General features: G+C 35.2%; 1 protein-coding gene, 1 long non-coding RNA gene and 1 other non-coding gene across 6 annotated transcripts; 1 reads left to right on the top strand and 2 right to left on the bottom strand.

Moving 5' to 3' along the window:
- Window positions 1-29,334: 29,334 nt before the first annotated feature.
- On the bottom strand, window positions 29,335-29,441 carry LOC119370075 (small nucleolar RNA R71). The gene has a single exon (XR_005177655.2). It is a non-coding gene; the product is annotated as a small nucleolar RNA R71 (small nucleolar RNA).
- A 12,900-nt stretch (window positions 29,442-42,341) lies between these two features.
- LOC110010406 (uncharacterized) lies at window positions 42,342-43,257 on the top strand. The gene is made up of 2 exons (XR_002285379.3): window positions 42,342-42,509; window positions 42,757-43,257. It is a non-coding gene; the product is annotated as an uncharacterized LOC110010406 (long non-coding RNA).
- A 424-nt stretch (window positions 43,258-43,681) lies between these two features.
- Window positions 43,682-49,799, bottom strand: SR34A (SER/ARG-rich protein 34A). Of its 4 annotated transcripts, XM_012227228.4 has the most exons (15): window positions 49,626-49,799; window positions 49,093-49,179; window positions 48,005-48,269; window positions 47,743-47,862; window positions 45,927-45,992; window positions 45,752-45,826; window positions 45,559-45,667; window positions 45,377-45,423; window positions 45,234-45,291; window positions 44,997-45,046; window positions 44,818-44,874; window positions 44,474-44,553; window positions 44,318-44,389; window positions 44,180-44,234; window positions 43,682-44,054 (listed from the first exon to the last, which is right to left on the bottom strand). In XM_012227228.4, exons 4-15 carry the CDS (start codon window positions 47,827-47,829, stop codon window positions 44,034-44,036), a joined length of 777 nt encoding a protein of 258 aa, XP_012082618.1. In that variant the 5' UTR covers window positions 47,830-47,862; window positions 48,005-48,269; window positions 49,093-49,179; window positions 49,626-49,799; the 3' UTR covers window positions 43,682-44,033. The 4 variants fall into 4 exon arrangements, with proteins under 4 accessions (XP_012082618.1, XP_012082620.1, XP_089577858.1 ...); XM_012227230.4 differs by lacking the exon at window positions 48,005-48,269; XM_089721732.1 differs by lacking the exon at window positions 49,093-49,179.
- Window positions 49,800-72,089: the final 22,290 nt, after the last annotated feature.

The raw sequence follows: 72,089 nt of genomic DNA, 5'->3' as shown, positions 1-72,089 counted from the left end.
GTCAGGCTGATCTAAAACCCGGTTCGAGCCATTAGAGTCTAGACTGGGCTAGAATGAAATAAGGAGAAGAAGTGGACTTACTTGAAGGAAAACAAAAAGATCAAAGTATAAGGATTAGGACTTGCTTGCACTAAAGTATAAAGTTGAGGTATTGAGTTGTACCATTTTGACACTTGAGGTACCATTTGGTAATTTGCACATAAAAATCATGATATTCTAGAGCCTACCCGTGAGTTCCATTTCATTTTCATTTCTTCATCCTTATCTTCATCTTCTTCCTCTACTTTCCTCTTCCACTTTCCTTTCTCCATCACTTTTAATGGTAGTGAAGATTTTAATGGGATTCAAGCATTAATTCAACTTCTATTCTATCCAAGTAAGTAAACCTTCTTGAATTTCATAATTGAATCATTTGGTGATATTTTTAGATGATTCATAAGAATTCTTATGCATAGGAGAAGTGAGCTCAAAGGTAGAAGGAAGCTAAAAAGAAGAGTTCAAGCTTTTTGGAGTGAAGGTGTGCTATCTCTTTTAGTTTAATTCATTTTCTTGCAAGATAATTTGTGTGATGTGTTGAAATGAGGAGATATGTTGTTTAATATTGAGTAAGAAGACTGAAAATGGTGAAAAAGCATGAGATGAAATGAATAAATGAAGTAGATATTGAGTTTTTACTGAAACAGGTTTTGCAGGAAAAGTAACCAGTAACTTCACCATACTTTTTGCCCTATTTAATGATGGAATTAGGAAATGGCATAGAAGAGTTATTTGTTCCTCTATGTGTTAGCTTTACATGGGTTTTTGAATCACCCAAATCGGAGTTGTAAATTGAGAGATATGACCAAAATAGTACAGACTGCGCAGGCTGGAAAACACGACGCGCGCTCGCGAATTTCATTTGCGCGCTCGCAAATTGTGCCTGGAAACTCTCTGACTCTCATTTTGCACTTCTCGCGCTCGCGACTTTGCATGGCACACTCGCGAATTGTGTTCTGATACTCTTTTGGACATCGTTTTCTATGCAATTGTATTCCTTTGCTCAACTTGTATGCCTCCAATCATTTTAAAACAAAAAGACAACATTAGAACATGCATCAAAACAACATGCAAGCATGCAAATGATGTGAAATGAGGTAAACACTATGGTGTATGAAGTTATGAATTCTATGCAATTGTATTCCTTTTCTCAACTTGTATGTCTTCAATCATTTTAAAGCAAAAAGACAACATGAACACATGTATAAACACAAAATGCAAGCATGCAAAGGGTGTGAAACTAACATGACACAAGTTGCCCGCTTGGCGAGGCTATCAGCATACAGGTAAGCAGTAAATTTTATGAAATGATGAAGCAGTTAATTTTATGACACAAGCATGTGAAAATAACATGACACAAGCATGCAAATTATGACACAGTTACTATACTTTGTTTTATCTATTGTCATTCCATTAATATGCTCCATTGAGGTTAGGTAGAAACCATGTAGATAAGGCTATGTCGCGACATAGAATAGCAGATCTGCGCCCCATACAGTTTGGTACTCCGGCTACAGGCCGTTGAGTGGATATGATTATATAGGCCATAGCAGCCAAGCATACAGTTTCATCCAGTTTCATACAGTTTTTCTTATCACTTCGGTTTCACTATAACCTTATGGAGCCATACAGATATCTTGACATAACATTGCATGAATCATACAGTATACTAAACAGCAAGAAAGATCATCAAGGTAAAATGAAAGTATCATGATATGTGTGCTTACATTCCATATGTGAGTACATGTTTATTTTTACATATGTATGTGCTTATATGTTTCTTTATTCGTTGCGATATTCACTAAGTTTTAATCAAAGTTGCAGAATTCATACAGCATAAAGAACATCAGGTAAGATCATCAAAGTATAATGCTATGTATGCTTACAAGTTTATTTATTGAATCTTTAAGGAGCCATACAGTCATGAGATGTTATTAATCATAACTTATATGATGTGACTAAAAGTGCATAAGTCATACAGCATAATGAATAGCAAGTAAGACAATGAACATATACTGTTATGTATTCTTACATGTTTATTGATTTCATTCATACTGTAACATCCCATTTTTCTATTGAATCGAGTCATTGCTTAGAGTCGAGTCGGGCTGATCCAAAACCCGGTTCGATCCATTCGAGTCTAGAGTGGGCTAGAATGGGATGTAATTGAAATAAGGAAAAGAAGTGGACTTACTTGAAGGAAACAAAAAGATCAAAGTATAAGGATTAGGACTTGCTTGCACGAAAGTATAAAGTTGAGGTATTAAGTTGTACCATTTTGACACTTGAGGTACCATTTGGTAATTTTCACAGAAAAATCCATGATATTTTGGAGATGTACCCGTGAGTTCCATTTCATTTCATTTCTTCATCCTTATCTTCATCTTCTTCCTCTACTTTTCCTCTCATGCTTTCCTTTCTCCATCACTTTTAATGGTAGTGAAGATTTTAATGGGATTCAAGCATTAATTCAACTTCTATTCTATCCAAGTAAGTAAACCTTCTTGAATTTCATACTTGAATCATTTGGTGATATTTTTAGAGTATTCATAAGAATCCTCATGTATAGGAGAGGTGAGCTCAAAGGTAGAAGAAAAAGGAAGCTAAAAAGAAGAGCTTAAGCTTTTTGGAGTGAAGGTGTGCTATCTCTTTTAGTTTAATTCATTTCCTTGCATGAGAAATTGTGTGGTGTGTTGATAATGAGAAGATATGTTGCTTAATATTGAGTAAGAAGACTGAAAATGGTGAAAAAGCATGAGATGAAATGAATAAATGAAGTAGATATTGAGTTTTTGCTGAAACAAGTTTTGCTGGAAAAGTTACCAGTAACTTCACCTTGATTTTTACCCCATTTAATGATGGAATTAGGAGGTGTCATAGAAGAGTTATTTGTTCCTCTATGTGTTATCTTTACATGGGTTTTTGAATCACCCAAATCGGAGTTGTAAATTGAGAGATATGACCAAAATAGTACAGACTGTGCAGGCTAGAAAACACGACGCGCGCTCGCGAATTTCATTCGCGCGCTCGCGAATTGTGTCTGGAACTCTCTGACTCTCATTTTGCACTTCTCGCGCTCGTGACTTTGCAAGGCGCGCTCGCGAATTGTGTTCTGATGCTCTTTTGGACATCATTTTCAATGCAATTGTATTCCTTTGCTCAACTTGTATGCCTCCAATCATTTTAAAACAAAAAGACAACATTAGAACATGCATCAAAACAACATGCAAGCATGCAAATGATGTGAAATGAGGTAAACACAACTTGAAATTGTATTCTATGCAATTGTGAAATGATGTGAAATGGTGTATGAAGGTATGAATTCTATGCACTTGTATTCCTTTTCTCAACTTGTATGTCTTCAACCATTTTAAAGCAAAAAGACAACATGAACACATGTATAAACACAAAATGCAAGCATGCAAATGGTGTGAAACTAACATGACACAAGTTGCCAGCTTGGCGAGGCTATTAGCATACAGGTAAGCACTAAATTTTATGAAATGATGAAGCAGTTAAATTTTATGACACAAGCATATGAAAATAACATGACACAAGCATGCAAATTATGACATAGTTACTATGCTTTTGTTTTATCTATTGTCATTCCATTATTATGCTCCATTGAGGTTAGGTAGAAACCATGTAGATAAGGCTATGTCGCGACATAGAATAGCAGATCTGCGCCCCATACAGTTTGGTACTCCGGCTACAGGCCGTTGAGTGGATATGATTATATAGGCCATAGCAGCCAAGCATACAGTTTCATCCAGTTTCATACAGTTTTTCTTATCACTTCGGTTTCACTATAACCTTATGGAGCCATACAGATATCTTGACATAACATTGCATGACTCATACAGTATACTAAACAGCAAGAAAGATCATCAAGGTAAAATGAAAGTATCATGATATGTGTGCTTACATGCCATATGTGAGTACATGTTTATTTTTACATATGTATGTGCTTATATGTTTCTTTATTCGTTGCGATATTCACTAAGTTTTAATCAAAGTTGCAGAATTCATACAGCATAAAGAACATCAGGTAAGATCATAAAAGTATAATTCTATATATGCTTACAAGTTTATTTATTGAATCTTTAAGGAGCCATAGAGTCATGAGATGTTATTAATCATAACTTATATGATGTGACTAAAAGTGCATAAGTCATACAGCATAATGAATAGCAAGTAAGACAATGAACATATACTGTTATGTATTCTTACATGTTTATTGATTTCATTCATACAACACAATGAACAGCAGGTAAGATCATGATAGTATCATAATGTGGGATTAAAGGTTCATGTAAAGGAGTTATGAGATAATTAGAACTAAATTATTTATGGTATGAATTAGAAGTTTATTCTTTGCTATAAAGATACATTTGTGTTGAAATTTACTGAGTCTATGATTATCAATGCTTTTATGAACTTTGTATTTTAAGTTAGTTGCCATCACATTTTGTTAAGTACGTGAATTATGAGCACCACTGAGTTTTATACTCAGCGCGTCGATTTTTATCACGCGTAGGTTGAAGATCGTGGTTGCTACTTGAAGAATTGAGGAGTACTATCAAAACAGAAGTGACTAATTCGGTCATAGTAGATTGAGAGTTGTATAATTAAGAATTATGGCATGTATTAAGATTTATGGCATGTATAATTATTACATTTGTTAGAGCTATGTGATTGTAAATATAAGTGAAGCATGTAATTATTGTGGTGTAAGTATTTGGAGGAAATGATTGAATATGAAATATGTTACTATAGTTGGTATGATTAGGTCATGAAGACTTGATATAGATCATGAATGCACTTAATTGCTGGATATTAAATGCTATTGAGGATTTATACAGTTATGACTATATATATAAAGTGTTGTTGTGTTATGATGATTAGTTGGAGATATTGGAAGTTTGGAGTTTAATTGGGAGTGTTTTATATTCATATTTAGCATACAAGATGATATCAGCATGACAGGATATAAGTTCAACCAGATTGTAGCATCTCGGCTCGGTTCATTCGGGTTAACGGGTGGACCGGGAAGGGATGTTACACATACAACACAATGAACAGCAGGTAAGATCATGATAGTATCATAATGTGTGATTAAAGGTTCATGTAAAGGAGTTATGAGATAATTAGAACTAAATTATTTATGTTTATGAATTAGAAGTTTATTCATTGCTATAAAGAGACATTTATGTTGACATTTACTGATTCTATGAGTATCAATGCTTTATGAAATTTGTATTTTAAGTTAGTTGCCATCACACTTTGTTAAGTACGTGAATTATGAACACCACTGAGTTTTATACTCAGCGCGTCGATTTTTATCACGCGTAGGTTGAAGATCGTGGTTGCTACTTGAAGACTTGAGGAGTACTATCAAAGCAGAAGTGCTTAATTTGGTCATAGTAGATTGAGAGTTGTATAATTAAGAATTATGGCATGTATTAAGATTTATGGCATGTATAATTATTACATTTGTCAGAGCTTATGTAATTGGAAATATAATTGAAGCATGTAATTATTTTGGTGTAAGTATTTGGAGGAAATGATTTAAAATAAAATATTTTACTATAGTTGGTATGATTAGGTCATGAAGATTTGATATATATAATGAATGCAATTAATTGCTGGATATTAAATGATATTGAGGATTTATACAGTTATGAAAAGATATATAAAGTGTTATTGTGTTGTGATGATTATGTGGAGATATTGGAAGTTTGGAGTTTAATTGGGAGTGTTTTGTATTCATATTTAGCATACAGGATGATATCAGCATGACAAGACATAAGTTCAACCAGATTGTAGCGTTTCGGCTCGGTTCATTCGGGTTAACGGGTGGACCGGGAAGGGATGTTACAGTGCATGTCTACTAAAATATAGATATAGTATTCAACACTAACAGATGATAGTTCAGACATACTTAATGTCTAACTTGAGTTCACTAGTCTACTCAATACACTTATGAACTCACATTTGGCGAATAAGATAGATTACAATATATTTTTACAAATAATTATATCCATCATAACATCATCATGTTATACAGTCTCATTTCTAAAAAATGAGTCGACTTGTTTGTTTTAAGCAAAAACTCTTCTTCTGATTATCACTTAGATAAATTAATTAAAACTAGTCTTAACTTTGTTTATCACATAGATAAACAAAGATGATTAACCATGTGAGGAGGTCAATCATGTATCTATCTGACATGTTTTTAATGAATAAAAAAATAGTAAATGTATAAAGAACATTCACACTCATGTATGTATAAATCAACACATCTTATCATTAATAAACTAGGCGAAAATGTCATAAAGCTAAAAAGAAATTTAACATCTACGCAATCCTTGAGATTTTTTATGTCCTCTGAATACATCTTTAGGCACAAGTTTGGTCAATGGATCTGCTACCATTTCACGCGTCGATATGTATTTCATATTCACCTCTTTTCGTGTAACCATGTCTCTCATAAAATTGTATTTTATGTCAATATGCTTGGTCTTGCAATGAAATTTTTTATCTTTAGTGTAAGCTATTGCTACTTAACTGTCACTGTTGATTACAACTGTTTCACTAATAGCACCAACACACAAATGTTTCAAAAATCTCTTCAACCAAACCGCTTCTTATACTGCAATCGAAAATGCTATAAATTCAGCTTCCATTGTGGAAAATGCTATACATAATTGTTTCTTACTACTCCAAGATATGACACCATTGTTAAGTAAGAAAACATAACCAGAAGTGGATTTTCTCTCATCTGCATCTCCTGCCTAATCGGCATCTATATAGCCTCTCAATTGTAAATTAACACCTTAATAACACTATGAGTAGTCTGCAGTACCTTTAAGATATCTCAATATCCTTTTAACTGCTATCCAATGTGCTAGACTTGGATTGGATCGATATCTGCTTATTATCCCAACAGCAAAACAAATATCAGTTCTTGTACACATAATTGCATACATCAAACTTCTCATGTTTGCATAAGGAACTCACTTCATTTTATCTTGCTCTTTTAGAGTCTCAGGGCATAATCTCCAACTCAGGTTATCACCTTTGGCAATAGGAGTATCTATTGGTTTAGAGTCATGCATATTGAATCGTTCGAGGACCTTCAAAACGTATGCCTGTTGTGAAAGAGACAACAATTTCTCGAACGATCTTGTAAAATCTTAACTCCAAGGATATACACAGCTTCATCCATATCCTTCATTTCAAAGTTGGACGATAACCAAGCTTTGACATGAGTCAGATACTCTAGGTCATTTCCAGCTATTAATATGTCATCAACATATAATGACATGATGTTAAATTTTCCATTTGATCTTTTTGTGTAAACACAATGATCTTCGTCAATCATAGAAAAACCATTCGACACAACTATGAAAATGAATATACCATTGTCTCGAAGACTGCTTTAGACCATAGATTGACCTCATCAATCTATAAACCTTATGTTATTAGCCTTCTTTGATGAAACCTATTGGTTGTACCATATAGATTTCCTCATCCAATTCTCCATTGAGAAAAGCAGTCTTTACATCCATTTGATATAATTCTATATTAAGGTTTGCCATAATTGCCAAAATTAACCTTATGGAAGTAAACCTCACAATAGGAGAAAAAGTTTCTTCGTAGTCAATTCCTTCCTGTTGGGTATACCCCTTTGCAACGAGACGGGCCTTATACCTCTCGCTGCTGCTATCAGCTTTACACTTGATTTTGAGAACCCACTTGTTCCCATTAGCTTTACGCCCTTGGGGAAGATCTACCAGTTGCCAAACTTGGTTCAATATCATAGACTCCATTTCCTCTTCCATTGCTTTTATCCATTTGTCCTTGGCTGGATATGAGAATGCCTCCTTGACACGTTTTGGTTCCTCATCATCTTGTGGGGTAATCATGAAAACTTCATTAATGCCTTCGACCTCAAAACGTCAATGAGGAATGTTTCCACGATTACTACGTCTTAATTGTGATTCTTGAGGAACATTTTCATCAAGATCCACAGGACTCCCAATCAAACTAGGATCCACTAATGTTCCAGTAGGACTTGGATCTGTACTCCCACTTGGACTAGGATCACTCTCATTCGAATCTGTTGGTGGATACGGATTATCCACCAGTATCCTCCCACTCGAAGGAAGTGATCCAACTGAGTCCTGATCTAAGGTCTCAAAAAGAGAAAGAGTACAATGTAATTCATTCTACTTAAGAAAATAATTCTCTAAGAACGTGGCATCTCGTGATTCAAATTTAGTTATACCTCCATTTTCATGCTCACCTATGAAAACATATCCTTTTGATTGTTCAGAATATCTCACGAAGATACTCTTTCTACCTCTAGGGCCTAATTTGCCATATTTATGAGAAGTATCATGAACATAGGCGACGCATCCCTAAGGTTTTAGGATGCTTAATTCAGGTATTCTACCTGTTCATAACTCATATGGTATGGAAGTGACTGATTTTGTAGGTACACGGTTGAGCACATAGGTGGCTGTTAGCAAAGCATCACCCCAAAAAGTGACAGGAAATTTGCTTGAGCCATCATTGACCTAACCTGTGACACCCCAACCCGGCAAAGCAATCCTAAGAGGGCGGGTAGAGCGAATCTCCTGGCTAGCTTCTAGGATGGCAGGCTAGCTAGGGTAGTGGAATGCGGGACACAGGAATGAATCGAATCATATATCGAAAAGGGGGAAACTAATCATTAGAGGTGTCTTTTAGTGGAGTAGCTGGAGAGTTGGAAGAACTCCAGGATTAAGCGTGCTCGCTTAACAGAAATCTCAGGATGGGTGACCTCTTAGGAAGTTTCCCATTTCACCCGCAGGACAAAACCGTGCGGGTCTTGCCATCTTGTATGGGCGATTTGGCTTGATCCAAAGTGGACAATTCCTCTGGTGATTAGAGTCGGGACGTGACAGTTGGTATCAGAGCCGGACCCCCTCCAGTAGATGTATGGTTCGAGGACGAACCATGCGGAAGCTGGTGGGCCTGTGACATCCCGACTCGGCAAAGCGATCCTAAGAGGGGGGGTAGAGCGAAGCTCCTGGCTAGCTTCTAGGATGGCAGGCTAGCTAGGGTAGTGGAATGTGGGACACAGGAATGAATCGAATCATATATTGAAAAAGGGGAAACTAATCATTAGAGGTGCCTTTTGGTGGAGTGGCTGGAGAGTTGGAAGAACTCCAGGGTTAAGCGTGCTCGCTTAACAGAAATCTCAAGATGGGTGACCTCCTGGGAAGTTTCCCATTTCACCTGCGGGACAAAACCGTCCAGGTCTTGCCATCTTGTATGTGTGATTTGGCTTGATCCAAAGCGGACAATTTCTCTGGTGATTAGAGTCGGGGCGTGACATAACCATATCATGAAGCATTCAATTTCTTCTTTCCGCTACACCATTTTATTGCGGTGTTCTTGGAATAGTCAATTGATGCTCTATTCCTTTTTCATCACATAATTGTCTGAACTGATCAGACAAATATTTCCGACCACGGTTAGTTCTTAATGCTTTGATTTTCTTGTCTAATTGATTCTCAACCAAGTTTTTATAATTCTTAAAGCATTGTAATGCTTCAGATTTATGTGAAATCAGGTACACATAACTACAATGTGTGTAGTCATCTATAAAAGTACGAAATAATAAGCTGCATGTCGTGCCCTCACATTCATTGGACCACAAACATCAGAATCAACTAATTGCAATGGTATGCTGGCTCTAGTTCCTTTACCAAATGGTTTTCTTGCTGTTTTTCTACTAGACAATGTTCACAGATAGAGAAATCTACCTTATTTATATTAGCTAAAAGACCTAATTTTGCTAAATGATCCATTCTTTGTTGACCAATATGACCAAGTCTAGCATGCCAGATATTCACATCATTGTCATAATTTTGTGAATTTATAAAAAGGGAAAAACTAACATTGAAATTCATACTTTGAACAATATCCAAAATAAGAAAATTATCCACAATATAACCAGAACCGTAAAATGATGTTCCTAAACATAAACATACTGAATTATTATGGAAATACCAACTAAACCCTAATCTATGCAAAACAATAACTGGAATCAAATTTCGTTGAATTTCCGCAGTATACAAGACGTCATGTAGGAGTAGGGTCTGACCACCTCGCAAAACTAATTTGCATGTGCCAATTCCCTTCACTTCAATGCGCGCATTGTTTCCTATATACATCCATCTTATCCCAGCGAGTACACGATGAAAATACATGAAGGCTTCTCAATCCCTTGTCACATGGTCTGTTACTCCTGAATCTACAATCCACAAAGGATGTTACTCTGTTAGAAAAATAGAACTAGCAACAGAAATTTCACTCACACATGAGTAAATAGACTGTACCTTCTTAGGCGCATTGTAGTCCTTAGCGTAGTGGCCCTTATTGCCACCATTGATACATTTGACCCTCGCAATTTTTTTCTTCTTAGGACGCTTATTCTTTTCAGTTATATTTCACTTAGTCCTCTTAGCTCTTTGAACCTGCTTTTCCTTGCCTTTTGGATTAAATTGCTTATGCTTCTGACCTATAGTCCCATGTGGACCAGATCCAACCACATGTGCCACTACACTTGATTATATAGCATTAAGCCGATCAGTTTCAAGTTCTAAATGTCATGAAGCATCATTAAAGGTGTTTATGGTCTCATTATGTGTTAGGTGCATCCTCATATGCTCGCAACTTTCGGGCAAGGAATAGATAAAAACTTGCATTTTTTGTTCCTCAGTCAGTACATGACCAGCATCATGTAACTCACTTATCATGTTGGACATTTCTCTTAAATGCCTCTTCATTGTATGTTCAGGATGCTCCTTGTAAGTGTCAAACTTGATAGTTAGTGATCGAAGTTTTGTGACGGACACACTGCCAAACTTATTCCTTAAAGCTTCCCACATGTCCCTAGCAAGTTGGAAGCTTTTGAATTCCTTCATAATGTCATTATCCATTACACTTAACATTGTAATACGTGCTAAGAAATTCTTTCTTTTCCAAGCTACATAAGCATCACAGTTCCGCCTATGCTGAGCCGTGTTGCCTTTTTTAAGTTATTTCATAGTTTCATTCAAAGGTTCAAGAGCCTCTTGTTTTTCCAGTACATATTGGATTTTGACACTCCATATCTCATACTTATCACCATTCAACTTGGTTCCTTTGTTAAGTTTAACAAATATACTCTTCGTAGCAGATGCCATTTGAATAGACAAAATCTATATGTATTGACATTATATACACGCTCTTAATTAATGTTTTATACATACATGAAAGAATATTATATTCACACTCAATTGCACATACTAATAATAGCTCACATCATAGTCAAAAGGTTACTATGTTTCCAGTCATCATCAATATATAACATGAGATAATATCAGTATTGCAAATGTAGTAAAAATAATGATTAATAAGTAAATAGCAATTATCCTAACCAAGTTTCATTTCAAACCACAAATAGAATAACGCTAATTTCATATTTTCAAAGAAATATGATAAAGTCATTCACAAAGAATCAAATATTAAAAAAATATTGTTAACTAACCAATCTTGACATATCAAGATTGCCCCAAAAAAACTTATTATAGAAATTTTCTTCAAACAAGAATAGACTCATCTAAAATTCTCGAAAGGTCGCTTGGTAATTTCTTTAATTGTTAGGTTCATGGCCTCGACCTTATAGCAGCCTTGCTACGACGCCCCACACCAGGGCATGTGGTTATGCTTATAACTCCATCCTGCAGATTCTAGTCATGAAACTCTGAATAAATACAGCATTGACCATTTGCCATTTCTGTCCTCCCATACATTAGATAACTCTCCAGCTAAAATGTGATAATCATATATGGAACTTAGCATCATTAAATAAAGACATTTTTCTGTCTTTAAGCCGCCTCTCTATATAATTCCTTGACAGACTTCGGCTAGAAGCTATTTTTGCTCAGGAATCCTTGCCACCTTTGGAGTGTTATATATTCTCACCATAAGTTTCTATAACACATTATAGAAAATTATCAAATAAAATATAGTATACATATATGCATAATCATTGATTTAACAAAAATATATGACATTCCCGATATAGGCAATAGACGTACCCAACAAATTTTTTTTTAATGTGTGGTCTAAGATATTTTTTTCATCTTTTTAAATAAATCAATTAAAAAAAATAGAAAGTAAGCTTTTATTAACAATTTCCTATAATTCCCAAATAAGGATCATAAGAGAAAAAAAAAAAATTTCTAGACGTTCAAAAAAAATTTGTTAGCCATAGCCAATTAAGAGCAGCCTCATAGCCCAGAAAAAAGAGTGTTCATCAGATTTTGATTCTGTTAACTAGACAATTTGCTTGAGGTTTTTGGGGTCCTAGTATGGTTTGTTAGCAATCTTCGATTGAAACAAATTTAACTCAATTTCTAAACATATTTTGAAATTAAAAAACAAAAAAAGTGATAAAAAATAAATATTGCCATTGAAAATAATTTTAACAGTATATATAAACACATTATATAATTAAAGAAGTTAACTAGCATTATCACAGTTATTCAGAATTCTGCCCAAAAGTAGAATAAAAAATAAATAAATAATATTAATCAATGGCATGTTTGTAAATAAACAGAGAATCTGCCTCAATGGAAAATTCATAAATATGATAAAGAGATACAGAACTTAAATCTCTTTTCCATACCCTACTCCCGCCAATCTTAACCCAAAAAATTTTTTTTTTCATTTATATATTAAATTTAATTAATAATTAATAGATAAAAAAAGATAACTAAGGAAGGCAATCAATACTTGGCATCGCACACAGCAACACAGTTAAACATGATTCCTTTTCCCCTTTTTTTGTTTTATATATATTAATTACACAAAAAAAAAAAAAAAAAAGAAACATCAAAAAAGGCAACAACCTGACTTTTCAGGTTGCTAACATACAAAGCAGTAACTTTTTGAAAGCTTGGTCGTGTACCAGCAAAAAAAAAAAAAAAAAAAAAAAAAAGGCATTTTTCCTTTTTTTTTAAATAATAAAAAAAGAAGTAACAATCTAACTTTTGTGGTTGCTGGCCGTGTACCAGCAAACTGTAAAAACTTTTTTTTTTTAATTAAATCATATACAGAGGAAGTAAGGTATGGCCGTATGTGAATAAAAAGAGAATCAGATCCCAAACAAGGCAAATCTCATGAGTCAGCAACTAAGCACCTCAATAGTGCTGATCATGTCTCATTTTCTATCAATTAATTTAAACACATTTAAATTAATCAGAAACAAAATAAATAAAAAAAATCTAGAACCTATATAATTAATCTAAATCATATTTACACTTGAATATGCCCAAGATCAACTTAAACTTTTCAAATATATGTACAAACTAGAACACAAAGGCATCATCAAGGCTTTGATACCAATATTAGAAAAAACAGAAAATCATATACTCATACATGATATGTAAAGTGGATGGATCGAATACCTACCTCTTGTAGCGCAGCGGATAAACAACTTCTACCCTCGCATTATTAGTTTGCTGTCCGTAGGAGCAATCACGATCAAATGAACTGCTCATGTTGTCCACACTTCTACCCTCACATTATCAGTTTGCTGACCATAGGAGCAAGCACAATCAAATGAACTGCTCATGTTGTCCACACTCTAAAAGCCCTATTGTCTCTTGTAGCGCAGCGGATAAACAACTTCTACCCTCGCATTGTCAGTTTGCTGACCGTAGGAGCAATCACGATCAAATGAACTGCTCCTGTTGTCCACACTCTAAAAGCCCTATTGTCTCTTGTAGCGATGAAAGAGCAGCCGAATTTTTCTAGAGAGTATATATATACTTCTGCTTTTTTGTGTCTACGTGAAAAAAAAAAAGCATGTTCTATTTTTTTTTTTTTTAAATTTAGTTGGACTACCATAGATTGAAGGAATCCAATTAAAAACACAAACTCTCTAAAATATATCCAACTAGAATATTTAAACTTATTTAAATACTTATAATAATAATTAGATATATTAATTATTATCACGTATTATTAATAGACCGGAGTTAAAAGGGCTAATCATGTACGTACCACACCTTTCCATTAATTCCAACACTAAAGAATGGGTAAGATTAAATGATTGCAGACCCCCTTTTGCCATTATTAATTTCTCCAAAAAATTTATACAAGCTTAGGGTCTTGCAGTGAAACAACCCGAATTTATATTTTCAAAGATTTTTCCAATTAAATTTAATGCACCGACAGCCTGAAAATTCATATTAATATTTTAGTGTGAACACTGTGAGAAAACGAACCGAAAACCGATTGAAAAAGCCGTAAACCAATTAAAAATCGAAGATTTGGGCCGAATCGAACTGGTTCGACCCAAACCATCTAGAATTTTCTTTTTCCTCTATTTCTAGCGCACACCTCACTTCCCCTCCCCTGTTCCTGCGCTTCTTGACTACCGGTGACACCACCTCCGACCACCACTCCTCCTTCACTTCCTCTTTCCTTCTTCTTTCCTTTCTTTTCTTCCCTTTTCTTTTCTTTTCTTCCTTTCTTCTTCTTTGGATCTGCGTCTGCGTCGTGTCCCAGCCGCTCCAGCAGAGGTGATCCACCACCGACACGAGCGCAGCCAGTCGCACCACCTCCGTCGCACTCCAGCGTCGCCTCGCTGCTCCTCCGCACGTGCCATTGCCAGTAGCTCCGCCCTCTGCCAGAGCGCGCAGTGCACGGCAACAGCACGGTCTCCACCTTGTCGCGCCACCACCGTGCCTGCTGCTCCACCATTGCTCCGCCACAACAGCTCGCGCCTCTGCTGCCGCTCCAGCATGCCTCCGACCACCAACAGCCACTGCTATCCGATCCGGCACGAGTGGAAATTTTCGATCTAGCAGAAATTCGACAAAAAAAAATTATATTGGGGTATAAATTAATTTATATACATTTCCGTAAATTAGTTTAATTTTATTCATGATAGTTAATTAAATTTAGTCATTTTAGTTAGTTTAATTTTAATACTTTTAGTTGATTAATTTAATTTTAGTAATATTAGCTAATGAAATTAATTTTATTATTTGTAGTTAATTAAGTAATTGTGAGTAGTTAATAGATTTATAATTTTAGTGTTGATTTAATTAAGGTAGTTTAGATATAATGTTATTGTAATGTATAATTTTAATTGTGTGGTGATGTTGAGATTGATGGAGGATGGAAAATTGGATTGATTGATTGCCCGATGGATGGGCTGTATGGTTTGAAAATATTAGATATATTGTTGATATTTTAACAGGTGGATAGTCCAATTTTTAGGGGAGATGCTGCCGAAATTTCGGTAGAAAATAAAATGAATTTCGGTAGTAAATAAAATTCATTATAGAAATTTAATTATTTTTAGAGAGTAAATTATTGATAGAAATTAAATAGGTTAAGATTAGTAGTGTGATGAATAAATATTTTATCTGATATAATTCTTTTTTTTTTTTTTTTTTCCGATGTCATTCTTACTTTGCTAAGATCGCCCGGGTCCATCTAGTGCTCCTCCAGGACAGAATCAAAGCTAGAGTTTCGCTTTCTATCACTGTGAGTAATAATAAATAATGCATATCAACATGCATTTGCATAGCATTTTTTTACAAACCTTATATATATACATGTATATTTTTATATTATAACTCATATCTATTTTATGCTGCATAATTGTAAATTTGGTGTTGTACATTGAAAGAATTGTTTGAATAATTGTGCTGTGCATATATTGTGATTTGTTTGTGTGGAATTGGGATGAAGTGGGTCACCATGGGACTGTGAGACCGTACCGTTATATGGATCCAATATGATTATCGTTAGCCGGGTAAATGGGAGATCGGCGCCCCCGTGTGCACCTACCGTTACCGTTACCGTTAACCACGGGTTGGCTTCTCGTCGTTGCGCACCGGACAGTCTAGATTTGATTGCAGCCCGCAGGGTAGCCTCCTGTTGTAAGCGCTTGATGATCTAGATTGGATGGAGACCACCGGGTTGCCTCCTGTTGGTATGAAAAAGAAAAGAGAGGATGTAAAGACCATGAGAGGGCTGGTCAAGTGAGGATTAGACCGGTCGGCCAGTATGGGGGATCGGCTCCCTGGTGCACATGTGAGAGGATGAGCCATGTGGAAGGACGGCTCATCGGGGGTTCGGTGACTCCACTGACTAATTTCCACGTGATGTGATTATTTGAAGTTGATATTGTTTGTGGGTGCTGATGTTATGCCATATGATTGACTATTGTGTGTTCATTCAGTTTATTAGGGCGCATTTCGCGTGACTGTATGTGGTGTGTATTATTTATTATTATTCACTGAGTTGTAAAACTCACCCCCTTCTCCCCAAACTTCTCAGGTAGTAGGAAGTTGCTGATCCAACGGAAGCTCTGCAATCTTCTCCGCAGAGTTATAAATGTAAACTTTATATTTCTGTTATTTAAATTTAGATGTATTAATTATTCTATTATCAGATTATTATTGAACTCCGCAGTTATAGGATTGTGTATTTTAATTGGGCTTGCCGTATGCGTACTTTTGCAAATGACTTGTTATATATTAGACGCAGGCGTATTAGTATACCCATATTATGCATATGACTTATTATGATTAGGCCCAAACTAAACTTCAATGGAGATATTTAAAATTTGGGCCGGATTGTATAATAATTATATTTAAACCCTAGTGGTATGGGCTTACTGTTCCTGTTAAATGGTGTGGCATGTATAGGTAGAGTAGTTTAGGCTTACTACGGGCCTCGGGGGCCTTAAGCTTACTTGGGCCCTAGTGCCGGTCCGGCCCACGGAGACGGGTCGTGACAAAGGTGGTATCAGAGCATAAGTTTAGAAGTCTAGAGATAACTGCGGAGTTATTTCTGTCACGTCTTGATATAGTATCATTTGCCTCTTACATTTCAGCGTGATTACCGTTAGAGTCATATTTTAAGCTAGGCTGATAAATATAATTGATCTTAATAGAATTGGTCTTGTTATGTTCTGATAAATTTTGTTTATACTTTAAATTTCAGCATGGTGAATAATAGGAGAAGAGCATCCGATAATGCGGAGCAAGAAGCTCTAGATGAGGCCTCTTCCAGACGTTTAGTTCCTGCTAGACGAAGAAGGGGTAGACCTGCAAGACGTGAAATCAATCAAGATGCAGAAGAGCAGGAAAATCTAAATGAGGAAGTTGCAGCTGAAAATCCCCCTGGAATAGATACACTAATGATTGGACTTCAGCGAGCTATAACAGCAATGAATGACATGTTGATACAACAACAGCAGTTCTTTCAGACTCAGCAGCAACAGCAACAGATGCAACCACCTATGCCCGATCCAGCAGCGCAACCATTTCAGCCGGTTCCACCTCCTACTGTTTCGAGGGCTGCTAATGATAGCCTTTATGACAGGTTCATTCGTTACAAACCACCTAAGTTTACAGGCACTGAAGACGCTCATTCCTTTCTAGCCAGAATCAGAGAGTTCTGCATTGAGTTGGGTTGTGATGATGAGAGATCCATCATATTTGCAGGCCGCAGAATGGAGGGTGTGGCTGAAATATGGTTTAGAGATTATGTCCTGCCTGTTGTTAATGGGATGATCTGGCAACAATTTTCTTCTCTCTTTATTGACCGCTTCATACCAGAAGGAACTAGGAGGGCAAAGATGAGGGAATTTGAGTCCTTGGTTCAAGGGAATTTGTCTGTGGATGAGTATGCTACCAGATTTATAGAGTTGAGAAGGTATGCTCCGGGGTCTGTACCTGATGAGGGCACAAAGGTATATAGGTTTATCAGCGGGTTGAATGCCATATACGCGACTCTATTCCAGCAGAGGGGGCAAGATTTTAATGCTACGGTAGATTTAGCTAGACAAATGGAGGCCAAATATATTTCTGATGGACTTATCTTAGCCAGAAGGGGTGATAGAGCCGTAGCTCCACTTGAGACTCTAGGCGTACCAGGGATGAGTGGATCCTTCGTAATGGGTGCTTAGTCTTCGAGTTCTCAACTCTAGGGAAGAGGAAATTTTGGCAGAAGAAAAGATAAAAGGAGGCAGTGGCCAAGAAAGAGTACTCATTCAGGTGGTTCCAGTAGTGGTCACAGTTCAGGTAGCAGCAGACCAAGTGTGACTGTCTGTCGCAGGTGTGGCAAGGCTCATAAAGGAGAGTGCGACCTTGATTCTAACACCTGTTTTAGGTGTCACCAGACGGGGCACTATGCTAGAGACTGTTCATTTCCTCCGTCTCGATATATGCCACCCCAATCTTCCATGGGTAGTGTGTCCAGACCTCCCTTCTCTACACCGTCGGCATCTGGTACTAGACTTATTGGCCAGCAGGGCCGTGGCTCTATTGGTAGGGGCAGAGGCCAGAGTTCGGGACAGAATTTGCATGCCACTGGAGCACAGCCCCGACTCTTCCATTTGACTCCGGGAGATGCTCAGGCATCTAATGCCGTGGTGGCAGGTACTTTCATTATTTGTTCTTTGGAAGCACGAGTATTATTTGACCCTAGTGCCACCCATTCATTTGCATCTCCTAGGTTTGCTATGAAAATAGACAGAGTGCCCAATCAGTTAGACATTCCCTTGTTGATATCGACGCCTTTAAGTGAATCTATTTATACTAATTCAGTCATTTTAAACTGTCCTATTGTTCTTGAAGGCGTAGACTTACCTGCAGATTTAATTATCTTAGATGTGATAGATTTTGATGTGATCTTGGGGATGGATTGTTTAGCAAAGTACGATGCAGAGGTCCATTGTAAAAGGAAAGAGATTGTTTTTAATCTACCAGATGGCAAGAAACTTGTTTATAGAGTGGATAAGAATATAGCTCCTTATAATCTGATTTCTGCAATCAGCGCCAAAAAGTTGTTGAGGAAAGGCTGTCAAGGGTACTTAGCGTTGGTAAAGGACACCACGACAGAAACTCGTAAAGTAGAAAGTATGCCGATCGTGAATGAGTTCATCGATGTGTTTCCAGAAGAATTACCCGGACTTCCTCCAGACAGGGAAATTGAATTCTGTATTGATTTGATTCCTGGCACAAAGCCTATTTCCATGCCACCGTATCGAATGGCACCAGCGGAATTAAAAGAGCTGAAAGAACAGTAGCAAGAATTGTTGGATAAGGGTTTCATCAGACCAAGCACTTCACCTTGGGGTGCTCCAGTCCTGTTTGTGAAGAAAAAGGATGGTTCGCTTCGCCTATGCATTGATTATAGGCAATTGAATAAGGTGACTGTGAAGAACAAATACCCGCTTCCTAGAATTGATGACCTGTTCGATCAATTGTAAGGAGCTACATGTTTCTCTAAGATTGACCTTAGATCTGGTTACCATCAGCTAAAAATCAGAGAACAAGACATTCCTAAAATGGCTTTCAGAACCAGATATGGTCATTATGAATTCCTTGTCATGTCCTTCGGACTCACAAATGCCCCAGCAGCTTTCATGGATCTGATGAACCGTGTCTTCAAGCCATACTTGGACTGGTTTGTGATTGTGTTCATAGATGACATTCTAGTTTATTCTAGAACTGAAACAGATCATATACACCATCTGAGAATTGTGCTACAAACTCTGAGGGAGCATCGGTTGTATGCTAAATTTTCCAAATGTGAATTCTGGCTGGAAAGTGTAAATTTCTTGGGTCATGTGGTATCTAAGGATGGAATCATGGTTGATCCCAAGAAGATTGAGGCAATCATCGATTGGCCGAGGCCGACTACTGTCATTGAAATTCGCAGCTTTCTGGGTTTGGCTGGCTATTATCGCCGTTTTGTGCAAGACTTTTCTCGAATAGCAGCACCATTAACCAGATTGACCCAGAAGAATGCTAAGTTTGTATGGTCCGATTCTTGTGAAGCAAGTTTTCAAAAGTTGAAAGAGTGCTTAACCACAGCTCCGGTATTGGCCTTGCCATCAGGTGATGAAGGATACGTAGTGTTTTGTGATGCATCCAGAGTGGGGTTGGGATGTGTTTTAATGCAGCATGGTCGAGTCATTGCATATGCTTCCAGACAGTTGAAGAGGCATGAACAGAATTATCCCACTCACGATTTGGAAATGGCAGCAATCATTTTCGCACTAAAAATATGGAGGCATTACTTGTATGGTGTATCCTGTGAAATATACACTGATCATAAAAGTCTAAAGTATATTTTTGAGCAGAGAGATCTAAATCTGAGACAGAGGCGCTGGATGGAGTTCCTTAAAGATTATGATTGTACCATTCAGTATCATGCTGGGAAGGCTAATGTAGTAGCAGATGCTCTAAGTCGAAAGTCTTTAGGAAGCTTAGCTCACATTTCGGTTGAAAGAAGGCCATTAATTCGGGAATTGGATGGCATGCTTGATGAAGGCCTTAACTTGGAAATTTCTGCTTCAAACTGTGTGTTGGCTCATTTCAGAATAAGACCAATGCTGCTTGATAGAATTAAAGCCGCCCAAGACAGAGACCTGCAAATGCAAAGAATCGTGCAAGACGTAATTACTGGTGGGTCAGGAGACTTTTTGTTAGACAATGATGGTGTACTAAGGAAGGGTACTCGTGTTTGCGTACCTGATGTCGATAGTCTTAGGATGGAAATCTTAGATGAAGCCCACTATGCTGCTTATAATGTGCATCCGGGTACTACAAAAATGTATTGGGATTTGAAGGAAAATTATTGGTGGGCTGGAATGAAGAAGGATGTAGCAGAATTTGTGTCCAGATGTCTCGCTTGTCAGCAAGTAAAAGCAGAGCATCAAAGACCTTCTGGATTAATGCAACAATTACCGATACCTGAATGGAAATGGGAAAGGATCACTATGGACTTTGTGGTTGGACTACCGAAAACGCCAGGAGGTTATGATTCAATTTGGGTGATAGTGGATCGACTTACCAAGACAGCTCATTTCTTACCAGTGAGATCCTCTTATAATGCTGACAGGTTGGCAAGGTTGTACGTTAAAGAGATAGTGCGCCTTCATGGGGTTCCAGTATCTATCATCTCGGACAGGGGAACGCAGTTCACTTCGAGATTTTGGCAGTCGTTGCAGAAAGCTTTGGGAACCCAGCTTGACTTTAGTACAGCTTTTCATCCGCAGACTGACGGGCAATCTGAGAGGACTATTCAAACACTGGAAGATATGCTTCGGATGTGTGTATTAGATTTTGGAGGATTTTGGGACACGCACTTACCATTAATCGAGTTTGCTTATAATAACAGTTATTAAGCAAGTATTGGCATGGCGCCCTATGAAGCTCTGTATGGCAGAAAATGCAGGTCTCCTATCTGTTGGGGGGAAATAGGCGATAGACAACTGGTAGGGCCTGAGTTGATTCAAATCACATCTGAAAAGGTTCCTATCATTCGGGACAGGATTAAGACAGCATTTGATCGACAGAAGAGCTACGCTGACCCTAAGCACAGAGAGGTGACATTTCAAGTGGGAGATTTGGTCTTTCTGAAGGTATCCCCTATGAAAGGTGTTCTCCGCTTTGGTAAGAAAGGAAAACTAGCTCCGAGGTATATTGGACCGTATCCTATAGTTGCAAGAATTGGAGAAGTGGCTTATCAGTTGGACATGCCTAACGAGTTTTCTCATATACACCCAGTATTTCATATGTCCATGCTACGGAAGTACGTTCCTGATCCATCTCATGTGTTAGAGCCGCAGGAGATTCAGGTGGGTGAAGATTTGACATATGAAGAGATACCGATTAGCATCCTTGATTTTCAGATCCGTAAACTCCGATCGAAAGAAATTCCTATGGTCAAAGTTTTATGGAGAAATCATTCGATGGAAGAGTGCACGTGGGAAGTAGCAGCTGAAATGCAAAGGAATTATCCTCATCTTTTTCCTTCCATGTAAAACGTTTTGTACTAATAGTGATCGACTGTAAATGGTTTCTCTTTTGTTGAGTACGATACTTCTTTGTGCCTCATATATACTATGATCTTTTCTTGCTTGTTTCAAAATTCGAGGACGAATTTTTTATAAGGGGGGAAAACTGAAACAACCCGAATTTATATTTTCAAAGATTTTTCCAATTAAATTTAATGCACCGACAGCCTGGAAATTCATATTAATATTTTAGTGTGAACACTGTGAGAAAACGAACCGAAAACCGATTGAAAAAGCCGTAAACCAATTAAAAATCGAAGATTTGGGCTGAATCGAACCGAATCGAACTGGTTCGACCCAAACCATCTAGAATTTTCTTTTTCCTCTATTTCTAGCGCACACCTCACTTCCCCTCCCCTGTTCCTGCGCTTCTTGACTACCGGTGACACCACCTCCGACCACCACTCCTCCTTCACTTCCTCTTTCCTTCTTCTTTCCTTTCTTTTCTTCCCTTTTCTTTTCTTTTCTTCCTTTCTTCTTCTTTGGATCTGCGTCTGCGTCGTGTCCCAGCCGCTCCAGCAGAGGTGATCCACCACCGACACGAGCGCAGCCAGTCGCACCACCTCCGTCGCACTCCAGCGTCGCCTCGCTGCTCCTCCGCACGTGCCATTGCCAGTAGCTCCGCCCTCTGCCAGAGCGCGCAGTGCACGGCAACAGCACGGTCTCCACCTTGTCGCGCCACCACCGTGCCTGCTGCTCCACCATTGCTCCGCCACAACAGCTCGCGCCTCTGCTGCCGCTCCAGCATGCCTCCGACCACCAACAGCCACTGCTATCCGATCCGGCACGAGTGGAAATTTTCGATCTAGCAGAAATTCGACAAAAAAAAAATTATATTGGGGTATAAATTAATTTATATACATTTCCGTAAATTAGTTTAATTTTATTCATGATAGTTAATTAAATTTAGTCATTTTAGTTAGTTTAATTTTAATACTTTTAGTTGATTAATTTAATTTTAGTAATATTAGCTAATGAAATTAATTTTATTATTTGTAGTTAATTAAGTAATTGTGAGTAGTTAATAGATTTATAATTTTAGTGTTGATTTAATTAAGGTAGTTTAGATATAATGTTATTGTAATGTATAATTTTAATTGTGTGGTGATGTTGAGATTGATGGAGGATGGAAAATTGGATTGATTGATTGCCCGATGGATGGGCTGTATGGTTTGAAAATATTAGATATATTGTTGATATTTTAATAGGTGGATAGTCCAATTTTTAGGGGAGATGCTGCCGAAATTTCGGTAGAAAATAAAATGAATTTCGGTAGTAAATAAAATTCATTATAGAAATTTAATTATTTTTAGAGAGTAAATTATTGATAGAAATTAAATAGGTTAAGATTAGTAGTGTGATGAATAAATATTTTATCTGATATAATTCTTTTTTTTTTTTTTTTTTTCCGATGTCATTCTTACTTTGCTAAGATCGCCCGGGTCCATCTAGTGCTCCTCCAGGACAGAATCAAAGCTAGAGTTTCGCTTTCTATCACTGTGAGTAATAATAAATAATGCATATCAACATGCATTTGCATAGCATTTTTTTACAAACCTTATATATATACATGTATATTTTTATATTATAACTCATATCTATTTTATGCTGCATAATTGTAAATTTGGTGTTGTACATTGAAAGAATTGTTTGAATAATTGTGCTGTGCATATATTGTGATTTGTTTGTGTGGAATTGGGATGAAGTGGGTCACCATGGGACTGTGAGACCGTACCGTTATATGGATCCAATATGATTATCGTTAGCCGGGTAAATGGGAGATCGGCGCCCCCGTGTGCACCTACCGTTACCGTTACCGTTAACCACGGGTTGGCTTCTCGTCGTTGCGCACCGAACAGTCTAGATTTGATTGCAGCCCGCAGGGTGGCCTCCTGTTGTGAGCGCTTGATGATCTAGATTGGATGGAGATCACCGGGTTGCCTCCTGTTGGTATGAAAAAGAAAAGAGAGGATGTAAAAACCATGAGAGGGTTGGTCAAGTGAGGATTAGACCGGTCGGCCAGTATGGGGGATCGGCTCCCTGGTGCACATGTGAGAGGATGAGCCATGTGGGAGGACGGCTCATCGGGGGTTCGGTGACTCCACTGACTAATTTCCACGTGATGTGATTATTTGAAGTTGATATTGTTTGTGGGTGCTGATGTTATGCCATATGATTGACTATTGTGTGTTCATTCAGTTTATTAGGGCGCATTTCGCGTGACTGTATGTGGTGTGTATTATTTATTATTATTCACTGAGTTGTAAAACTCACCCCCTTCTCCCCAAACTTCTCAGGTAGTAGGAAGTTGCTGATCCAACGGAAGCTCTGCAATCTTCTCCGCAGAGTTATAAATGTAAACTTTATATTTCTGTTATTTAAATTTAGATGTATTAATTATTCTATTATCAGATTATTATTGAACTCCGCAGTTATAGGATTGTGTATTTTAATTGGGCTTGCCGTATGCGTACTTTTGCAAATGACTTGTTATATATTAGACGCAGGCGTATTAGTATACCCATATTATGCATATGACTTATTATGATTAGGCCCAAACTAAACTTCAGTGGAGATATTTAAAATTTGGGCCGGATTGTATAATAATTATATTTAAACCCTAGTGGTATGGGCTTACTGTTCCTGTTAAATGGTGTGGCATGTATAGGTAGAGTAGTTTAGGCTTACTACGGGCCTCGGGGGCCTTAAGCTTACCTGGGCCCTAGTGCCGGTCCGGCCCACGGAGACGGGTCGTGACATGCAGTTTATACAACATTACAGAAACAATGATATCAACTACGAGCTAGCGTATTTTGCTAATTTTTGACATCATCAACTAATAGGTATTTTTTATTGTATTCCATAAAGTAGTTCTAGCAGGTTCTTGGCTTATTTTAATTTAATGTATCATACTATCATAAAAATCAAATTAGCACTTTTAATTGATTTATAATTAGTATTTCTAATGAGTATTTTTAATTAATAATGGTAATTAGTATTTTTAGTTAATTTATTTTTAATTATCTCATTTGCTTCAGACATTTGTCCCATATTGGAAAGTTTTACATTTCTTCTTCCTAGAATCGTCATCTGAATGTTCTTCCTATTTCAGTTCAGTTTCTGTTCTTTTTTTCTTGGTTGTTTTTAAGTTGTTTGTCTTAATTATAAAATTTGACTTATAATAATGGGATGCAGATATGATTATGTAGTCTTTAACAAGATATGAAATTCATTTTTTAAAATTGATAGAGATTATTGCTTATGCCTCAACAAAATACTTATAATTTTGAATATGAAGTGATTCATTGATTTCTAAGGCAGAATTTGAGCAAGATAACTGATAATGTGAAATTTGGCACTATATTATCTTACAACGTTCCCATATTTGAGGATGAAAAGAGTAAAGGCTATGTTGATTCTGAAGATTCGAAAAGTTAGCTATTGAGAAGCTAAATGGTTCCGTTGTTGGTAATAAACATATGTAATTGCTCCTCTTTTTGTGTGGCAGGTCTAAAGATTTTTTCCTATTAGTTTATTTTTGGTTTAAATCATGTTGCAGATATGTTGGAAAGTTTATCAAGAAGAGTGATAGAGTTTTGCCTAGCGCTGATGCTAAATATATAAACTTGTTTGCAGAAAACTTAGATATTGAAATAACAGTGTATGTTGAAAAAATTCACTGGATTTGGATAATAGCTAGCCTGGTGATTGCAAGGGATCAAAATGGAGCTCGAGTGTAAATGATGAATATTGATTTGTCAATTTTTGATAAACTAGATTATGTCAGATGATTATGGAAAGAATGAACGGAAATGAACTTGGTATATTTGTTGTGACCTTAATTGAGAATATGGAACAATTTCTCAATATTGAAAGACTTTTTTTTTGAGTTTATAAACAATTGTCTATATGTTCTTTTCATCTAAGTCCTCTAATTCCATGTGAATATTAAGGAAGTATAAATGTTTTTTTAATAGGAAGAGCCGCAAAAGAAAGCTGTGCAGGAACCAATTTACTTTATCATGGTGAAAAATGACTACAAATGATTAACTTGGGAAGTGATATGATATTATTAGTGAATAAATCTTGATAAGCTGAAAAATAAATAGGAGATTGTTAAAATGTAATAAAGGAAAATGATCTAATTGTAGAATTATCAGGATAGGATTGTATTACAAATTAGGAAATATTTTGTGAAAGTTAAGTGTTGATTTAGATTGATATCAACTGGGAAGAGTATGTTATAAGATTTAGAAGAGAAAACAAAACAAGAATTATCCAATCCTGTCATAGACTTTCAGTATTCTTGGCTTCAAAACTTAAAAAACTACAGTCATTATATAGTCAAACTTGGTCTTAAACCTTTGCATTTCAGATCTCTCCTAACTACTAAAACTTAGAATAATAGAAAAATAGAAATTTAAAAGTCATGCATGAATAGTTGTCCTGCATGACAAAAGATGTCTCAGTTTCTTTCTTTTAAGCAAGTAATAACCATACTTAAATTGCAGGGCTCAAATGTATATATGAATCAAATATGAGGCGCTGAGAGAACACTTCAATCGCTGTGGCACAACCACATTTACAAAACTTATGGGAGATGATAACAGTAGGAGCATGTAGGCTTCTCCTAAAGTTGTATTTTCTTTCAATTACAAGAAGTTCATCTTTTTGGTTTGCAGACTGACTTCACCTTTCAGATGAGTGATTATTTATCTTCTTCTTTTGGAAATTTGAAATTTATGACAATAAGCCGGCACATTGTGCCAGGCTATGTGCTCATAATATAACTATAGTGAATGCAACGAATCCCAAACAAATGCAACTAGATTAAAACTATACGGCCATATTCAACTATAATTTTTATAATAACTTGTAAGAGTTGAGAGCTTTTTATGAAACATTAAACACTATAATGTTTAATTTTTAGCATTTAACTTCGGCAAAATACATAGATTTGTCTTGAAGTTTCAAAAAATAATCCTACGACACCCTCAACTTTACGAAGGACCAATTATGCACCTTGATAGTGTTATTTTTATAGTATTTTTAACATAGTTCTTATTAGGATTTTTAGCATTTTTATTACTTATTTAGTTTTATTTCCAGTTTTATTTATGTTTTTGTGTAAAGCTTCCTTGAATCATAATCCACTTGATTTTAAGAAAATTTGTAGGGTTTTAGCACAGAAAAGAGCAAAATAAAGCAAAACACTCAGGCTTCTAGCACGCCCTGCACGTGCACATCAGTACGCCCATGCTGGACTCAAGGAAAATCAAGTGGAGACTCAGACTCTAGCACGCCTAGACCGTGCTATTTGGCACACCTGTGCCTAAAGAGGACATCAACACAAAGCAAGCACGCCCGTGATGCATTTCATCCTGGAGATTCAGAGCTTAGCACGCCCTAGCCGTGCTATGGGGCACGCCCATGCCACAGACTCTTCTCTAGACGTGCCGCTGAGCACGACCTGTGCTGAACCATCGTTAGAATTTAGGCTCTGCCATGCCCCGACCGTGCCGCACAGCACGCCCATGCTACGAATTAAGTGTTGTCTTAAGTCGAGAACGCCAGCCAGTCTCTATCACTTGCATGGGCCCACCTCGGATACTTTCCTGACGTACAAATCAAGATCTAATCCTATTTAGGTAGATAGAAGAGTTCTAATTGAGAAGAAATCCAAAGCCTAAACAATTTCCTATCTCCAAAAAGATTTCTTACTTGATGAGGATTCTATTTCCTAAACGAAGTCGGATTTTCTCCCAGGAAGTCTATATAAAGAGAGGAGCCATTCATTGTAGAGACATCTCCAGTTTTGATAGTTTTTGTTATATTATTTTCTCTCTCTTTCCAACACTTCAAGCTTTCAAGATTTTGTGCAAGGATTCAAGGAAGCCATCCAGAATTAATTATTGACTAGTTTTTATCTCTAAACTCTTAATCTTGTTTTACTTTTCATTATTCACATTGACTATGGAATTTTTATCAAGTATTATTGAGTTTTATTTAATTACTATGTCGAACTAAACTCTCATACTAGGGATTGGATGTAGCTTAATTTCTTTTCCAATTTATAATATTAGATTTGTTTTTCTTTGTTCAAAATATAATTTGTTTTTAAACTTAATGCTTCCAGGCAGAGTTTCTCCCCTAGATTGATTTATTTCATTAATCACTATTGGAGGAAGGGTTTTTGATATGAAAAAGGTGATAAATTACATGAGAATAATAATTTGATATGGAAGTTATATGGTTTGACTCATGGGGGGTTTTCATAAGTTAATGACCTTAGGTTATGAATTCACAAAACAAACCATGAAACTTAATGATTTAATTCATGTTTGATTGCGCTATTGGAAGATAGGTAATTAGACCAGGTTAAAATAGCTAATAATACATCGGGAAAGCTTGTTAGTAATTTCAGGGTTGTTTCCCCTACTTGAACAATTAAAATTGATTAACGAACTAATAAAATAAATTTGATAGAATTAAGTGAAGTCAAAATCCCTAGTAGCTTTTAATCAAAAATTGCCTTGCTTTCTTCTTATTCTCTTTTATTTACTGAAGTTAGTTTCTTAAAATAATTTTCCTAAATCGCCGTTTAAATAATAATAGGTTAACATAATTTTGGTACTTGGTATACAATCCTTGTGGATACGATACTCTTTTCATTCTATATTACTTTTTGCGATTTCATATACTTGCGAAAACCACTGTCAAGTTTTTGGAGCCGTTGCCGGGGATTGGTGTTATCAATATCAATACTAATTACCCTATTTTTAATTTAGACATTTATTTTTATTTTTATTTAATTTTTCTAGAAGATTATTTCAAGTGTTTATGCAAAGAAGATCAAGTAGTACTGAACCCTTGATCTTTGATCAGAAATCGAAAAGACTTGTCATAGGAACAACTCTGCTAGAAGAGAACATGAGAACAAACTAGAACAGCAAAAGAACATGGACAATAACCCCCAGGACAGACCTCAACCTCATGTCCGCACCTTGAGGGATTACACAACACCTTCTCTCAATGGAACAACCTTGAGTATCACTAGACTTAGGGTGGAAGCTAACAATTTTGAAATTAAACATGTGATTATCCAAATGATTTCCACCTCAATTCAATATGGAGGTTTACCTAGTGAAGATCCTAATACCCATATCACAAATTTCTTAGAGATTTGTGATACTTTAAAAAAAAATGGAGTTTCTGAGGATGCCATAAAATTAAGACTCTTTTCTTTCACTCTTAGGGACAAAGCCCGATCCTGGTTACAATCATTCCCTGCTGGAAGTTTTACAACATGGGAGGAATTAGCCCAAAAATTTTTAGCAAAATTCTTTCCATCCTCAAAAACCACAAAACTGTGCAATGAGATAATGACTTTTATCCACCATGATCAAGAGAGTTTGTGCGAAGCTTGGGAGAGATTCAAAGACTTATTAAGAAAGTGCCCACATCACAGCTTGCCTAAGTGGTTACAGGTACAAACTTTTTATAACGCATTATCTCCTAACATTAAGATTACTCTAGGTGCATTTGCAGGTGGATCTTTTGAACAAAAAGAAATTGATGAGGCATATGATTTGATAGAAGAGATGGCAAGCAATAGCCATTATCAAAGCAACTCCAAAAGGAAGAAGACTGTAGGAGTTTATGAAATTGATGCCATCACTGCACTCAATGCCAAGGTAGACAATATGGTAAGGAAGTTGGACTTGTTGACTACTAACTTGGTTAATTCTATTGTGCAAGCTTGTGATAGGTGTAATGGACAACATGGGATTGGAGAATGCATGTTAGATTCTTTAAATCCACAAACTTTGGAACAAGTAAACTATGTGATGAATCAAGGAAAGAAGAATTACCCGTACTCTAACTCTTATGATAATAGGTTGAGGAATCACCCTAATCTTTCGTATGAGAATCCAAACAATGCCTTGAATGCACTACCAGGTTTTCTACCTCAAGAGAAAAAGTCTCATGATGATCTCCTTACCCTAAAGAATAGGTACAAGCCATCACCTTGAGGAGTGGCAAACAGTTGGAGGAACCAACCAGGGCAGAGAAGGAGAAGGAAGAGCAGAAAAACATTCCCATCACTGACCTAGAACAGAAAGAGGAAGTAAAACCTTATGTTCCACCTGTCCCTTTCCCACAAAGGTTAAAGAAAACACAAGGTGACAAGAGCTTCCTCAAATTTCTTGATGTCTTCAAAAAGCTTCAAATCAACATACCTTTTGCTGGAGCCCTTGCTCATATGCCCAGCTATGCAAAATTCTTAAAAGAGTTCTTGAGCAAGAAAAGGAAGATTGATGATCAAGAATGGTAATGTTGACAGAGGAGTGTAGTGCAATTATTCAAAATAAATTACCTCCAAAATTAAAAGATCTAGGAAGTTTTCTATCCCTTGTAATTTTAGAAATCTTGATTTTGAAAAAGCATTAGCAGATTTAGGTGCTAGCATTAATCTTATGTCTTATAAAGTTTTTAAGATGCTAGGGATAGGAGAGCTAAAATCAACAAGGATGTCTCTACAGCTGGCAAATCGATCAATCAAATATCCAAGAGGAATTATAGAAGATATGATAGTCAAGGCGGGTAAATTCATCTTTCTTATTGATTTTGTTATTCTTGACATTGATGAAGATAGAGAAGGATCCTTAATCCTTGGAAGGCCCTTTCTTGCGACTGCAAGGGCATTGATTGATGTGTATGAAGGTAAGTTAACCTTGAGGGTAAGTCAAGAGGAGGTTGTGTTTTATGTTCTTAAATCTTGTAAACTTCTCATGGATTATAATGACTGTTTTAGGATTGATGTTGTTGATGAATGTGTAAAGCACACCTTGCATATTAAAGATAATAATAACATTAATAATCCAAGCATCATAGATGAGATAGAAAGTAAATCACTAAAGCAAGAACTGAAACAACTTCCATCTCATTTAAAATATGCATTCTTAGGTGAGAATAATTCTTTCCATGTTATTATTTCTTCTCACTTAACACTTGATCAAGAGGAAAGGTTGTTGCAGGTTCTACGAAAACATAAGAAAGCCCTAGGATGGTCTATTTCTGATTTGCAGGGAATAAGTCCAAGTGTGTGCATGCACAAGATCTTAATGGAAGAAGACTACAAACCTTTAATTGAGCATCAAAGAAGATTGAACCCAAACATGAAAGAGGTGGTCAAAGCAGAGATCATAAAACTTTTGGATGCTGGCATTATCTATCCAATTTTCGATAGTAGTTGGGTAAGTCATGTTCAAGTTGTCCCGAAGAAAGGAGGTATGACAGTTATTTGTAACAAAAATAATGAGTTAATTCCTACTAGAACTGTCACAAGTTGGCGTGTGTGTATTGGTTATACGAAATTGAACAAAGCAACACGTAAAGATCACTTCCCTTTACCTTTTATTATCAAATGCTTGAAAGACTTGCAGGTTATCCCTATTATTGCCTTTTAGATGGTTATTCAGGGTATTTCCAAATACCTATTGCTCCCGAGGATCAAGAGAAAACTACTTTCACTTTCCCTTATGATACTTTCGCTTATAGGAGAATGCCTTTTGGGTTGTGCAATGCTCTTGCAACTTTTCAAAGATGCATGATGTCTATATTTTCTGACATGGTTGAGAAGTTCATTAAAATATTTATGGATGACTTTTCTGTGTTTGGTTCTTCTTTTGATTCTTGTCTTTATAACCTCTCTTTAGTAATGCAGTGATGTGAGGACACTAACCTTGTTTTGAATTGAAAATATCATTTTATGGTTAGTGAAGGTATTGTTTTAGGGCATAAAATCTCACAAAAGGGGATTAAGGTAGATAAAGCCAAGATAGAGGTAATTGAAAAGCTACCTCCTCCAAATTCAGTAAAAGGAATAAGAAGCTTTCTTGGCCATGCAGGATTTTATAGGAGATTTATCAAGGATTTCTCCAAAATCAAAAAACCTCTTTGTAATTTATTAGTTAAAGATGTTCTTTTTGATTTTGACAAAGAGTGTTTGAATGCTTTTAACAGGTTGAAGAAACAGTTGACTTCAGCACCTATCATTGCTACATCAGATTGGAGTCTTCCCTTTGAACTTATGCGTTGTAACACCCCTTCCCGGTCCACCCGTTAACCCGAATGAACCGAGCCGAGACGCTACAATCTGGTTGCACTTATATCTTGTCATGCTGATAGCATACTGTGTGCAAAATATGAATATAAACACTCCCAATTATACTCTAAACTTCCAACATCTCCAAGAATCATCATAACATAATAACCCTTTATATAAATATCTTTACATAATTATATAAATCCTCAAAAGCATTTAATATCTAGCAATTAATTTCATTCAGAATCTATATCAAGTTTTCATGACCTAATCATATCAACTATAGTAAACTATTTCATCTTCAATCATTTCATAAATATTATTCTTATCACCAACTACTCACACCAAAATAATTACATGTTTCACTTATATTTACAATCACATAAGCTCTAACAATAAAAGAATTATACATGCCATAACTCTTAATACATGCCATAAATCTTAATTCTACATCTCTCCATCTACTATGACCAAATTAAGCACTTCTGCTTTGATAGTACTCCTCAAGTCTTCAAGTAACAACCACGATATTCAACCTGCGCGTGATAAAAATCAACGCGCTGAGTATAAAACTCAGTGGTTCTTATACGTCACATACTAAACAAAGTACGATGGCAACTAACTTCAAATACCAATTTCATAAAGCATTGATACTCATAGAATCAGTAAATTTTAACATGAATGTCTCTTTATAGCAACGAATGAACGTCTAACTCATAAACATAATTAATCTACTTCTCTCATAACTCCTTTACATGAACCTTATATTACACATTATGGTACCATCATGGTCTTACCTGCTGTTCATTGTGTTGTCTGCATGAAATCAATAAATATGTAAGAATACATAACAGTATATGTTCATTGTCTTACTTGCTATTCATTATGCTGTATGACTTATGCCCTTTTAGTCACATCATATAAATTATGATTAATAACAACTCATGACTGTATGGCTTCTTAAGAATTAAATAAATAAACTTGTGAGCATATATAACATTATACTTTCATGATCTTACCTGATGTTCTTTATGCTGTATGAACTCTGCAACTTTGATTAAACTCAGCGAATATCACAATGAATGAAGAAATATATAAGCACATACATATGTGGAAATAAATACACATTTACTCGCATATGGAATGTAAGCACACATATCATGATACTGTCATGTTTCACTTGATGATCTTTCTTGCTGTATAGTATACTGTATGATTCATGCAATGTTATGTCAAGATATCTGTATGGCTCCATAAGGTTATAGTGAAACCGAAGTGATAAGATAAACTGTATGAATACTGTAGGCTATAGGCCCCGAACCGGATTCGCCTATGCCACTGTATGATCTAGTGATATACTGTCCGCTTTGGTGCCCCTAACCGGATTTGCACCGCACGGTTTAATCATATTCACTCAACGGCCTGTAGCCGGAGTTCCAAACTGTATGGGGCGCAGATCTGCTATTCTATGTCGCGACATAGCCTTATCTACATGGTTTCTCCCTAACCTCAATGGAGCTTATTATGTACATGTCAATAATATAACATCATAATACATAAATGGTTGCATAACTTCATAGTTCATCATGTTGATTTGATTTCACATCATATGAATGCTTACATGTTGTTTTAATCCATGTTCTTATGTTGTATTTTTGTTGTAAAATGATTGGATGCATGCATGTTGAGCAAAGGAATGTAATTACATAGCAAATGAAAGGCAAAAGAGTGTCACAGCATCAGTCGCGAGCGCGACATTCCAAGTCGCAAGCGCGAGATGCTTCCCAGAGAGAAGTCGCGAGCGCGTCTTCAAACCTCGCGAGCGCGAGAAATGCATTTAAGAGTCAGAGGGTTTTCTGGCTCAAGTCGCGACCGCGTATGTGAAAGTCGCGAGCGCGACTTGTGCATCCTGAGAGTCAGTGTGTTTCTGGCTGAAGTCGCGACCACGCAGCACAAGTCGCGAGCGCGAGATGAAGTCGCGAGCGCGCTTGTGTGATTCGCGAGCGCGAGATGCGCACACTGAGAGTCAGAGAGCTTCTGGCCAAAGTCGCGACCACGCATGTGATCCTCGCGAGCACGAGTTGTGCAATTGAGAGTCAGAGAGCTACTTGACTCAAGTCGCGAGCGCGCAATAGGAAATCGCGAGCGCGACTTGCTTTCCAGACCGCGCGAGCGCGCGACGTGTTTCCAGATTGTGCAGTCTGTGTTCTTTTGGCCATAACTCTCAATATACAACTCCAAATTGAATGATTCAAAAGCCCACGTAAAGATAACACATAGAGAAACAAATAACTCTTCTATGACAATTCCCAGTTCCATCATTAAATGAGGTCAAAATCAAGATAAAGTTGCTGGTAAAATTTCCAGCAAACTCTGTTTCCACTTCATATATTTATCCCCTGTTTTCACCTCCTTCCCACTTCTTTCATTCAACAATACTCAACAAGAATTCTCATGAACAACACTCCATACAAGTTTTCATGCAAAGAACATGGGAAATAACAAGAGATATCAAACCTTGGTTTCAAAAAGCTGGGACTCTGTTTTAGCTTCTCTTTTCTGCAACTTTTGAACTTTCTTCTCCTATACACAAGAATTCTCATAACTCATCTCCAATATAACTCAATGAAATAGGAAATAACATCACACTTCAAGGAATTTTACTTACTTGCAGTTGACGTAATGCTTAACTATGTTGACAATGGAAAGAAAATGGGCGGGACAAGTAAGAAGAGAATGATAAACATGAAAATAGGAAAGTAAATTGATAAGAACGGGTAGTCTCTAGAAGAAGTGAGTTGGCTGTGTAACATATCTAATTGGTACCTCAAGTGTACAAAGGCTACAACTTCATACCCAAGCTGTATGTTTTAATGCAAGCAAGTCCTAACTTTACATTCACATAAGTCCACTTATACTCTCATTCTACCCCAACAAGGTTTGATTCAACCCAACTCAACTTACCTCTATGAAATGACTCAACTCAACTCACTAGGATATTACATGCGTGATGCCAGTGATCATGCTATTGGACCTGTTCTTGGGCAAAGAAAGGAAAAGAAATTGCATGTCATTTATTATGCTAGTCGCACATTGAATTATGCATAACTGAATTATGCCACCACTGAAAAAGAACTTCTAGCTATTGTTTTTGCTTTTGATAAATTTAGGGCTTATTTGATTGGAGCTAAAACAATAGTGTACACCGATCACTCTGCTATTAAGTATTTATTGAAAAAGAAATATGCAAAACCTAGATTAATTCGTTGGGTTCTTCTCTTACAGGAATTCGATTTAGAGATTCGTGATAAAAAAGGAACTAAAAATCTTGTAGCAGATCATTTATCCAAGCTTGAGTTGGGGGAAGAAGAGCAAGCAGAATTGCAAATCAATGAAGAATTTCCCCGTGAACATCTTCTTCTTCTAGCTAAAGCACAAGCTCCATGGTATGCTGATATAGTTAATTACCTTGATTGCAAGATTACTCTCCCAATCTTTCTTATCAACAAAAGAAAAATTTTTTTTATGATCTTAAATATTATTATTGGGAGGAGCCCTTTTTGTTCAAGTATTGTAATGACCAGCTTTTTCGACAATGTATACCGGAAGAGGAAATGGAAAGTGTCCTTCGATTCTATCATTCAATGGAATGTGGAGGACACTTTGGAGCAAGCAAGATGGCAGCACGAATACTAGAAAGTGGTTTGTATTGGCCTAACTTATTTAAGGATGCTTTTAACTTTGTGCATCTTTGTGATCGTTGTCAAAGGTTAGGTAATATCTCTAAGCACCATGAAATGCCATTAAACAATATCCTTGAAGTGGAGATCTTTGATGTTTGGGGCTTAGATTTCATAGGGCCATTCCCATTCTCTTATTCCAACCAATACATTTTAGTAGCAGTGGATTATGTCTTGAAATGGGCGAAAGTTGTTGCCCTCCCCAATAATGATGCCAAGAGTGTGATGAACTTCATCAAGAAATATATTTTCACACGTCATGGTACTCCAAGAGCAATGATCACAAATGGAGGTAAGCACTTTTGCAACAAATACTTAGATTCCCTTCTTTCAAAATATGGTGTTACTCATCGTGTAGGTACCCCATATCACCCTTAAAAAAGTGGACAAGTGGAAGTCACTAATAGGGAAATCAAGAAGATACTGGAAACCACTATTGGCCAATCAAGGAAGGACTGGTCCAAGAAGCTGGATGACATTTTGTGGGCTTATAGAACTGCATTTAAAACACCAATTGGTGTGTCTCTATATCGAATGGTTTACGGTAAGACTTGTCACCTCCCTGTTGAGTTAGAGCACAAGGCATATTGGGCAATCCAATTTCTTAACTTTAATGCTAAGGAAGTTGGTCAAAAGAGGTTGCTTCAATTGAATATGATGGATGAAATGCGATCCATGCTTATGAGAATGCCAAAATCTATAAAGACCGCACCAAACAATGGCATGATAAGCACATTATCCTAAGGAATCTAAAGGTAGGTCAACAGGTATTGCTCTATAACTCGAGACTTTGCCTTTTTCCAGGTAAATTACGCTCTAGATGGTCTGGCCCATTCACAATCAAAGAATTTTTCCACATGGGGCAGTTGAAATAATGGACGGTGACCGGAGTTTCAAAGTCAATGCTCAACACTTAAAAGTTTATCAAAATGGAGACTTTGATCCAGTCAAAACCATTATAAGTCTTGTTTAGCCTAAATCGAGTTTAGTGCGTCGAGCTTAACGACGTTAAACAAAAGTGCTTGTGGGAGATAACCCATTTTCTTTTCCTTAGCCTTCTTATTTTAGTTATTTTAGTTATTTTTATAATTTTTCCAAATATTTCACCATGTTGTTCTTCTATTTTTAGTCATGTTCTTTCATGTGTAAGTTGAGGTATAGGCTCTAGCACGCCCTAGCCGTGCTCATCAGCACGCCCGTGCTTCAAAAAGGGGAAATTGCTTTGAGGGTCAAACTCTAGCACGCCCAGACCGTGCTATGAAGCATGCTCGTGCTAGGTAAGGTGAAATTTCACTCTCGCAAGTCAGAGGCTAGCATGCCTCAACCGTGCTAGTTAGCACACACGTGCCAAGTAAGGTGAAATTTTGCTCTCGCAGGTCAGAGGCTCATACGCCCTTGCCATGCCAATCCGAAACTCGTGCCAGAAAAGCAAAAATTTTGCCCTTGCAAGTCAGAGGCTAGCACGCCCCAACCGTGCTAGTCAGCACGCCCGTGCTAGGCAAGACACATTTTTCTCTTGCAGGTCAGAGGCTCACACGCCCCAGCCGTGATATGCAGCACGCCCGTGCTCGCCACCGCCTCAAAGACCCAGCAACGAGCATGCCCTGACAGTGTCGCAAAGCACGCCCGTGCCACGTTCTAAATCTGCGTCTTTAAAATGTGCCTTTTCGATTATTGCGCATCTCCCTCTATTTAAAGCGCACGCCCTAGCCAAATTCTTTCTCCTTAAGCATACCCTAGCCGCCTTCTCCTTCTTCTCCATCTTTTTCTCTCCTTTTCTCATAACCAAAAGCTTAGCAACCAAATTTTCTTCTCTTTTCTCCTTCTTTCACCATGCCACCAAGGTATAAATGGAGCAGACCTGCATCTTTAGTGGCTGCGAGAAATCGGCCGATCGCCCGTCCTTGACCGCTTCTCCTCCACCCGTTCCTCCTCCTACAGCTCTGGCCCCTCCTCCGTTTGAGATCAACTCACCAGAATAGCAGAAAAGGTACAATAAACTCTCTCTTTGCCCTATTTTTCCAAATTGCTTTATCGATGAATCTGCATTAGCACAAGTAGGGCTTAGAGACTCTATTTTAGAACCCCTTAAGCGTATTGGGTGGGAACAATGTATTGCAATTGTTTATGTGCCTATGACTTTAGAGTTTTTGAGTTTATATTATTCTCTTATTTGACTGTTGCCTGTTGAATTTCCTAGCAAAATTAAATTTAGGCTTTTTGGGAGAAATTTTGAACTTTCAATTAACGAGGTTAGTCATATCTTTAGTTTCCCAACTGAAAATGCCCTTAATTGAACCTAAGGATTTTAGAGATCAAACCACGTGGACAATACTAACTGGAGAATATAACTATAATCCTAAGCTTTCAAAAGCGTCAAAATTAAGAAACCCAGCTTTGAGGTATATTCATAAATTCTTAGCCAACACTATTTTTGGGCGAAGTGAGAGTGATGGAGTGTTGAGTCTCAATGAATTATATTTTATATGGGCGATTGATCAGGGAATTTCTCAATGTTGGTTATTGATTATGTTTACGATGGGCTAGAGTTGCACGGGCAGATAAAGGAGCTATTATGATGGGGTGTTTTGTGACCCGAACTGCATCTTATTTGAGAGCTTGGAACCCTGCTAGGCCAGTATATGATAGTGTGGGAGGAGGAAAGGGCACTAGGCTAGACTTAGATGTCATGCTGCATATGAAGTTGGTGGAAAAAGTAGGAGATTTGTACTGTATTGTGGGTGCTCGAGGAGAGAGTCCTGATGAAGAGAGGCTGAGGATGCTGGTGACACTAATATGAGGAGGGTAATCTGACTCCTTTTCCTGGTTTTGGTACTTCTTCTGGTGCAGGTACTTTTGGAGCTGGTCCTTCTTTTTAGGGAGCATCTAACCTGTCCAACGATGAAGTTTTTGCATGTATGATGTCCCGAATGAACATGTTTGATACTCGCCTTAATGGAATGGAGTCCATGATTGCTGACCGTTTCCAGTCAATAGAGATTATGCATGGGAGCCTCAACTCTCATATCAACACCATGCAAGGCCAATATCAGGGAATTGCTAGTCAACTCCAAACCGTGATTCAATTGTTGCAGCCGCATTCACCTCCACCACCTGAATATTGATTATTTATGGTTCTTTTTCGGTTGCTTTCTATTTTGATTTTTGTTCCTCTTTATGTGTATTAAGTATATTGGATATTATATCTTTGTGTTTTAGTGTTTTCTATTTTATAGCTTTGTTAATTTCCAACATCCAGCTCCTTTCGTATCTTTTCCTTCAATTTTATTGTATTTTTCAATACAATGATGGTAATGGTTCCTAGACATTCTTATTCTTTTACATTATTGATAATATGATAAGTTTGAGGAATTGCTTTAAAGCTCATTTAGGACAATGTGCTAGATTAAGTTAGGGGAAGGGAAATTTTAGTTAAAATTTTTATTTTTTCCGTTTCATTAGTCTAATATGGTTGGAATAATTATGAGTAAGTTTAAAAATTATCATAATTCATTAACTTGCAGTGAATTTAGTTGTTATTCGAAGTTAATTATTTTTAGCTTAAATTTTAACTTTTGACTTAACATAATTCCTTGGTTTAACTATTTATTTCTAAGATTATAAACACTAAATCTTTTGTGAATTCTATGATATATAGATGTTTTTTAATCAAAATTTATTAACCTTGGCATTCCTAGAACAAATTAGAATTTTCTTTGAGACAAAATTTTAAATGCTTACATTTAGAAAGAGATGATTTAGGCATTCTTTGTTGAACCCCTTATTTAGCCTAGGCCACCTTAATTAAAGTATGACTTTTGCAACCAATTTGAAGCCTATGTCCAAATGTTATTGTTCACCCTTATTAAGCCTAGCCATTAAACCAATTTAAATTCCTACCCTAAGTGCAATAATGTATAAGTGAAGGATTCGATTTTTATTAAAACATAGCAACAAAAAGGGGGAAAATTTTATTAATACTAGCGATTGAAGCAAGTAGAAAAACTCAAAGAGAAACACCACATAAAAGAAATAATCAATCAAGAATTCAAGTTTGGGAAAATAAAGCAAGGAAAAAAATATCAAAAGTATTATGAAGAGACCTTGCCAAAAGCATCTCAAATCATTGAGCTAGTAAAGAACTTCAAGTGAATCCCCCTTTACAAAATTTCGTTTTAATATAAATGAAAGCCTTGATATTATATATTCTTTGCACTTTTGTCTACCATGTTATCCTTTTTCTTTGTTAGCTATGGTTATATCCCTAAAACCCCATTACAACCTAAATAAAGACCTTTTGATCTTTTTAATTGTATAAATTTCAATTGTGGAGAAGGGATGACTAATTTTGCCTATGGAAATGTTGAACTTATATTGTTAAATATCTTATTTAAAGGTTAAATACTTTTTGTAGAAATTCATATTCTATTTATCATAGATTGAATAAATTATTGGTGTTGAAAATCTTATTAACTTATGATTAAATAAGGGAATGTGTTTTATTGAAAATTGAATTTTTGCTAGAATATAATTAGCATAGGGAATACTTGAATTATTTTCATGTTAATGATTTTTGATACTCTTGAAATTATGAATAATTATCCCCAACCATATTAAGCTAGCTTTATTAGTTTGTTTAGCTTGTAATTTTTCTTCAGTCTTTAGCTTTATTGCTTGAGGACAAGCAATGGTTTAAGTTTGGGAATTTTGATAGTGTTATTTTATAGTATTTTTAATATAGTTCTTATTAGAATTTTTAGCATTTTTATTACTTATTTAGTTTTTGTTTCCAGTTTTATTTATGTTTTTGTGTAAAGTTTCCTTGAATCATAATCCACTTAATCTTAAGGAAAATTGTAGGGTTTTGGCACAGAAAAGAGCAAAATAAAGTAAAACACTCAGGCTCTAGCACGCCCTGCTCGTGCACATCAGCGCGCCCGTGCTGGACTCAAGGAAAATCAAGTGGAGACTCAAACTCTAGCATGCCCAGACCGTGCTATCTGGCACGCCCGTGCCTAAAGAGGACATCAACACAAAGGCTTACTTGCCTAAGCACACCCGTGCCTAAAGAGGACATCAACACGTGATGCATTTCATCCTAGAGACTTAGAGCTTAGCACGCCCTAGCCGTGCTATGGGGCATGCTCGTGCCACAAATTCTTCTCTAGACGTGCCGCTGAGCACAGCCCGTGCTGAACCATCCTTAGAACTCAAGCTCTAGCACGCCCCAACCGTGCAGTATAGCACACCCGTGCTACGAATTAAGTGTTGTCTTAAGTCGAGAATGCCAGCCAGTCTCTATCACTTGCATAGGCCGTCCTCAGATACTTTCCTGACGTACAAATTAAGATCTAATCCTATTTAGGCAGATGAAAGAGTCCTAAACGAAGTCGGATTCTCTCCTAGGAAGTCTATATAAAGAGAGGAGTCATTCATCGTAAAGACATCTCCAGTTTTGATAGTTTTTGTTCTATTGTTTCTCTCTCTTTCCAAGACTTCAAGCATTCAAGATTTGTGCAAGGATTTAAGGAAGCCGTCCAGGATTAATTATTGACTAGTTTTTATCTCTAAACTCTTAATCTTGTTTTACTTTTCATTATTCACATCGATTATGAAACTTTTATCGAGTATTATTGAGTTTTATTTAATTACTATGTCAAACTAAACTCTCATACTAGGAATTTGATGTAACTTAATTTCTTTTCCAATTTATAATATTAGATTTGTTTTTCTTTGTTCAAAGTATAATTTGTTATTAAACTTAATGCGTCCAGACAGAGTTTCTCTCCTTAACTGATTTATTTCATTAATCACTATCCGGAGAAGAGTTTTTGATATGAAAAAGGTAATAAATTACATGAGAATAATAACTTGATGCGGAAGCTATATGTTTTGACTCGTGGGGGTTTTCATAAGTTAATGACCTTAGGTTATGAATTCACAAAACAAACCATGAAACTTAATGATTTAATTCATGTTTGATTGCGCTATTGAAAAATAGGTAATTAGACCGGGTTAAAATAGCTAATAATACATCGGGAGAGCTTATTAGTGATTTTAGGGTTATTTTCCCTACTTGAACAATTAAAATTGATTAATGAACTAATAAAATAAATTGGATAGAATTAAGTGAAGTCAAAACTCCTAATAACTTTTAATCCTTGATTCTTTTAAACAAAAATTGCCTTGCTTTCTTCTTATTCTCTTTTATTTACTGAAATTAGTTTCTTAAAATAATTTCCCTGAGTTGCCATTTAAATAATAATAGATTAACATAATTTTCGTACTTGGTATACAATTCCTATAAATACGATTCTTCTCATTCTATATTACTTATTCTATATTACTTATTGCGATTGCGAAAACTACTATCACATCTCAAGCTCATTCTTTTGCATCAGTCCTGCATTTCTATATGCTGGCCGACGCGCATGAATTACACGGGTGCTGATTGGGATATCTTAATAGAAGATGGGACCATAGTTGTCTGACATAATAAGCAAAAAACATCATAGCCCAATTTTAAAGGCACACGATGTAGTTAGCAACTCAACTCAGTATTGTTATATTCCGTGAATAATTCTTAAATTTATAACAACAGGTCCCTTTCCATCTATTTCTTTCCTACTCAGAGACTCGTCCCATCTCTTACTTTTGTGCTTAGAGATTTCACTGCTTTTCTGCTAATTATGTAAGTTCTTATTTTCTCAAAACTCGAATTCCCATAAGATAAAAAGAATGGATCGACTTTTTTTATGATCGTTTTTACATTCCCTAATTATTAAACTGCAAAAAGATCCAAAAATTGAGATTGATCTTTTTGTGTTTGAAAAATGAAAATTACAAACTAATTTCAGATTTTAGGTTCCTGAATTGGGTTTTTTCGCAGCTTTGTATGATTTTTATTTTAGTGATTGCCTTAGGTTTATTAATTGCAGGTTTTGGAGTGTGAGTGGACTATTTTCGGCTACGGTTGTGATTCAATTGAATGTTTGATGAATTGACTGTGTTTGGTCCCTGAGAAAACGAAGGAAAATGATGAATTAAGAAATAACCTTAGTCGATTGGCTTTATCTCCCTCCAAAACTTCACGAAAAGGAAGCACAAAATAATTTTTCTTGCACTGAGGTTACTAACATAGAGAGGAAGAGGAGAAGAGGGAAATGAAAGGGAAAGTGGTTGCCAATTGAAAAGAAAAATTTCCACTAAGAGCAAAGCTGGACAAGATTTTTCCACGTTGACCTTCATAAATTCAAGTTGGGCAATCGTATCCACACTCTACTGGTGGAAAAAAATAAATTTGAGGTGCATAATTAGTGTCCCGAAGGGTTAGGGAAGAATTAGGGATGCTGCAAGATTATTCTTTAAAAATTCAAGAACTAGGTGCATAAGCAAATGTATATTTAGCCATTTAATTTCTAATTAAATTTTTTTAACAATCATATTCATTTATTTTTTCTTCAAATTCAACTAATTAAATAACTAATACCTTTTTTTATCATTTTAAATTAAACAGCTATTTTTAATAAAAACTTATAGTTTGAACAGTATAAAATAACTATTAACTAAAAGCACAACAAACAAAATAAAAAGCTAACGGCTAACAAAAAAACTAACAATTATATTTAGGCATCTAGAGGACTAAATTGTTTTTTACCCTCCAAGTACAAGAAACAATGAAATACAAACGAAAATTTTATGCTGTTGGTCCTTTTCTGAATGGTTCATATCGGTTAGCGTTCATTCCTCCAAGTAATCTCAACACTAGACCACCAGTGAAGAGGGAAAACATTTAGCACGAATCACAGGCTGAAAGCATTTTCTATCATCAGTCTGGCAAAACTATGGCATTCACAACATAAATATCACATCCACCACTATGATGCACCTAATTATATATAAACACCAATTCACATCGCTGCGATCATACAATAGGAGCATTAAAAACAATATCCACACCCCACATCAGGAAAGGGTTGCAAATCCCGAGTTAATAGAAGCACAAGTGCAACTAGAAAGGGTAAGAAAATAAATGAAGGAAACAGAATATCCACAGGATCCACAAATTGACAATTAATTGTCAAGCCAATTTGCCAATATTTAATTCTAGGTTTTCATCAAGACATTTTCAAGTAATGATCCTATTACATATCTCGTCAAACTTCCTTTTAAGTCCACTTGAAAAGCCATGATTTCATTCTGAGGTGCAAAATGATCAGCCACTTCTGGATCCGGCCTGCAAAGAGAGAAAGCTAAATTGAGTTTATGCGCATTCATCAATTCACCGAAAGGTAGCCCTTTCTTCTGCTAGTGCCCTCTTTCCGCGTCCAATAATTAACACATTGAGAACAAGTAGTCTACCTTATTGGGAGAACCTGACCTTGACCTTGACCTTGACCTTGACCTCGATTTTGCTCTGCATATTCCAAGAAACAATGACATATTCAAAACAAAGCAAAAATAAAATGTAGACCAAAAGTGCAACCTAGCTTTAGATACCTGGATGATTTAATAGGTGATGCTGATCTGGACTTTGATACTGATCTTGAAGGAGATCGATCCAATGATTTGCTGCATAAGAGCACAAAAGATGTTACTATGTAGGAAAAACACGTTCCATATGTATGTAACCATGTGCATAGTGTGTGTGTGTACCTCCTGTTCCTTCTTGGACTTCTGCTTCTGCTGCGGCTTCTACTTCGGCTCCTTGATGGACTACCTTCATACCTCTTCACCTGTACAAGTAATAAACCAAAACCATGACCAATTCAAAAATGCAGTTCCATTTGAAGCTTTCAAAACATCAAATTTCTTTCTCATGCATGTGCAAAGCATCTTCAAATAAAGGAGATGATAAATTAAGTTTAGTCTACAAATAAGCATGTCAACTTTAACGCCTCCTGCATCCTTGATGCATATATTTATAAGCCAAATAGGAAAGGGATTGCCAGAAAATTAAGTCCCAAACAGACTAATATAATTCTAGATTAAATAGTTACCCGAATATAGGCTCTTGCCCAAGGATTTCTAAATTCAGTGTCATCAAGCTTCCGTACCTGCAGAAACAGAGGCTTGGATCAGTTGCTAGTTAAGAGAAAGAGACAAAATGCAAACAAACGAACTGGAAACCTCTCTTCCTCTTTCTGCTCAAAATGAAGGTGCAGGGGAAGAAACTTACAGCATATTTCATGTCTTCATGATTAGTATAATCAACAATACCATAAGTTCCTGATAAAACAAAAAGTCAACAGTGTCAATTTAGTAAGAATATGAAGGGCATGGCTTGTTAACTGTTAAATGCAGAATAATACAACATATTAAAGCATTTTTCACCCGACCCAGAGTAGGCCAATTCCATTAAATTGCAATAAAAAATGGCAAAATTTAAAAATAGTTGCTCTCGAAAAATGCATACCATCACCGTCACGAGAAACCTCTGCAAAGCACACATCACCTGCTTTTCGCATATGATCCTGAAATCAATTTATTGGTCAGCTAAGTAAGCTAGCAAACAAAATATGCTGATTGGTTGATTGTCAAAAGTTCACATTTCTAAACCTTCAAATCTTGCCAGGAAGCAGAAGATGGTAGTCCACGAACAATAACTGCAAATCAGATTTGCACAATAGGGCATTAAGAATAAAAACTAGAAATGTGTGCAAAGACATTCAACCTTTTTCTGGATTATGCAAACATTCTTCAGATCCTTCTAGCAAGAAATTAAAATTCTCAAAACAAACCTCGAAATTCAGAATGGCGTGAGATGCCATATCGACCTGCACCTCCACCACCATGGCCACTGCGGCGATCACTAGAAGATTGTCCTCGACCACCATGGGCAAGCTCAACCTAGGTGAACAGAAATCAGAAGCCACATTAGGAACCAGACTGAAAATACACATTAAAATAACTGGATTTCAAACTGATTATTACCCTCAAACGACAGCCATCAAAATTATAGCCATCCCGACCCCTGATTGCATCTTCTGCATCCCGAGCATTCTCAAACTACAAAAGAAACACATTAGTTCAAAACAAATGCTCTATTCTCCACCGTTTCTTTGGGAATAGGTTTCATGCAGAACCAAAAAAGAAATAAAAATAATACCTCCACAAAACAATAACAAGGAGGGCGAGGCGGTATCTTCAACTCAATATCTAGTATACGGCCATACTACAAAGAAAGTCAAATCCACAAAGATTCTTTGTATTAGGATAACCATTGAAACGACCATACAGCTATCAAAACCAAGTGAATAAAACTTATTTAAAGGAAAGCCATAACTAGCAAATAGCAAAAGAAAATATTATCATGCGGCTCAAAGGAGGTACCAACACCATAGGCCGGAATCAGTTAGAAAACATTATGTTCAACCCATGAAAAACATACATATAAAAGACAGTCTGATGTTTTGTTATATGCGGCTCAAAGGAGGTACCAAAACCATAGACCGGAATCAGTTAGAAAACATTATGTTCAACCCATGAAAAACATACATATCAAAGACAGTCTGATGTTTTGTTATACTCATTAAAACACACACACACACACACACACACACACACACACACACACACACACACACACACACAGAGAGACACACACACATATCCAGAAGTGTAAAGTTTATTCTGACACACACACACACACACACACACACACACACACACACACACACATATATGTATCCAGAAGTGTAATGTTTATACTGATACATTTATAAATCTTTTGATGTTTTAAAACCACTAGTTTTAGCAACAGGCATGATGGGCTTTTATGCATCAGGCATAGTAATTAAAAGCGCAGGGCGCACTAAGGCGCAAAGGGCTGCTAGAGCCTAGGCGCTAGCCTCCAGGCGAAGGCGTGCACCTAAGTGAAGTGAGGTGCAAAAAAAATAAAAAATAAAAAAAAGGATAAAATACATAAATCTAAAAAATATATTTTATGATATCAATAAAGAAAAAAGAAAAAAAGTAGAAAACTAATTAAAAGCGCAGGGCGCACTAAGGCGCAAAGGGCTGCTAGAGCCTAGGCGCTAGCCTCCAAGCGAAGGCGCGCACCTGAGTGAAGTGACGCGCAAAAAAATAAATAAATAAATAAAAGGGTAAAATACATAAATCTAAAAAATATATTTTATGATATCAATATAAAAAGAAAAAAAAAAGAAAAAAAGTAGAAAACATGGAAAGAAACACACATAAATCAGAAAAAAATGGCAACATGACAAGTTATATTTTAAGACATTAATGTTAAGACAGAAAAGAGTATAATAAAAAAAATGAAAAAAAGAAAAGAAATAGAAAGCAAATATAGGAGGAAATATTGAAAGAGTTATATCTGGATGCAATGGGGCTAAAGACTAGATTGCAAGAGGTGAGTGCTAGATGAAGGAGCGGAGGTTGGATCACAAATCACATAACCAGTTTTTGTGTTGCATTTTATTTCTTTTATATTTATTTATTTATTTTGTGTAAGGTGATGTTGCTAGATAGCTTATATTGAAACAAAAAAAAAAAAAAAAAAAAAACCCAGGTTATTTGTTCTGGAAAACAAAAAATAGAAAGGCACGCCTTTCGCGAGCCTTAGGCGCAAAAAAGGCGCACGCCTCTACCCAAAGGCGATAGCCTGAGTGAAGTCGCCCGCCTCAGGACTGCTGAGGCGCAAGCCCTTGAGCCTTAATTAAGGCGTGCCTTTTATAACTATGGCATCAGGCATCGAATGCTAAAAACAGATAAGATAATAAAAAGACAATTATATTCAGTGTTGAACAACTCATGCATACTTCATTACGGGTAAGAAATTGCAATATTATTTCTGACATGCAGCATAACAAAGGGATGCACTGGTAGTTCTGAAACGAATGAAACTTATAAATCAACCAGCACTGGTTATAGACTCAACTAACAGATCATTTAAATCAAACCTTGTAAAATAGATCTTCAACTTCCCATTCTCTTATATCTGACGGCAAGTTGCCAACATAGATCGTCCGAGAAAAGCGGCCACTCATTTTTGCTATCGGAGGAACGTAGCAAATCTTTCACTGCAGAGAGCAAATGAACCACATAAATAGAGAAAAACTCCATTTTTTTTCAGAAATACAGTAACTCTATCCACTCCTGTTCTGATTATCATTAGCACTCTGACAATAGCAAAGGTAGCAAAACCAAAACTATGAAGCAAACCAAGTGAGCAATCCTCCATGTGAGCGGTGCTCCAAAAGCTCCATTGCTCATTCGCTCCAAGATGCTCCAAAGCTATAACAAATTTGAAATTTATTTTGATCTCCTCATTCTCCCCTGAATTATTGCAGATGTATAGTTCTTCTGAGGGTGAGCAAGAACTCCAGTTATAAAAAATAATACCCATAAGTCCACCCTGATTCTCCCACTCCCTTTCTATATCCCTATGTATGATTGCAAAGCTCATATTTGTCCAAGCGCTTGTCATCTATCATAAAGAAAGCATTTGTGTCATGAGATCAGGTAAGATTGACATATATTTATGCATTTACCTTACTCAGTTCTCTTTTTAACAAATTGAAGAAAAAAATCCTGGAAAATACACACATACCCCCCAGTTCCATTAATTTAGCGAAACAATGAAACTTTAAGAAATCATCTTAGGGAGAGAAGAGAGGGTAAATACTCCATCATACTCTCTCATTTTGTTTTTGTTTTAATAATCCTGGAATTCTTTTGGCAAGCAAATAGCGATTTAGTGATTCAAGAAAACTTCGGCCTATATTGTTCAAAAAAAATTTTGATGTATAGGTATATGTTGCCTAGTCATTTTTATAAATTTTTCTATCAGCATAGTCATGGGAGAATCTTGATGCTCTACTTGGTTTCCTTACTTGTGTAATATCTAGGAAAAGGAGTAGCAAAAATGTCTCCAGAATTCCATATGCTTTCTCTAGGACCTAAAAGCATCTGCTGAAAGATAAATTTTCCAGCAATCCAATGCAACTAAAATTAAAACTAGTAAGCGCACGTCTATCATTGAGCTTGAGCAATTGAATAAAGTGCTTTCAGACGTGCTTAAGAGAAGCATAGCAGCATTCTCAATTTACTGAATTCTCATTAATCATCAAGAATCCTCCTTTACCATATATGCTGATCCAATAACGTCCAATAGTTAGAAAAGAGAACTATTTAGATTGCAAACCACCAACCAACCCCAACAGAAAGGAACAAAAACGCACACAAACACAGAATTGATTTAAAATTCCCAGTGGACAGTATGCGGGAATGCAATTCGAGTAATAAAAGACCTTATTGTTGAAGATTCTCATTTACGTCCCCTTCACTGTAGGCTGCCAACACTCAAAGCCATGGGACAAAAGGATAGATTCCTATTCCTAGTCAAAATGACACAATGGGATCAACATTATCATCACTAATGAAAAACATCCAATTAGATATCGTATAATGAAAAAAAATTAAAAATTAAAAATCAAAAAAAAAAAAAAAAAAAAAAAAAAAAAAAAAAAAACCTAAATAATCAGAACCAAATGTGAATAAGAAAATCAAAGTATAATAGTAACAATGCATTCACAACCCCGGTATACACTGACTCCAATAGAGTCCAAAATTTTTCGCCTCTAAAGAGCGAGATGAGAAAATCCATTAATTGACAAGGAAACCAATACCAATTACCATCTCAAATAAGAAAAGGCCATTTCACACAGTAGTATCCGATTCTTATAAAAAGCTACTGAAAGATAGCAATCAAAACATTCACATCGCGAAACCCTAACACACACACAAACAGAGACACAGAGGTAGGAGCCTGTTGACATTGTACCGAAAAAGCTGGAAGCGGAGAGATAGAGTGGGCTGGACCGGCTATGTGAGTTCCAAGGGAATCGTTCTGCAAACCGAGCAGCCTGCTTGACGCAGCTTCTGGAGATTTAGGGTTTCTTCTTCGTGGCTCTTCTCAGAAGCTTGGGCCTCGCATGGTTACCGGTTCAGCACGCGCCTGCCAGCTTATATAAAATTGTGGAAAATTAAAATTTAATCCCTGTAATTTGATAAAATTAATAATTTCTCCACTACAGTTTGTAAAATTATTCTGACTTACCTGAGGTTTGTTTTCATCTAATTCTTTAGTCCGTCAATCCAATTTTAGTACTTTTTTTTATTAAAATAGATGAAAAGTAGGTGAGAAGTGGGAGATTTAAATTTAAAAAATAAAAATACCCTTAATTTCTCTAACCCACCCCCATCTTCTCTCGACTAATTCCCCCACCACCTCCACCTTCACCTCCACTACCACTACAGCCATCAATGAGAATTAAATCTCTTAATTAAGGTAAGGAATCATAGAATACAATTCTTAACATTCTTAGTCCTATCAAACTCTCCTCCCTCGTTCACCTTGTATTGCTTCTATCGCTACACCAAAAACGCAATTGCAGAAGGAAAACTAAAATGAATGTCGTTGATTATTAACTAAAGCCTTATTATTTTCCATTGAAGAGAACTTCTTTTCATTCTTCAATGACTTTAGGTTTAGGCTCATCTTTATTTCTAAGGTTCTAATATTTGCTTAAACCTAAAATTTGCACAGATTTAATTGTAGCTCCTAAAAGGCAAGGAATTAGTTTTCATTTTTTGTCGAACCAATCAATTGTGGCCTTCACCGCCTCATATGAAGAATTAGTATACTATGCTACTCTAGCTATTTATTCACTTTGACTGTATAACTTTTATAAAAAATAAAATTTTGGATTAAAATTTTAGAATCCGAGATTGGAGTGTAGAAGGAAACAATAGTAGTGATGAATCACAGGAAGATCGGAAAAAGGCTTTGAAAACCTTCAAAGAGCAAGCTTTGAAAATGCAAAGTTTATCACAAGCGCACAAAGTATATTTTAAGAAAACACTAGTCCTTTCGGAAGAGACATTGGTGTAATAGAAAGTCAATCGAATAAGGTAGCGAGGAGTTAACTCATTGATCAAGGATTTTTACTATAGGGAGAATGTGTTTGACAAAATGAGTGTTAGAAGAGTTGTGTTTAACACATGCTACTTAGTGATTAAATAGGTAATAGACTTATTCCTTTCAGGGGATTAAACATTGCTTATAAAACTCTCGATGAAATTCCAATAAGAAATGTCAAATGTCACGCTTAATGCATACTATCATAGTATATAAGATTGGTGGAATAAGAACAAGTAGATAAAGAAGCTAAAATTAAATAGCAATTGTTTCCCAATTGGTGTTTGCTTTGGCTTGTGAGGCCCCGTCCTACCTACTGGTCCAATTCAATAAAAGAATCAAAATGTTTATTTGGATTATGTTCATGAACCAAAATCGAGATGGATTTAGAGACTAAATTTTTGGTTTAAACATTTGTATTTTGACCTAAATAATCTTAATTTATGAAATTCAATTTTTCATGAGCAATTATTATATGTATGTCAATTTTAGGTTATCCCCTTTGTTTAGATTCATCTATATATTCAAAATAAAGAAAGAAATAATTAAATTAAGACTCAAAACTAAGGAGCACCATCTATCACCCCTTTTGGAGATTGTAGGATGATCAAACATTTTCGAAAATGATAAAAAGAAAAATTGAAAGAAAAGAAGAACTCAATGACGTGGTGTAAAATTCACAAATTTACAAAATTTAATTAGTAAACAACGTATAGATTCAATTTCCATAGATTTGTTTGAAACTACAAACAATAAAGGTGGGACGCCTCTTCATTATGCTTATTTTGCTGGAAATATTGAAGCAACAATGTTCATAACGACAAAACAAAAAAAAAAATCATCGTTATTATATGTATTATATCTTTTGCTAGAAATATTAAAGCAATAATGACCTAAATGGACAATAGAGATACTAAAATTCCACTGTTATTTATTATTGGTTTGTATTATTTTTCTAGAGTTTAGTGGTATTTTTTTTCCTAATACTTATTTTTTTATATGATTTGATATTTATTATTGATTTTGTTCTAGAAGAGAGCAGTGATTTGTATTTTTCATTCAATTAATAGAAGGCATTTCGGCTCTTTTTTACTAAAAATTAACGATATAAATGTCATTTTTTATTAGAAAGACTAAAAAGTCAGATGAAAGCAAACTTCAGAGATATCAAAATAACTTTATCAAACTCTAGGGACAAAGTAATTGATTTTGCTAAATCTTAGAAATGAAACAGTAAATTTTCCTAAAATTATTGTGAAAATTGAAATAGAAGGTGCCTTGATTACTTTTGTTTTCGAGAAAGTATAGTCATTGTATTTTATAAATCATTAATCTTGTAATAATCTAACGATTGCCTTTAAAATATTATTACTTAAGAAAGTAATCATGGAAGTACTAAATAACAACTCCCTCCATTCTCTTTATACAGAGAAAATAAAATTTATATAAGGATTAATGAGATAGTTTAACGTAATATTTTGTCCATTTTCTTCCTAATTTACCCCTAGAACACATTAAAATCTGTCTTATTTTTAATGCCAGCCAACTAATGTTTTCATTCTCTCAAGAGAACATTTAATGCATGTTTTTGCAAGCAAAATTGGACCATGGTGCTTACAGGTTGGAATGTAAGCACCATGGGACCAAGGAGGAAGTAAAGAATTGATCTTATGAACAAAAGGAGTCCACTGAATCTATAAATAAGATAGGAAAATGTTAGATACTAATAAGGGTGGATGAAATAAAATGGCAAGTTATTACCTCATAAAAGGACAAACGGCTCAGCCAGTCCGTCAACATAGCCAAATCTCTAATACCCAGCTTCACGGTATTATCTTTACCCTAGTAGCGAGAGGTTGGGACTTGGGAACCATATAGAGCCCAAATCTCTAAGAGCATAGCTTGAGTAAAAGGAAGATACTCATGGGCCCAGGCCTACATAAAGAAACAAGTCAGGATTTTCGAACAAAATGAATAAGATAGTGTAGGGGAAACATTAAATACCTCTCACAAGATGTAAATCCCAACAATAGAAGCCCCACCTTTGGATAGGCTACACATATCATCATACATGGACCACAGAATGGCTCCACTCCAGTCAAATTCTCCTAGCTTTGAAGGATCCTCAAAAGTCTTCAAGATGTTTACATCCATGGTGGCCTTGTATGTATACCATATGGTGCAGGAGGCTATCAAAAGGCCAATAGACCAAACACACTTGTTCATCCAGTACGTCCCTCTAGGATGCTTGAATAGTACCAAAGCAACGTGGTTGCACAACCATCCAATAGTAACAGTTACTAGTACCATTAGGAACAGTGCTCAGAAGTTCATGCATCCGAGCCGAGCCTAATGACCTCCATTTCTGATAAAAATTCAGTTGACTGTTCGGGCCGATTCTCCAAATGGTTTTCTAGCGAATCGCATAATTATAAAATACAAAATTAGGAAAAATGTTTTATTAAAAATTTAAAATTTAAATATCTATGAAATAATTTTTAAAAAAACTTTAAGCAAAATTAAAAGAAGGGCTCGAACTTAAATTTATTTTTTAAATTCTTGAACTTAATTTGGACAACAATTATAAATTGGAGAGCTTAGAGAGATTGGAGAATAGTAGAGAGAAATAATTTTTTGTCAGGATAAATGAAAATAATGGGGTATTTGTAGTAAATCCAAAAAATAATAGGGTATTTATAGTTGTTAAGAGGGTTTTGCAAAAATAAAAAGATTTTTCTAGAACCGGCTGGAACCGTCGGTTTGAATCGGTGTAACCGTCGGTTCTAGCCATTACACATTAAAATTCAATTTTTTTTGGAACTGCCAGTCCAAACCGTTGATTTGAATCATAGCAATCGTCGGTTCCAACCGATTAAAAAAATCGCCAGTTCCGTCCAATTTCGACGGCTCTTAGAACCATTAGTTCACAGTTCCACAAAATTTAAAACCAAAATCGGACCGCAAGCCTAGTTCGGATTGATTTCGCACAATTTCGATTCTGATTCTGACAACCAGATTTTGGCCATGCCTACTAAGTGATATCCTTTATCATAAAAGAAAAATAATTTATAAATCGACATCCTTTGTCATTTAAGGAATTAAAAGTTCAACATTAAGATTCTTGTTCCAAATTTTCTTAGTAAACATCCTTTGTCATGCATGGAATTAAAACAAGAATATAACATAATTACTTACATGATAATACCGAGTGACCGAAATGTAGGTCTCCAGCTTCAAGTGCAAATCCTCTAGATCAGTGGCAATAGAGCCCGAGGAACAAGCTCTCGATGAGGAAGCCACCCTTGCAGGTCCTGGATATGCTCCAGTGCTGTCAAATCAATCAAAAGATCTGATAAATGGGTCCTACCACCATTAAGCCTAAGTCCTTACTGTCTTGAGTCGTAAAAAAAGAGCTTATTAATTCCTAATCGACATGGAGTTAATAAAATTCATTCCAATAACTTAATTACTAATTTGCGTCCTTTGTCATGCAAAAAATTAATTTAAATTCCAAATTCCTAAGTGGTATCCTTTATCATGCAAGAAAAATAATTCCTAAATCGACATCCTTTGTCATTGAAGGAATTGAAAGCTCTAAGTTAAGATTCTTGTTCTAAATTTCCTAAGTAAACATCCTTTATCATGCATGGAATTAAAACAAGAATATAGTAGAAGCACTTACATGATAATTCCAAGTGATCGAGATGTAGGTCACCAGCTCCAAGTGCAAATCCTCTAGATCAACAGGCTTAGGGCCCAAGGAAGAAGCTCTTGATGAGGAAGCCATCCTTGAAGATTGAGAGCATTCTAAGTTTTTCGAAAGTTAGATATGAGATAGAGTGGCTAAAATGAGAGATCTTTATATGGCCATTTAGTCTCCTCTAGTCCAACACCTGGTTCACAATAATCACCCGTGACAAATTATTTTTGACACTCCTGATGGGAGACATTTGTGAACATCTAAATTTTATAATTCAACTATCCAAACCAGATCTCAAAAATCCATCAAACCAGACCTGAAGTAAGTGAACCAAAATCAATGCAAAATTGACTGATAATTTGCACTGATTTGGCCATAACTCTTTCCCGGGTTGAATTTCTAAAATAAACTTAGTATCCATGAAAATTAGATGTTCAAAGCGTTCAATAATATATCATAGGACTAAATCAGAGGTCAAATGAGCCGCGATCTATCGAACTAATTGAAATTGAGTTGAACTGAACCAAAAGATCAGGAAAACCTAACCACATCAAAGAAGTGTACAAACCACTAGCCTATGGCCAACCGCCCAAGGCTGGCGGTCAATCGCACAATGGCCAGTGGTTGGCCTCCTCTTTAGCAACGGTTAAGTGTTGAAACCCATATCAAAAAGTGCACCAAAGTCTCTAGGTCCATTTTTCTATAAACAGAGGTATATTTTCAATTGAAAAAGGTACGAAAATTATATCTAAATTATTAATCCTTACCAAGTACAATCTAAAGGCCTTAGTTAAAACGCTCAATTGGGTTTCTAAGTAAACATGATGATATTCCTCCAGCTTAATTTCTTTATATATATATATTTCTTTAGTCTAAAGTTTCCCACTTTTGGCTTGGAGCCTCCTTAGTCTACTAAGCCTTAATAAAAAGCTTCCATTTTTGGACTCTTTTTGGCCATCCAAACCTCACTTAGCTTAGATTTCTCCTTGAAATCTAAATCAAGTTGAAGCTAGAGGATAAAAATATCATCAACTCACTCATCTATCTAAGAAGAAAGAGCCGAGCTGGTCAGTCCTCCGGTCAACCTTCTAGTCAACTTTACAATCAGCCTTGTTATGCATGCCTAAAAGCTAAGGTAAGTCCCTTATGGCTCATAACTCTGTGTTTTTATCCCTTCTTCTAAATAGGCTACTAAAGCGTTTCTTTTTTCAAAAAAACTGGCAAATTAAAGCCAAAACCATTTTGAATACTAAGACTGGCGAATCTTAATACTAAAATTTACTTTTTTCCCACGAAAATGATGAATTAATGCTTAAAACATGATAATCAAAAGTTAATGATGCACCTTTCAAAATTAAAATCAACCAACCCCCATCTAATAATGGTTGCTTGTTCCTGATTCCCATTCAAAGGGATAAGCAAGCAGACTCAACCCTCTAAACTCGAGTTCCAGACCAAATTGACAAAAAACTTTTTTCCTCTTTTCCCCTTTATTTTTAGATTAGGAGATGTGTAATTGCCCTAGAACCCTTCAAGTGGCTAGAGGCAATACTTCCTTTTTTTGCTTTTATTTTTTTGCTTTCTTTATTTTGTATTTTTTATGGCTTTATTTTATTGCTTCATTTTATTACTTTGTTATAAATGTCTCTTCATCTGAATTCTGATTTCAATGGATTGAACATTAATAATTGAACAATTAACTGATCATCTAAATTGAAAACCTAATTCCTGAATCCCCTTAGTTTTGTCAATTATTGCACTTTTCTTTAGTTAGAGCCCAATAAGGGTTTTCTTAAATTTATCTCATAATCAAATTTAAGTGATAACTCATAAAATATTTTCTGCAAAACTAACTCAAATGAGCATATTTGATCCCATTTAGTTTATTGGACTTGGCACTCGAGTCGAGATATCACATAGAGAAGCAAAACAAATTCCAAATCCACCATCATTCTTAAGTTTGCATATATTATTCCATCCTACAAATTGAACTTTCCTTCCAATAGAATCACTTTCCAAAATAAAGTTACAAGAAATTCGATTAGCTGTGAGCAAATTGATTGAAAAAGAAAAGAAGTTTGCATTGCATAAATAGGAAGAGTCGAAAGACTAGATTGTATTAACGTCACTCGGCTTAATTGAGAAGCTTTCTACCCACTATTTTGCCTGAACTTTATCAATAATAAACTTAAAATTTGCCTTGGTAACTTGTCCATGCAGCAAAGGCATATCCAAATAATTGGAATATGTGTTACTCTCTTTCAAAACCACTAGTTATTGCAACTTCATCCATGAGATATTGCTCTCCCTTCTAGCTTGATTTCTAAGTTATCGGGCTTCAGTAAGTCTGTTCAAGGCCCAAATGATGTCCGATCGAGTTGATTCTCACGCCATTGGACTCATAGCGGAATTTCCTAGAGCCTGATGCTAAAATCACGGTCAACACCTTGTCCCTTCTAGAAAATCAAGCCTATCTTAGTCAGAGCTTATGGACCCCGATTTCAGCACTTTTAGTCAAAATTTCGCTTTAAAAACCATACCTTAAAAGTTGTGCTGATGTCTGAAACATCTCGTGGACCTCTTGTCTGATTCTGAAAATATTTTTTTGGACCCAGTCTGATTCAACTGATTTTTTGGGTCTTTCTGTAAAAGTTCGTCACCAAGGCGGATATAATTTTATTTAGAATTCTACCAAGGTCGCATAGGCTAAAACCGTACGAAATTTCGAGTCCGGATGTGCCCCGAAAAGTCTAATCTTCCGGGCAAGGGTGAGGTTTGTCCTCCCCATTTTCTATAAATAGGGGATGGTGGAGCCTTAGTTTCTCACACCACTCTCTTCCTATCTGTTGCTTTCTTTTTTCTCAAAGGCTTAGCAAAATTCTACGGGAATGCTCAGCAACCAGAGCATGTGCCCCTGACCACCTACGCCACTCAAGAAGTCATCTTGAAATACCGAGACACCCACATTTCGACTGTCAGACAGAGTACGGTATTTTTTAGCAGTCCCTTAAACTTTAAATTCTTACAATTTAGTCCCTGATGGTATGGTTGCTAGAATTTAAATCTGATTTGAACACTGATCTTTACATATGATCCGTAGAAGCATAAGCCTTCAACATCGATCCTTTAGGTGGCCTAGCTAGGACTTGCAATTAGGTCCCTAAAATTTGGAAAATTGCATTTTTGCCCCAAAACCAGTTCTACTTAGATTTTAGGTTTGATTTTAACTTTTATTGAAGCTATAACCTCCATAGACCTTGTTGTTGGCTCAAGGGTCAATTTTATCTTGAGATTTTGATGATTAAGCAAAATAAATAAATTTAATTAATTGTGCTAATATTATTTTATGTAGATTTATTTATGTTTAAATATGGAAAATAAAAAATAAGGCAAATTCCTACTGTTGGCTCAAGGGTCAATTTCTAATATCGGATTTTGATGATTAATACAAAACAAATAAATTTAAATTATGTTATTTGTGCTAATTTTATTTTATGCAGAATTACTATGAAAAGAAATCATACAAGGCAAGTCCTACATTGAATGTGAAGATATTCAAAGATCCTAGTAGCTAGGTATTTAGGATACTTTGTAGGATAGAGAGAAAATCCATATATGAGCACAAAAATTTATTTTTCTCTCAAAAATATTTTTTGAAAAATTAGATTTCTTCAAAATAATTTATTTTCGAAAATATTCTTTACATCGAAATGTTTTAATTTCCTAAAATTAAAGAGATTACTTCTCTAAAGTTTTTGGTAATAAAATCATACGCTTTTCAGAAATATCTTTTGAAAGATCTAAAGTATTTAAATTTATTTTCTTACCTTAAAAACGAAGGAGAATCTTTTTTATTTTTAGTAAGAGCATCCTTCCGTAAAAATATTTTCCAAATAATGCTGTCGAAAATCTTTTGTTTAAAGGAAAGCAAAATCGTGTTTTATTCTCTTACCAAAAAGGATAAAATAAAGTTTTGGTAACAAAGATTTTCATATCTTCTAAATAAAGAAAGAAGATATTCTGATTTCAAATGAAATATCCACTTTCTAAATGCAAGAGACACGATGCTCTCTATAAATAGGAGCTTTCATGTCTTAAGCTATGGTGAAGTAAGACTTTTTGTTTTAAGAGCATTCTCTCATTAATTAAATCTTTATCTCTCAAAACTTACTCTTTACCCCCATTTTCTTTTCAACTCTACACTTAACGTCTTTCTCTTTAAAGTGAAAAGAGTTTTTACAATTACTTTTGAAAAACGGTTCTGTGTTCTAATCGATCTTCTAATCTGATAAAACTGTTTTTCCTGTGCTTATATGTGCGTTTCTTTCTGTCTATTTAGATTCTGTAATCTATAGTAGATAGGCTCTTTATTTGTTAAACTTTTGTGTGTAACAAACAACTTAGGTTAGAAGCTATTGAGATAGAGGTTATCAAGCGACCTTCTCCATGTGTGGGATGTTAATGTCTTGAATTGAGTTTCTGTACTCTGCCAAAAACAGAAAGGGTTGAGGTTAACTAGAACCTTTGGAAAATCTAGTTGGACAAAAGGGTAGATCTAGGTGTTGATCTATTGCCTTGTACTATTGGTTTGTCTCTTACCCTTTAAAAGAGATAACATAGTTGAGGATCTCAAGATGCGTCTTGGGGAGTGGATGTAGGCAAGTTAGTACCGAACCACTATAAATCACTATGTTCATCTTTTAATTTCTGAAGTTTGCTTGATATTACTTTTATTACACCTCTGTTTAATTTTTAGAAACGCTAAAATTGTTATTGTTTCAGATGTTCTAAAACGGTAAAAAGTCTTATCTCTTCTGAACATTAGAACTCTAGAATTCTAATAAGTGAATATACCATGTTCTAACTGTTGTTCTATTCACAGTATATTTCACTGATTGAGTTTCTAATTAATTTTCTAAACTTTATGAGGAAGTTCTAATCTTGATAGCTTTTCATCATAAAGTCGTTCTGATATTTGATTAAGGCTCTGTGAAGAAGTTCTGAATTTAATAACTGTCTTTCACATAGCTTTATATGATTTTACAAACTTTATGAGGAAGTTCTAATCTTAAATAACTTTCCTTCATAAAGAAGCTCTGATATTGAAAAAGTCAGTGTGAAGCTGTTCTAATCAATAGCTGCACTTTGCACAGACTTTCTATCTTTTATAATTAGAACATTGTGAGGTGAATCTAATCCATATTCTATTCTCACAAAGTTCTTTGTGTTTTTCGCTGCACTTAGAATTCTATATTTTGTTTAGAATTTCTAAAATTTATATCTGTTTTTAGAAAACCCAATTCACCCCCCTCTTGGGTTGTGCCATACATATACGGGACCCACACCTACAAATCCAAGGATAATTGAAGATCATGTAGACCATTGAAGATTTTAGTGGTTAACATTTTAGAATTTATTGTACAATAGAGAGAATATTCATTTATAAGCACAAAAACATTTCTTCTCTCTTTCTCAAAAATATTTTTCGAAAAAGTTTCCTTGAGCAGTCAAAAATCTTACTTTTAAATTCACTTACCTAAATGAAAGAGATTTTATCTCAATCATTTTTGGTAACAAATTTTTGAAAAAGATTTATTCATTTTCAAAAACTATCTCTATAAAAATCTTGCTTTTATTTACTTACCTAAATGAAAGAGATTTTGTCTCAATCATTTTTGGTAACAAATATTTTGAAAAAGATTTTTATATTCGAAAACTATTTTTTAAAGGAAAGTCCAAAATCTTGCTTCTATTCGTTTACCTTAAAAGAAAAGATTTTGACTCAAAACATTTTTGACAACAAGATCTCCGTATCTTCTAGTTTTGAAAAGTTAATATTCTTATTTAAAAGATAGAGATTTTACTTTCTAAAATGGGACTTGCATCCCTCTCTATAAAAGGCATCTTTTCCTTGTAAAGACGTGAGTTTTTGTTTTAAGAGTATAAGTCCATTGATCAAATATTTTAATCTCTCAAAACTTGCTTCTTAACCCCCTTATTTCTTTTCATCTTATTGCTTCACAAAATACTTTTAAGAGAAAAGAAAATTTTATAACAACATCTTTTGAAAAATAGTTCTGTTCTTTAAAATGGTTTTTTAAACTTAATTTCTATTTTTCTTGTGCTTATGCATTTCTCTCTGTCTATATAGATTCTAGAATCTGTTGTAGATAGGTTTTTATTTGAAAAACATTTGTGTAATAGCTTAGGTGAAAAGCTATTGTGAAATAGATTATCAAGCGACCTTCTCCTTGTTGTTGATCTATTACCTTGTACTCTTGGAAAATCAAGTGGGACAAAGGGTAGATCTAGGTGTTGATCTATTACCTTGTACTCTTGGTTTGTCTCTTACCCTTAAAAAGAGATAACATAGCAGAAGATCTCAAGATGAGTCTTGGGGAGTGGATGTAGGCGAGTTAGTGCCGAACCACTATAAATCGCTATGTTAATCTTTTTATTTTCTGAAGGTCTGCTTGATACCATTTTATTTATACTTCTATTAATCTTTTAGAAATGCTAAGTTGTTAATTGTCTTATTGTTCTAAACTTGAATAAACTTTATCTTTATCGAACATTAGAACTCATGGATTTCTATATTGTGAAAATACCGAGTTCTGATCTGTTCTTCTAGATTCAGTATATTTCACAATTTGGTTGTCTAATCAGATTTCTAAGTTTACTTAAAGCTTTGTGAAACAGTTTAGAAATTCAATAACTGTCTCTCATATACTCTTTAATATTTGTCTAAACTTTATGAGGTAGTTCAAAACGTAATAACTTTCCTTCATAAAGTCGTTTTGAAATTGATTAAGATATTGTGAAGCAATTCTAATTAATAGCTGCTCTATACAAAGTCTTTCTATTTTCTGTATAGAGCTTTGTGAGGTAGTACTAATCTTAATAACTTACTCTCACAAATGCATTTTATTTCCGTTGCAACATAATTCTGATTTTGTTAGTTAAATTTTAATTTTTAGAAAACCTAATTCACCCCCACTCTTGGGTTGTGCCATACATAGACGGGACCCACAATCTGGTGTCAGAGCTCTGGCTCTTGACTTACCAAAGCTTAACAGCTTGAGAGAAAGATCCCATGGCAGCCCCACTTCCTCTTACATCTTTAGAAGGTCAATCTGTTTCTAGACCTCTTTTGTTCAATGGTTCTAATTACTCTTACTAGAAAACTAGAATGAAAAATTTTATAAAATCAGTTGACATAAATTGCTGGAGGAATGTCATTACTGGTCCTTGTATTCGTATGAAAACTATAGAAAATGAGAGAGTTAGAAAAACAGAAGAAGAATATAATGATGCTAATTGGAATGATATTTCTATAAACGCAAAAGCTATTAATATTCTTCACTGTGTATTAGATCCAACAGAATATAACAAAGTGTCTGGATGTAAGTCTGCAATGGAAGTCTGGGAAAAACTTAGAGTTGCCTATGAGGGTACTGATCGAGTGAAGGAATCCAGAATTAATATCCTTTGGAGAGAATATGAAATGTTTAGTATGAAAGAAGGAAAGACTATTGCTGAATTAAATTCTGGATTTACTAGTATAGTTAATCCTTTGAGAACTCTCAGAAAGGAAGTTTCAGAAGAAGAGCTTGTTAAGAAAATCCTTAGAATTCTACCTAAAAATTGGGATTCTATAGGAACTGTTATGAATTACAAAGAGACTCCCGTTACTTATGATTATCTGATAGGAGCTCTTGTTTCATAAGAGATGAAATCTTCTTTGACTATAGAATATAAGAAAAAAAAAGGACTCACTTTGAAAGTACTTTTTAGTGAAGAAAGTTCTTCTGATTTTGATAGTGATGATTTAGCACTTGTTGCTAAAAGATTCAAAAAGTTCTATAAAAAGAGTGGTAGGCCACAGAAAAAATTTATTAAAAAGAACTTTTCACCTAAAAATAGCAACTTGCCAAAGAAAGAACCTTCTGAAGTGGTTTGTTATGAGTGTAACAAGCCCGGCCATATCAAGCCTAACTGTCCTAAGCTAAAAAAGAAGTCAGAGAAAGAAAAGCTGAAGCAGGCATTCGTAGCTGTTTGGAGTGATTCAGATGTTTCTAATTTTGAAACCCAAAGTGACCAAGAAGAAACTGCAAATATATGTCTAATGGCCACTATCAATTCTGACTCTAAGAAAATCAGTGCTCTGACTTCGACACAGAAAGTTAAAAGTAATGAAACAGATGCAACAGGCCAAAAGCGTGAAGAAAGCAATGTAAGTATTTCTGAACCTGAATCTGAAAATGATCTTTTACATACTTATAATAACCTTTGTAATGAATTTGAAAAGCTTGTTAAAACGTATAAAGTTCTAAGGACAGACTTCAGAAAATTAAAAACTGAATGTAATCATTTGAAAGATGCTTTTTGTCAAGAAGTTACATGCAAAGATCTTATCATAGAGATCAAAGATCTTAAAGACTGTAATGACAAATTTTCTGAAAATCTAAAACACTTTGAAGAAAAATGTAAAAATCTGAATTCTGAAAATGAATCTTTGAAAATTGAGATTAGAATTCTAAAATCAATTTCATAATTGTTTTCTAAAGAAAAGACAAGTTCTAGCTATGATAGCATTTCAAGACAAAATCATGTTTCTAATAAGAAAAATGCTATTTCTAATGTTGTGACTTTAGAACATCAAAAAATCTGACAGTCTTAGCCTAAAAAAGAACCTTCTGAAATGGTTTGTTATGAATGCAACAAATCCAATCATATCAAGCCAAATTGTCCTAAGCTGAAAAAGAAGTCAAAGAAAGAAAAGTTGAAGCAAGTATTTGTAGCTGCTTGAAGCAATTCAGATGATTCCAGTTCTAAAAGCCAGAATGGTCAGGAGGAAGTTGCAAATTTCTGTCTGATGGCCATTACCAATTCTGACTCTAAGGAAATCAGCACTCTGACTTCACCACATAAGGTTGAAAGTAGCAAAGCAGACGCAGTAGGCCAAAAGCAAGATGAAAGCGATGCAAGTATCTCTAAACTTGAATCTGAAAGTGATCTTCTAGATACTTATGATAACTTTTGCACCAAATTTGAAAAACTTGCTAAAAAGCATAAAATTCTAAAGAAAGATTATAAGAAAATAAAAACTAAATGTAATCATTTGAAAGATGCTTTTTATCAAGAAGTTAAATACAAAGATCTTATTATAGAGATCAAAGATCTTAAAGATTGCAATGAGAAATTTTTTAAAAATCTGAAATGCTTTGAAAAAAAAATGCAAAAATCTGAATTCGGAAAATGAGTCTTTAAAATCTAAGATTAGAATTCTAAAGTCAATTTCAGAATCATTTACAAAAGAAAAGATAGGCTCTAGCTATGATGGTCTTTTGAGTCATAATCAGTTTTCTATTAAGAATAATGTCATTTCTAATATTGTGACTATAGAACATCAGAAGCACTTTGAAAAATCTGGCAATTGTAACAAAAAGAAAAATCATAGCAAGATGAATGCAAAAGAATTTACACCTGTTACTACTAACTTTCCAGGAATCAATATATATTGGGTACCTAAATCTGCATGATTATTTTAGGTATGCCTAAGGAGTGAGCTGAAAACAAAATTATGGTACATGGACAGCGCTTGCTCTAGGCATATGATTGGTGATAGAAAGAAATTCACTAGATTAAAAAAGAAAAAGGGAGATACAGTGAGCTTTAAAGACAAGGCTAAAGGTAAAATTACTGGTATTTGTATAGTAGGTTCTAATCCTTCAATAGAAGTTGTGTGCTTAGTAGAAGTATTATAGTAGAAGATTTATGATGAAAACAGGAAAATGACCTTTGAACCCTCTCATTGTGAAGTAGAAAAGATTTGGAAAAAAGATTTGGAAACATTTACCTAGTAGACCTTTCTAATATGCATAACCTAGACATATGCTTAGTTTCAATTGATAATTATAGCTGGTTATGGCATAGAAGACTAGGACATGCAAACATGCACCTTATTTCTAAACTGTCTAAGAAAGACTTAATTCGTGGTTTGCCAAAGTTGAAGTTTGAAAAAGATCACATCTATGATGCTTATCAATTGGGCAAACAAACCAGAACATCTTTCAAATCTAAGGGCATGGTTTCTACTTCAAGACCTTTCGAATTGCTGCACCTTTATTTGTTTGGACTTGTCATTCCTTCTAGTCTTGGAGGAAAATTATATGCATTTGTCATTGTTGATGATTATTCTAGATTCATCTGGACACTCTCCCTTAGAAATAAGGATGAGTCATATGACTTGTTAGTTCATCTTTGCAAAAGAATAAAGAATGAGAAAGGATACAACATCACTACAATTAGAAGTGATGATGGAAGAGAATTTGAAAATCAGAAATTCAATGCTGTTTGCAAAGAATCAGGAATCTTCCATAACTTCTCAGCATCCAGAACACCTCAGCAGAATGGAGTAGTAGAGCGCAAAAATAGAACACTTCAGGAAATGGCCAGAACTATGCTGAGTGATTCTAAGTTACCAAAGTACTTCTGGGCAGAAGTTGTTAACACTGCCTGTTATATTCGAAACAGAGCTTTGGTAAGATTTAAACTCAAAGAGACTCCATATGAGCTATACAAAGATAGAAAGCCAAGTATTGCCAACTTTCACATTTTTTGGTGTAAATGCTTTATTCTAGATAACAAGAAAAATCATCTTTCTAAATTAATACAAAATCATATGAAGGAACTTTTCTAGGATATTCTAGTAACAACAAAGCATATAGGGTGTTTGATAAGAATACTTTAGTTGTAGAAGAATCTATCCATGTTGCTTTTTATGAATCTGATTTTACTTCTAGAATTTTAGAAAGCGATGATGTTATAGATTTTAATCAAGAAAAGTAGAATGAACAGCTAGAACAACCAAAACATGAGCAGAATGATAATAATCACGCTGAACCAGAACACAGACATGAAGATTAGATCATCAATGAAAGTCAAATGCAAGAAATAGAAAATGGAAATTCTGACTTACCAAAAGAGTGGCATTCCACAAGTATCATCCTCAAAAGGACATTATTGACAACCCTTCAAAAAGGATGATGATTAGAGCTCAACTTAGAAATTATTTTGGTAATGTTGCTTTTATTTCTAAATTAGAACCTAAAAATATAGAAGATGCTCAAAATGATGAAAGTTGAATTTTTGCCATGCAAGAAGAATTGAATCAATTTAAGACAAGCCAAGTTTGGAAACTTATTTCTGGACCTAAAAACCATTCTATTATTGGAACAAAATGGGTGTTTAGAAATAAGCTCGATGAACATGGTAATGTTGTGAGAAACAAAGCTAGATTAGTGGCTCAAGGTTACAACTAAGAAGAGGGCATTGATTTTGATGAAACCTTTGCACAGGTTGCAAGTCTTGAGGCTATTAGAATGATTTGTGCATTTACTTATTTTAAAAACTTCATGTTGTATCAAATGGATGTAAAAAGTGCTTTTCTAAATGATTTTCTAAATGAAGAAGTATATGTAGACAACCACCCGATTTTGAAGTTTATGAAAAATCAAACCATTTACTAAAGCATTTTATGGTTTAAATTTTACTCCTAGAGCTTGGTATGAAAGCTTACGTAAGTTTCAATTAGAAAATAGTTTTTCTAGAGGAAAGGTGGATAGTACATTATTTATTAAAAACAAAGCACACAATATTCTAGTTGTGCAAATCTATGTTGATGACATAATCTTTCATCTACTGATGACCTTCTTTCTAAGGAATTCTTTAAGATTATGCAGGGTGAGTTCAAAATGAGTATGATGGGAAAATTAAACTTCTTTCTTGGACTTCAAATCAAATAATGTGACAATGGAATCTTCATAAACCGAGGCAAGTACACTTGAGAACTGTTAAAAAGGTTCAAAATGAATAATGCAAAAGTATGTAGCACACCAATGAGCCCATCCTTAAAATTAGAAAAAGATGAAAATGGAAAAGATATGAATATTAAGTTGTTTAGAAGTATGATTTGTTCTTTACTATATCTAACGGCAAGCAGACCTGACATTCACTTTAGTGTTTTTTTTTATGTGCTAGATTTCAATCATGTCTCAAAGAATCTCATTTAATTGTTGTAAAAAAGATTCTGAAATATCTTTGTGGAACTTCTACTCTGGATCTGTGGTATTTTAAAGATGATACATTTGATCTTGTTGGGTATGATGATTTTGATTTTGTAGGAAGTAAGGTAGATAAAAAGAGTACGTCTGGGACTTGCCAGTTTCTGGGTAGCGCCTTTGTATCTTGGTTTAGCAAAAAGTGGAGTTTTATTGCTCTCTCTACTGCAAAAGCAGAATATATTATTGCTGGAAGTTGTGTTGCACAAGTTCTATGGATCAAGCAACAATTGGCAGCCGTGGTATGAAATTAAAAACAATTTCAATCAAATGTGACAATACTAGCGCTATCAATCTTACAAAGAATCCATTTCAACATTCTAGAACCAATCATATAGAACTCAGATACCACTTCATTTGTGATCATGTTCAGAAAGGTGACATAGTGGTTGAGTTTGTTCTTACTGAAAAACAATTAGTAGATATATTCACCAAGCCTTTGAATGAAAGCCAATTCTACTTAATTAGAAGAGAATTGGGTATGATGATTCTAAACTCTTAACTTTAAAACTCTGTTTGTTATGTTCTAAATGCTTTCCTGTGCTTGAAAATGAAAGACTTGTTCTGTGTTGTATGTTTTTTTTTAATTCTAATTCTGTGTGCACTCTTCTAAAGTAATTTCTTTTTATGTCTAAAAGAGCTAATGAAGTTTTAATGTGGGGTTCTAATGTCGCCATCTACCTCAAATTATATTTAGACAAGTCAAGTCTATCATTTTTTTTATTTTTGTTTAATTCTTTTACTGTTATTTTTTGTTTTTATATTTATTTTTATTTACTTGTTGAATTTATCAAGAGCTTACAAAAGTCAAATCAGTTGCTTTTTTTAGCTTCCCCAAAAACACATTTTCACGTTTTTCAACTTTCAAAAACTGTTTCTAAAGAGTGTTACGAAACAGAAGTTGCCCCATGGGATGATTATGACTAAGAGTTTTTGCAAAGATTTCTGATAACTTGTTTTGTTTTGTGAACATTTTATTTTGTTCTTATTCTATTTATGTTATATTTCCAATCTAAATATTTTTGTTGCAAGTTTGATCTGTTTGTGTTTAATTGATCTGCTTATGTTTTTTTGATCTGTTTCTTTCATTGTCTATTTTGTTTTTAAGTTTTTTTTTTTTTTATGACAAAAAGGGGGAGAACGCAGTATATTCTTGAGTACTTGGGGAGAACACAATATAAACTTTAAACTATTTAATCTCTATGCTTATCCTACTTTAACTATGATTCTCTTTGCTCAAATGTTTATATATGAACAAAATATGCTTATCTTGTGCAGCAGTCTCTAATTGTTAGATTTTAGAATTGTCAGTTCTAATTCTAAAGTTAGTTTCTTCTCTAATTTGTGTTCTGTTCTAATTCCCAGAGCTCTTATATTGCACTTATTCTAGGGGAGATTTATTTATTTATTTATAAAAGTTCAAATTATGCTAAATTAGAAAACATTTGAATTTAGAATTTCTATTTTGTTAGATTGCAGAAATTTAGGAGGAGCACTTGTTATTATTCATGATAAATTTATTGGTTTTGTCATCATCAAAAAGGGGAGATTGTTGGCTCAAGGTTCAATTTATCCTAAGATTTGATGACTAAACAAACCAAATTAAATATAATATTTTGATATGTGCTAAAGTTATTTTATGCAGAATTTTAATATTGAAGTTATTGAAGAAATCAAGCTCCTACAATCCAAAATTTTTTATTGAAGACTATGAAGATTCATAAAGATTCTTTTTTTAGTGATTAGTATTTTATTAAGTCTTAGGAAATATTGTAGGATAGAGAGAAAATTTCATTATAAGCATAAATATCCTTTATCTCTCTTAAAATCATTTTTGAAATATTCTCAATAAATGCACTAGAGGAAAAAGCCTAGATCCTTGCCTTTCACGATTACCTAAATGAAAAAGATATTGGGAAAAACATTTTTGGTAGCTATTAAATGAATTTCAGCAAAAGTTGTTCTGTTTCTGATACAACTGTCTGTTTCTATAACACAGCTTTTCAAACTAAACCCTTCACCTCCAAACTTTGCGTGTGTGAATATTAAAAATGGTTTGACAGCCCTTTTAAACTCAACCCATGCATTGTCTCTTTATTTTAAAATATCAGAAATATTCATTACTCATTAAAGCAAAATCCCAACGTCATTTATAACGGGATTATCATCCCTCTTATATAAAAACATTTTCCACTTTCAAAAAGGTAGTTGGTAAGAGTAAGAGTCCATTGTTCGGAGATTTAAATCATTCAAAGCACTCTCTTCAACCCCCTTTGTTTTCTTTTCTTCTCTATTCTTCAAGAAATATTTTTAAGAGAAAAGAAATCTTGTAATATCTCTTTTGAAGAACAGTTCTGAACTTAGTTTCTATTTTTAAATCTGTTTTCTATTCTTCTTATGCTTATAGTTGCATTTCTCTCTGTCTATATGGATTGTTGTAGTATGTTGTGGACTAGAGGTTTAAATGAAAAACATGTGTAACAGCTTAGGTGAGAAGCTATGTAGTAAAAGGTTATCAAGTGACCTTTTCCTTGTGTGATATTTTAATGTCTTGATCTGGGTTTTCTGATCTCTACAAAATAGAAGGTTAGAGTTTAACTAGAACCTTTGAAATCTAGTGGGTTTAAGGTTAGATGTAGGTATTCAATCTATTTCCATATAACTGTTGATTTGTCCTTACCCTTTAAAAGAGATAACATAGTGGAGGATCTCAAGATGAGTCTTGGGGAGTGGATGTAGGCGAGTTAATGTCGAACCAATATAAATCTCTGTGTTATTCTTCTTTTACTTTTTAAAGTGTTGCTTGATTATATTCTATTTACACATCTATTAATATTTTTATAAATGCAAAGTTGTTTATGATTTTCTGTTTCTAATCTTGCAAAAGCCTTATCTTAGTGAAGCATTAGAACACTGGATTTCTGTACTTTGATTTCTTCAAGTTCTATTCTGTCCTTTTATATTTAACAAAAATTAGAATTTGAATTATAATCAATTTTCTAATATTTCATAAGCTTTGTCAGGAAGTTCTAAACTTGATAACTGTCTCTCACAAAGGCTTTCTAATTCTGCTGCTATAAAATTCTGATAATGTGTTTTAAAATATCAATTTTTAGAAAACTCAATTCACCCTCCCTCTTGGGTAATGCCATATAAGACAAGACCCACAATAATAGCTTTGGACCAAGGAGGATTACAGTGTATGTAAAAGTAGAAAAGATCGAATTTTGAGTACCAAGTTGGATTTTGGCTCAATTAAGGAAAAAGAGCAAAATCCTTAGAATTGTTTGCACAAGGGAGAATTAGAGTCATTGAAGCTTGAAAAGCGCTCGATCAAGTAACAAGAGGCATCGAAAATGAGGGTGGTGCGCCTTTTATTGGCTGTAGAGGCTCCCTACCTGTATCGGGAGGCTCTCCGCCGGTACCGGATAGCCTGGAACTGCCTAGTCGATACCAGCTTTGAGGCCGTCGATATAAGGTGTGTTAGTCATTCTACCCTTTTTACCCGACTTTTGAGTTTTTCTGCTTCCGAAGGTCGGTTCAAGGCCCAAACGGCATCCGATCGAGCTAATTCTCAAGCCATTGGAACCGTGGCAGAACTTCCTATGACTTGGTGCTAAAATCAAGGTCAACACAATCACACCTAGATTGTAGACTTGTAAGTGCAGATTAGAGCCGAGATCCTGCTTCAGAGCTTGAAGACTTCATTTTGGTAGACTTAGTTCTTCTATTTCAACTTATGTATTAGTTATGGCATGTAAACCTTAAATATTAGAGTTTGTATTTGATTAAGGAGTTACGTATTAATTTAGGCACTGGAAAGATATGTATTACGGTTTAGAACTTTTATAGAATATGTATGACATAATATGGAACTTAGCTAATTATGGTGTATGGAATGCTTATTGAATAATACTAAGACTTGATGTTGATTGTGACATGATTATGGAGTTATGATGATAATGATTTGAGAATCGAAGTGGAGGATGTTGGAACTGTGTTTTAGAAGTGTTTCTTATTTTCACAACTTTTGGTTAAGTCCAATTTTTCCATAGGATTTTCCCAAACCATTTTCTAGGTAAAATTATAGACTTACTAGACCTATGATACTTAAAACATATCTAATCCATATCTTTAGTTGAATTTTTAAATTTTGTCACTTAGTATGGTGCCTCTTGACATCGAATGTGCCATCCATTACCTATTCTTTTGGGACCGTGCAATGGATGTTATGAGCCAAATGAGACGTATGATCCATAAAACACCCTAATAAAGTATTTTCATCCTTTTTTATTATCACCATACGAGTCCCTTCAATATTGTCCAAACTACCAATAACCACCATATGTTCATTAGCTGCTACAACCTTTCTGCAAATCACTAATAGAAAAAGATAAATTTGGCCCTTAGAAATATTCTCATAAATAGCTAAATTCTCTATGGCAGCCTGTTTAGCCTTTTTCTCTTACAAACCACTTTTGCAATGTTGCCCATGTTTCTTAAAAGAGTCAGGTTGGACCTAGAAGTATTAGCTAAATTATGAGTCATCTTATTAGTTGTAATCAAATTCAAACCCGACCCATAAATTATATCCTCATTCATATCCTCTAATCCACTTAATGCAGTAAATCGTGATCCAGATTGTTTCTCATTAATGCGAGATATTCTACCGTTAGGTTAGTCCCTTCTAACTTATTATTAACTTTAGAAGCCAATTTGGTTTGTCTACATTTACTCCTTTTAGTAATAATAATCCATTCACCAAAGGGATCTATGACAGTTTGGCTAATTAGCTGATTTTTTAGGGATGTGATTGCCAGAATCCCTTTATCTTACGTCAACCCCTCTTGCTGCCCTTATTCCACAGTCTCCTAATCACCGAAAAAACAACTTTCTGATTGATGTCCATAGCAACCACATAAAAAACACACAAGATGAATCCCTTTGTACTCACTCCGACTAATTCTATGATAGAGTCTGCATTTTGAGACCAAAGGCTTGGAAAAATCAACTTCCACACACATATGGGCAAATCATCCTCTACTAACCAAGCTGGTATTAGTGTCAACTCGAATAGGTTTGCCAATAATGCTACCAACTTTCATTAAAAATTGGTACCATAAAATTGGTATCATAATCTGAATAAAATTTTACAAGAGAAAATTCATTCTCTAAAGCAATAACATCAATGGGATGTCGTTTAACTAGGTAAGTATAGCCAATAGTTCGACCTAGAAGTTCAATGATAAGAGTACTTTTCCACGGCCTACGCAAATGTGATTTCTCTTATTTTGAAAGGTGAATATTGGGACATCCTGGATCCTCATTTGCATCATCATCCTCACTGTCAGGTTCTTATTCAAAATCGCTATTATCAACATATTGGTCATTTTGCTTACTACTCTCTTAACCGCTAGTATGCATCAAAGTACCTTTAAAAGATTTAGACTGAACATCAACATTCTCCAAATTAACGTTCATGTCACTCTCCTCACAAGTTCAAAC

This window comes from Jatropha curcas, chromosome 5 (genome assembly GCF_041381405.1).
Source record: "Jatropha curcas cultivar XTBG-Jc1 chromosome 5, XTBG_Jcur_1.0, whole genome shotgun sequence".
Taxonomy (NCBI): domain Eukaryota; kingdom Viridiplantae; phylum Streptophyta; class Magnoliopsida; order Malpighiales; family Euphorbiaceae; genus Jatropha; species Jatropha curcas.
Note: the sequence above shows the minus strand (reverse complement) of the source record. Positions and strands in the feature narration are given on the sequence as shown.

Bases quoted from the DNA above. Each gene is read 5' to 3' on its own strand.
- SR34A (XM_012227228.4), bottom strand. From the start codon at position 47,829: ATGAGTGGCCGCTTTTCTCGGACGATCTATGTTGGCAACTTGCCGTCA. The intron at 45,993-47,742 runs GTTTGATTTAAA...CTTTCTTTGTAG, and splicing joins TTGAAGATCTATTTTACAAG to TATGGCCGTATACTAGATAT. The intron at 45,424-45,558 runs GTTTGTTTTGAG...TCTGATTTGCAG, and splicing joins ACGCCATTCTGAATTTCGAG to TTATTGTTCGTGGACTACCA.